The sequence below is a fragment of the Cydia splendana genome, chromosome Z, assembly GCF_910591565.1.
Source record: "Cydia splendana chromosome Z, ilCydSple1.2, whole genome shotgun sequence".
Classification (NCBI taxonomy): Eukaryota; Metazoa; Arthropoda; class Insecta; order Lepidoptera; family Tortricidae; genus Cydia; species Cydia splendana.
In genome coordinates, this window is record NC_085987.1 from 39,882,309 (window position 1) to 39,954,397 (window position 72,089).

At 36.2% G+C, this 72,089-nt stretch overlaps 2 protein-coding genes across 3 annotated transcripts in view; both read left to right on the plus strand.

The window, feature by feature from the left end:
* Positions 1–3,696: 3,696 nt before the first annotated feature.
* Positions 3,697–33,696, plus strand: LOC134804052 (DENN domain-containing protein 1A-like). Of its 2 annotated transcripts, XM_063776934.1 has the most exons (14): positions 3,699–4,042; positions 6,520–6,681; positions 8,434–8,571; positions 10,732–10,915; positions 11,726–11,983; positions 12,813–12,914; positions 14,222–14,334; positions 16,751–16,859; positions 17,385–17,573; positions 19,233–19,265; positions 27,785–27,891; positions 28,511–28,709; positions 30,700–31,143; positions 32,167–33,696. In XM_063776934.1, the coding sequence occupies exons 1-14, from the start codon at positions 4,026–4,028 to the stop codon at positions 32,413–32,415; spliced, it is 2,304 nt and encodes a 767-aa protein (XP_063633004.1). In that variant the 5' UTR covers positions 3,699–4,025; the 3' UTR covers positions 32,416–33,696. The 2 variants fall into 2 exon arrangements, with proteins under 2 accessions (XP_063633005.1, XP_063633004.1); XM_063776935.1 differs by lacking the exon at positions 30,700–31,143 and having other exon boundaries at positions 3,697–4,042.
* Positions 33,697–61,831: 28,135 nt separating this feature from the next.
* The window catches only part of LOC134804115 (uncharacterized), a 148,953-nt gene continuing 138,695 nt past the window's right edge, over positions 61,832–72,089 (plus strand). Inside the window, exon 1 of the mRNA XM_063777057.1 lies at positions 61,832–61,999. The gene's annotated coding sequence lies outside the window, so the exon portion shown is untranslated. The remainder of the gene's footprint in view (positions 62,000–72,089) is intronic.

Here is a 72,089-nt window from a genome sequence, read left to right on the forward strand (position 1 = left end):
ATTTTTTATCTTCCCAGATCCGGTCCGGATTCGGTGATTTTAGCCGGATCCGGTAGCTCTTACAAAGTGCCGGATCCGGCCGGATTACCGGATCCGCCGGACCGGATTGCAATCCCTAGTATGGAACAACCAATGCAGCTATGAGTGCTAGGACCCTAAATTGCTCGACAATTACGGAGCGTGACTGTACCTAAAAATTTTGTAAACCCATAACCATGCAATAAAACATTTTTGATTTTGATTTTTAATTAGAAATATTAGAATCAAAAAGTTCAAAATACATAGATTGTATATGTAACTACAAAAATGTGTTCCCTCCAACCCAAAACCCCTTGTGTCTTAGGAGGATCTAGATATTTTCACACAAGACGGTTTATCGATAACTTCTTACATCACTAGATTATCGACATTAAATGTCGACTATTGCCCATCACTTTTCTGTCTGTGTACGTATTTAGAAACTTGACTCCGCCCCTAAAATTAGTGCGATAAGGACAACTGCAGCTTAAGCGAAAAATCCTGCGTAAAAATCTCAAAAATCGAGGTTTCGTACTCGACTGTTTCTTCCTCCAAAACTTAACCAATCGTAACCAAATTTGGAAATCTAACAGATTATGAAATTATCTATGTCGGACCGGTTTGCTTTTTTGGCTAATTGATATCAGTTTTGAATGCCACGCCTCTCATTGCGGCATAGTCAATTAGGCCATTTTGGCCATTTTTGAAAGGCTCTAGCGCCTTAAAAAACAAAAATATCAAAAAAAGCAAAACGGTCCGAAACCAATATTAATCTGTGTTGAAAAGATCATTGCTCTAGCTTCAAAAACCACGGAGGAAACAGTCGAGTACGTTTGTATGGAGAATTGACCACTCCTGTTGGCTCTTAGCCAATAGTTGCCTGAAAATAGGTAAATATTTTTTGGTGTATCTCTAATTACATTAAATGATAATATAGAAATATATATATGCTTTATTTGATAGCTAAATCAATAAGTCAAGTAAACTCAATTGGATGTTTCTATAGCCAAGGCAATCTTGATTATGTCATCATCAAACTTTGTATCTGGAGATTCTTGTAACAGTATTTCTTTAATTTCAGAACTTCGAAGTCCGCGTATGAATTGGACACGTAGGTGTGTATCAAATGTGGTTTTGTTGCAATTATGGCATATGAAATTGCATTTACCGCCTTTTTCTTTGAGTCCAGCTACATAATTGGCAATACTTTCGCCTTCATGCTGTAATCTCAGCAAAACTTGTGCTGTTCTGTTCACCGGGTTCGGGTGCAATCTGATTCTTCAATATCTTTACTAAATCGTCGTAAGACTTTGACTCAGATGTATTCGGTGCTGTTATATTTTTCAACACTTGGTAGTATTTCGGCCCGATGCAGCTTAAGAAAATTTTTAACTTTATACAGGGTGTCCCATAAGTGACACGTCACAGTGACACTGGATGTAGACCAGGCCAAGAGGACCCAAACCAACATAACATGACCCCAGTAAAAGTGGCACGGTTTTCGAGTTATTGCCAAATTAAGGTTTTTCATGATTATTTACCGTTTTTAACATTGTTAGTGCCCGTGTGCACTCGGAAAGGTCTCTAAGTTAATTTTTTTTATGTGTACGGCATCATGAATAGTTAGTTAAGATAACAGAATAGGTATTTTATCAATAAACAATGTAAAATGCAAAAAAGTACTGGTTAAATCTTGAATTAAATTCGGCCCAAGACTTCGACGTATGATTACATTGTCATAGCATTGAATTATGGGTGTGAGATTTTGTTAGCATCATAAGGGGTATCAGTAGAAGGTTAAGAAACCAAAGAAACACCGAAATTAGATGTCTTTTTTATAGGACTCTGGGCCGCTACCTCAACAAAGTTGTTTTACTTAGATTGTGTATTTCTGAATTTATTCAAATAATTAATGTACCATTACGTTGATTTACCCCGCTTCTGTAATATATTTTAAATATATCAGAATTAAATAACGTATTTTATGTAAAATATTATTACAAAAAAATGATTACCTACCTTTGCCACATGCTAACAATAATATTAGCCACAAGCAGCATATTATCATACTTTGACTATTAGATTATAAAAATACAGTGAATATTCAATTCTACACAAGCAGTGGGACACTAATAAACTGGGAAAATGACCTAACTAATAGGCACTAAACTCGAGCATATCGAATTTTTTCATAAAAATAGGGTAACCGCCCGCAGACCTATTAAAATCCTATAGCTACTAATTACTACCATCTTATTTTAATTTATGAATTTTTAAATATTTTTGCCAAAACTAACTATAGGTAAAGCTTTTCAAAAAGACATTAAAATTGTAATACTTTATTAAATTCAAATTTTAATCGTAAAACGAACAGCATATTCAATGCAAACCAACCCAATATAGCGGTTAAAGCCCGTAGACCTATAAAAACCCTTAAATATATTACGACCCACATGCCTTCCTATAGGTCTTCCAAATGTTAATTGTTGTATTTACATGAATATTGATTAAAAGTAAAAAATAAATGCGGTGAAACAAAGACGAACATGTTAGACATCATTTACAACAAAAATACACAAGGAATATGCCGAGATAGCCAGGAAATCATCGATTAAATTACCACGTCCTCGACCCCTCGTCATTGTTTTGGATATTACTTCAAGACTTACATATCATGTTACACAGATTGACATCTATTGAAAACGTCAAATATGATGTATTCCTTCAGAACTGATCTGAATTCAATACGCGATAAATTTGAATTTTTATGACAGGTTAAAGTTGTAGACCTTTTAATAGGTCATTGAGCGCGTATAAGTTAAAAGTGTAATTATGCTTGGGCCGGAACCACTACTCAGTCGGAGACCTTTTAATAGGTCTTTGGGCGGCAGGAGGTTAATATCATAGACAATTTGGTGATACAACAAGGAAATATCTGTCAACAATATTTGGCTAGCCAGAATCTAGTCATCGATATCTATAAGATGGTCAAGCAAATCTTGTCAGTAGAAAAAGGCGCGAAATTCAAATATTCTATGAGACGATATCCCTTCGCGCCTACATTTTTCAAATTTGCCGCCTTTTTCTACTGACAAGATCTGCTTGACCAAGTTTAAGTAAACCATGAAGGTCTAACATTTTTCATTTCATTTAACCCGACGCTTTAAATTAAAGAAATGGCCCGAAGCACGAATACTAGCGTCACAAATTGGTATTCCGCACCTCATTTTAGCGATAATATAGGTCATAATCGGCGGTTGAATTCGACGAGCCAAATTGGCTTTTGCGCCCGCACGGCCTTATTTGATCGGACAATTTAATCAGACTGTAGAAAAATTGTCCCCATCTGGAGAGGCCTTAAAGGCCAGCAGTGAGTGGGTGTTAGACCAAGAAAAGTTTGCAGCGATTTTGATAGCCCGCCCACGCAGTGTAAGCGTTCTTTACACGTCATAATTTCATAGAAGTTTGACGTTTAAAATGACACTTGCACTGCGTGGGCTATCAAAATCGTTGCAGACTTTTCTCGGTCTGACATGTATGTGGCAATGGTGACATTGCCAGATTGCCGCACACATTTCTGTGTATTTTCTTTAAGGCAACTTTATTTCTATTTATTTAAGGCAACATTTTAACTTACATGTCAATGTCATTCGTCTTCTGACAGCAAAATAACCAATGAACACTCTGTACGTTGATCAAACTAAAAATCCTATTGGATTTCTTAACGTCATCCGATATGACATTTGCGAAAAAAATCGTGAGTTTCTCTTTGGTACTCAATTTGTGATGTATGCTGCAGTGTTCGCCTGTCTCTTTGAACCATGGTGACTCAATACAGTCTTTCGTAACAGTTAAAAAAATCATTAGAAAATGCCAGTTCCCCGCCGTATTTAGTGTTCTATGGCCTGTGATGTCTCATAATCGTTAGATCTTTATACTCGTAAGCATACACAATGCACAGCGAAACGCTTAATTCGGTCAAAATTTGAAGAGTACCACGTCGAGAAATGGGTTCCAGGCTAAGGTAATTGTTTCATTTCCTTCCCTCTTATCTGTATAAAGGTGACGGTTCGTTAGTAGCCGCGTGAGAAATGATTTATTATACTTAATAGCTCCGGTTCACGCCACAAAGATACGTATTTCCTATTTAATATCTCTCGAGTGTTGTCGCTTCCGTTGGTAACACTCGTTCGCTTGTTGATATCGTAGTATCCCGAACGTAAACAAGCCATACGCCTACTTCCTAAATTCATGCTGTTATGCTATTGTTTAAGGTACATATCACATTACAAACCTAATATTGCTAACTAAAGTGAAAAATTAGTGTCACCTTTATTAGCTTACCTGTTCAAATAACCCGTACGGAAACAAAAAGAAAGGGCAGCAGAACCTTTCGTTTTCTTAAATGTGCAATGTCTGTGGCTGTGTTTTCAAAGATCTCTTTCTTGGTTTCATTCAATAACAGTATGTTCATATAAATGCCTATTCAAGAGTTGTTTCTTATTTTTTCCAAGCCATAATATTTTTATTAAATAATGAGTAGTTGGCTGTGAATCTGACAGCTGCAAATAGATTAAAATGAATAGCCCATCGTGTAGAGAATTTTAAACATAGTAGTGTCACAGTCTATACAATCATTCGATGAGGGGAGACATGGGTTTGCACACACCCGAGCTGCATACATCATTGTCATCGCCATTGTTAGTAGCTCGGTACACGTCAAAGGCCATCAGACCACCGAGACACCATGGTAGTGTAAAGAATGCACACTTTTGGACACTTCTGGGTTGTGGTTGTGAATGTAATATAGAAATATATTATTAAAATACTGTGCATAATAAAGTGCGCATAACACTGTTGACACAGTTCAAACATGAAAACTGTGGGTTTGGGGTCTTAATAAACTGGATGGTTAAGGGTTAGTATATTGAAATTGTGGTCATGCTACCTCACACATTGTGTTTGAACTGTAACTGACTGTCCACAACCTTATGGCAATAGGATAGTCCGAGTTTTTAGTGGAAGTTGGTTAATGGCTGTAACCTTTATGTAAAAAGCCTGAGAGTTTTTGTTTTCCAGATTAATACAATTATTGTAATGAACTATGAAGGTAATTAGTTATTCAACAAACAGATTTTAAGTAGGAATATGAACTAAACAGAAGATGTATTTTGAATATGAATTATTGGTTTTAATTAAATATACTTTTACTTGTTGTTTATTATTATTGTGAATTCTATTGAAAACCTTTATTGTTTATTATTTATTTGATCCTTAGCACAAACAAACAACCTTAATAATAACCAACATAAGTAAACATGTGAACTGAAATATACAACCTTTCCATATCTATGGCCCTAGAATAAGGAATCTGCTCAGGTATAAGTATTAGACATTGTTTATTGGTTTATGCTCAGGTATAAGTATTATAAAAATAAAATAAAATAAAAAAGCCCTTTATTCATTGTAACGTGTTTACATAAAAAAATTTAAAATAAAACTATGACTTATAATATGTGTTGATACTAATGAATCCCTAGTGGGTAAAGGCCTCCTCCATTGCTGCCCATTTGTCCCTGTCTTGTGCTGTCGCCATCCAGTCTGTGCCGGCTGTTCTTTTTAAGTCTTCCTCCCAACGCATTTGTGGTCTGCCCCGGCCTCTTTTGCCAAGTGGACCTCTCCATTTGGTGACTATTAATGTCCATCTCTTATCTGTAAGCCTTGCTGTGTGGCCTGCCCACTTCCATTTTAGTCTTTTTGCATAGCTCAAGGCATCTGTTGCTCCTGTTTTTTCTCTTATTTTTGAGAGTCTTATTTTATCTATTTTTCTTATATTGAGCATGCTTCTTTCTAGCGCCCGTTGACATGTAATGATTTTTCTTTGAGCTTTTGCCGTGAATTTCCAAGTTTGGCTTCCGTATGTCATACATGGCAAGACACTTGAGTTTAGGACTTTAGTTTTAATGGCTATTGGCATGTTACTTTTAAATATACCTTTTAGGCTCCAGTACTTGTTCCATGTTTGTTGTATTCGCCTTTCTATTTCCGTTTCATTATTGTCTTTATTGAACCTAATGTTCTTTCCTAGGTAGGTATATTTTTCTACATATTCCAGCGTGTTTAAGTATTAGACATTGTTTATTGGTAATAGGGCAGTCAGGGTCACTGACTGATGGTCAGTTAGTAAAGAATAGTTACCCTAGTTTATGGTATAGGCAGCGCGTTAAGTAGATAGTACTGACCAAAGTTGCCAAATACATCCATAATAATCCAATATATTTACCCACTTTGACTACTGTTAATTTGATGTTGACTGTACTGCTACAGTTGACTATAACTGTCACAGTCTGTTGACTGTGTGTTGACTTGACTGTCACCACGTTCTATGTGATGTGGGGGCCATTTTATTAAGGCCTTTAATCTCAAAATATTTTTTTTAGAAAGTGGTTTGTATTATTTAAATAAAACAATGCACTGATGTGCTATTCTCTTTTATTTCAGAGACACAGCTCGGCTGTTCGAATTGTTTTGTGAAGTGTCACCTGGGGACCCCACAAAGGAACCACGAGAGCCGTATATCATCAGAAAATATCCAGAAGGACTCAGAACAGAGGATGAACTAAAAGATGTTCCTAAGTTCACATTCCCCTGTGAATTAGATAGGCGAGTGATCTGAGAATTATATATGAAAGAACAACAACATAAGAACCCGATTATTAACTCTATGCTAACTATGAAATGCGATTTAAATAAACGGCAAAATTAAAAGAGCCGTGTGACACTGCAGTGTCTGTATTTACACGAACCTTTTTGAGAGTATTATAGTATAACTCTGAAGTGCTATTTGTTGTATCTTTATTAATATAATGTATTGATATATAACAATCCACGTGTGGTTAGTTATGATTTATGAATCATTGATTAAAATTTATGTGATATCTTAGGTAAATTAGATTTTATAATATGACAGTATTTTATTACTTGTGACTAGCTACAGTCTAGGCAGTTGGTCTAGCATAACTTCTAACTATTAACGTGACAATCTGCTTAAGGTAGCCTTTTCCGTCTCTTTCAGTACTATTGCGAAAGGGGCGTTTAGCCATTGCGTACGTTACAGCAAAGCTGAAAGGAAGTATTCTGTTATTAGCAGTCAATTATGGCGGTGTGTATTACTTGTGATCCACCGTAGCGTAGTTACTATAAATACGGCTCTGATGGCTATATTATGAGTAGACTACATTTTTCAAAAAGTAAGAGTTTCTACACGGTGTTTATTTTTAACTCCACAAATTTAAGTAAACTAAATGGTATAGTTATAATTTTCTTTTTTTAATCGTTAAAAGTAGTTGTTGTAACGTGGACATTTATATTTCAATTCAATCCACCAAACAATTGAAAACTATGACATATCAATGACTATTTGATTGTCGATCGTCCGAGATAGTAAGTACTTGTATAAATAGTAAATGTAGCAAATGTATAAACTCATTCTAAACACTAATTGATATGTATAAAGGCCCTAATGCTAGTTTTCACGCTCGTAGGGGCCTTAGATAAAAATATAGTATGAATTTTCTCAAATAATTTTTACGCCTAAGACCCTAATCTTTTAAATCAGAGACCGTTACCGGTATAACTAAAAATCAAAATATCTCACAGCTTTCAAATTAAATATTTCTTTGATATTATAGAATACCTAGTATTTGTAGTATAGAATACCTAGGTAAGGATAATGATTGATCAGATTAGCTAAATTAAGTTCAAAAATATACATAAACAACCAAGATACCCAAATTGAATACCGGTTAATTTGTATGAAAAATATATCAGTATTCGGTCCCTGTTTTAAATAAAAGCTTTTGTGTGAGCGGTCGGCTCCCGTTGGCAAAGCAACAATGTCGTTTAGACCGCAACTGTATCGTGATAGTATTAAGGTTCAAATCTATGTAACAGCTCATACGAGTTAACATGTTTTGGTAATGTAGGACGATCGACTACCTCATTGTTATGTAGGCGAGCCTTCATATTATACATACATATATTTGAACCTTAATACTATCACGATACAGTTGCTTTTTAAAGGACATTGTTGCTTTAGCACGTGGCTAATACGGGAGCTAAACCGCTCGCATACAAGAAACAATGGCTTTTGTTAAAACCTTAGGGTCTTAGTCGTAAAAATCATTTGAGAAAATGCAAACTATAAATCATTGATTATCGCCAAAATGGAGTTAATTAGAATATCGTTTTCTTTGAGAAGGTTAGTAATTAGCTCAGGATGTACCCTTGAACATGAATTGAGGCGCGGTCATACATTGTCACTGCCAACTGTGCCAAGTCGGCGCCAACTCAGCGTGGTTGGAGTGTAAATATAATTACATATAATATTAACAATTTGTTTTTTTTTTTTTTCAGTACATTCGTCCAGCACTATTCGTTTGTGATGACGGCTGTGGATTCAAAGTATACGTTTTGTTTCTGCCGATACGACCCCAGAACGAACACCGCTCTAGTAATAATGTCTCACTTACCATGGCACGACATATTTTATAAGTAAGTAACCAGTTCTTAAATAAGTTGTAAGGTCAATGTGGAGAAGACCGTCTATTAGGGAAGACCATTCAGCCAAGCGCTTTCGTCGCTTTTAACTCTTTTCATTGCTCTCGAGTGTATATTAGAGTAAAAGTGCATATAATCGTTTTTTTATTTTGCCTTTTTACATACATATATACCTATTTTATATCTTTACTACAGTTTGAGATTTGTTCGCACCTCCTACTTGCATAACAAATGATAGGCCCAATATAGTAATAGTTAGCCTGGCAATCTATATAGGGGGCCGTAAGTGGCTCGGCCTTCGCTCAATTCATGATGCTACGTCTACAATCGTAGTTACCTACTAGAAGGTCTTACCTCGTTGTTATAAGCTTTACAATCGCACAGTAAACTGCCTTGCCAGTGATATATTATGGATATTCATTCTGCATAGGGTGTTGCAAACTAGTGTCACTAAATCCTAGTAACGTTCTAAATGTGAAAGCTCGTATTTTGCTTAATCACGCAAACACCGCAGAACAGATTCTAGTGAAAGTTCTTGTTCAAATATACAGTACGTATCAGAACGAAAGGCAAAGAAAGAGACCCATTAATGTTTAGGTCATACTGAGCAACTTTTACTTTGGGACCAACCCTTTTGGGAAAAAAATATTGGAAGTTTCATACATTTTGCTGGTCTGATGTTGAAATTTCCTATGGGAGAGTTAATTTTGTTTTTCGCGTTTTGGGGTTGGTCCCATAGTAAAAGTTGCTCAGTATGACCTAAACATTAATGGGTCTCTTTCTTTGCCTTTCGTTCTGATACATACTGTATATTGGTATTTATATTTTAACTAGAACTGGAATTAACTTGGATTAGTACATACGATACTCCTTAATTAAATGTGAGAAATGAATGCCTGAGATTCTGTGAGGTGATGGATGCCTCGCATCACATCCGTTAAGGTGTAATAAAATTGTGGATGTGATAAAGGACTAGTGATTTGTAATTGTTTGTTTGTACCTGATTGTTATTTGTAATAGTTATATGTACCTGTTTGGTATATGTTAATGTTAAGTTTCATGGCGCATTGGATCTGTCTGTAAGGTCATGTAAACATTTTTCAAATAAAAATAAAATAAAATTATGATAATTGAGAATGAAGTGAAGGGAATCTAGAACTATATATTAAGAAACATTAATTATATTTGTTTTATACATTTACATACAGACTTTGATTTGATTATCTAAGTACATAATATAGAAAGAGTTTTGGTTTGTTACTTTTCCTTGTCCTTATGTTTATATACCTACTTGTATAAATGAAAACCACAATAGAAGTCGCATTGTAAGCTAAGCGAATTTAAACGATAATTCACAAAATACATAAAATACAATGTACAAATGGCGGACCTAATGCCTAATCTAATGACAAATATGTCTATATCTCTATATTTGTTCACTTTAAATTGGTTTTATCGATAATATGTACGCTGAGCAAAGCATCTTCGTTTTAACTTGGGATTAAAAGCTTTCCTAAATATGTCCGACTTATCTTAATCAATTATCGTGTAATTTTGTGAGCAGGTTCGACGATGCTAATGGTTTTTTTTTCGATTCAGTATTTGAATTATCTTCTACAGGGTTCTACAGCTCACAAAGCCACTTGTTATAAATGAAATAAATAAAAAAGCTAAGCGAATGATTTTAGTAGTTGTGATCAGTATTATAATCAGAACTGTAAAATAAAGCTCGTTTATGAAATAGCTTCGGGCACTTTGCAGCGAATGTGTTAATGTTATAAAATTGGAATTTAATCGTAGTCCGCTAGTGATTATAAAGATTATGCTGAACGGATTTTACTATAGGACATATACATATATTGGTAATATATCCTAAGTTAGCTATGCATTAGCCGATTTTGTTTCGCGATTTTTTTTAGTCCGCGCGTGAATATAAAGGTGCATGCTGAACGAATTTTACTGAAACATATTTAGCTCTATTAGATTTTTAAGTTAGCTATGCATTAACCGTATTTTTTGTTTAACTTAGCCCCTTATTCAGGGCCCTTTAATTCTAACATGTTCATTTCGTGGAATATATAAGGGTTGAAAAATATCTTATAATAGTAGCAAAGCGATTTTCACGTATGTTTCATCCATGCTATCTCTTTCCAGATTATTAAATAATATATCGAACCTAATAAACAGTCCAGAGAAGGGAGAGCTGACGTCGTTCCTCGAGGCGTGTCGGATCCGGCCGCCGATGAAGGATCACACGCTGAAAGTGACGTACAACGCGGGTCGGAGCGTGTTCTCTTGCCAAAACCCCGACGGCCGGCTTCCGAGCATCCCTGAAAATGTATGTACCACTTGTATATCTTACGGCAACGTTATAAGACCTAAAGTAAGGGCCCTGAGCACGAAAAATTTGCCTGTGTCTATCGCACGCGTATAATTATATCGCTGTCCCGCCGATGATGCCGGCGGTCATTGCCACTTTGCGAGCAGGGTATCAATATAATAATGCGATAGACACAAGCAGGAGAGAGGAACAGGCGGATCAATATACGAAATTCTTCGTGCTTATGGTCCATACTTGGTCGATTGAGAATATTTATATCGGTAATCATGCGAAACTCTAGAGCTAACCTGCCGATAAAAAACTACAGACTAAGGGCTCATTTAGACGATGCGAGAACTCGGTTTTGATCGGTCGGTTGAATTGGACGTAACCGGCAGTCCGCAATGTAACTAAAATCGTATGCGAGTTCGCGCGCCGTCTAAATCAGCCCTAATAGTGACCGATAAAGCAAGTCGAAGCGTGTTTTCTTGAAAAAACCCGACGGCCGTCTTTCGAGCATCCCTGAGAATGTATGTAAAAAATAGAATGTACTCGAACGCCTTGACAACAGAGTCATGTTCAGATATTTGTGAGCACATTGGCCGCTCAGATAAATCTGATGGCGACTGTTGGTACAGTCGTCGACACTTTAAGAAACTAGATCAGTGTATTAGGTCGAGCTTTATTCCACTTAAGTACGTGAGAGACCCGTTTTAAATATTTTGAATATTCCTCAGTTTTATAGTTTTTGATCGATGCGAAAGCACTTAATTGACACTCTTGCAGAAATATTTTGTATATAATAACACTTGCTGTACGTTTTTCCAGTGTAACTTAACGGAATACTTCAGCGCGGTAGACACAAAATGCATGGCAGGGTTATGGGCAGCATTACTACACGAGAGACGAGTCGCCATCGTAGCATCCAAGCCCTCCCGGTTATCGGCGTGTGTCCAGGCGGCCAACGCGACTTTATTCCCGATGTCGTGGCAGCATATATTTATACCGATTCTGCCTAAACACTTTGTGGATTATCTGTTGGCGCCCATGCCGTTTCTTATTGGAGTTCCAGCTAGCGTTATGAATGTAAGATAAATAAATAAATATTATAAGGACATTCTTACACAAATTGACTAAGTCCTTCGGTAAGCTCAAGAAGGCTTGTGTTGTGGTACTCAGATAACGATAAATATATTATACGAATACTCAAATACATAGGAAACATCCATGACTCAGGAACAAATATCTGTGCTCATCACACAAATAAATGCCCTTACCGGGATTCGAACCCAGGACCATCGGCTTCACAGGCAAGGCAGGGTCACAACCCAATTTCTGCCCGTGACTTCCTGCGTAGAATGATGATGATGATGATTGATAAAAACTATCCTATGTCCTCCCTCGCCTCATGCTATCTCCATATTAAATTTCATATAATTCGGTTCAACGGTTTAAGCAATACTTTACTGTTGACAGACAGACCTTACTTTCGCATTTATTTTAGAAGAGACAGTAGACTGAGTAGTCATACTATGATGTTATACTAAGATTGGTACTACAGTAACAAAAAATACTCCAAGAATGCAGCAGTGATAGATTCAGAGGGTTTCAGTTGTTTATTGAATCTAGTTTGAAGATTAGAATACGTAAAATGCTGCAAAGTAATGGGGTGGAAAGGCGTCGTTGTATTTTTTTAACATTTGTACTTGACACTTCGGTCCCTGTTGTCTAATATCACAATTGTTTTCAAATCGCTAAGGAACTGATATTTAAAAACGCATTTTAAAATGCCCTAAGTAATATTGGAGGAACGTTTTGCATAGGCAGCGTGCAAAACGTTCGGTTGTGTATCTTGATTTTTTATATGCTATAATCGTATATATATATGTAATTTTTATTCGTTTTCACATTTCAGACTGTAAGGATGTCGGATATAGGAGATGTAGTCGTATTAAATGTAGACAAAAACGAACTGAGATCTCCCTTCCAAGACTTAGAAAGTCTTCCGCCTGAATTGGTGAGTACTAGTGATGTACCGACTATTGATTTGGCCAACTAGCCGACTAATCGGCGCTCGGATGGCCGATTAGTCGGCCGACTAGTCGGCTAGTCGGCCAGATCATTAGTTTCGTTTAAGTTCGGTTCAGATCACTTAAAAATATAATAGTTTTTCCCCCTGCGTCGCGCTATTCATCATATTATAATAACGCTAAAAAATAAAATAAAATAAATAAAAAAATCCTAAGGCTATTCATACGACAATCGGACATAAGAAAGCGAGCACACGGTCAATAATTCGAACAAAAGTTTTCGTAGGCACCCTAAATAGGAATTTGGGTAAAATAGGTGAAAAGTTTATGGTAAATATTTGCTGTTTATTTCTTTTCGCCCCGATTATCTGTCACTTATAAAGTGCCGACTAATCGGCCATTTTTGCCGACTAATCGGCCATTTTTGCCGACTAATCGCCGACTACAAATGAGGACGGATAGTCGGCTTTCCCGACTAGTCGGTACATCCCTAGTGAGTACCTACCTATTTAACCCTTTACCAGGCTGAGGGATATATATTTCCCACATGACATTCGATTGTCATTTTTGGACTGTCAGCCTGGTAAAGTCTAAAATATGAATATGAATATACTTTTCAAGAGATTTCTAAAGAGGTCAGGGTTACCTATCGCAACCTCGAAACATTTTAAGCCTGATGTTTCATTTGCCAATTTTTCAAAATGGTGACAAATCTAACCTAACGGCTATACTAGTAGGTCATTTATTAATCAAAAATACATTAATATATTAAAAAAAAATACACAATTAATACCTTAAAACTTAAAACCTAAAGGGACTAAAACTAAAATACTACCTACAATTATGTAGAAGCCGTTAGGTTAGATTTTTCGGAACAAGGCATTAAATCTTTACCGAAAAACTTGAACAAAGTATGGTTTTTGAAACTAACACAGTCGGTTAAAATTATGTTTGACAAGTGAAATATTGGTCAAACATTTTCCGAGGATGCGATAAGATACCTTAGGGAGTAAAATCATCTATTACTCCCCTGCACGTAATATAGCCCTTGTTGAACAAGTTTCATTAATTTTTTATTAATAAGACATTTGTTGTCTACACCCAAACTTTTTCACACAATTTTCGTCGGGTAGTTGAACAAATCTCTGTTTTGACATTTTGCTGGGACATCAGTTTCGACCACGACCAGTGAAACCTGTGTCGAAACGTCTGTAAATAAAGGTAATACAATAATTTCACGATAGACCCGTCTATAAATGTGAGTTAATACGTTTATTGTCCTTTGTTATTACAGGTATCCAGTTTGAAGAAAGCTTTAAGTGATAAGAATGCATTAGGAGACGCCGTGTCGCGCGCGTTTTTACGGGCACTGGTTGGTTTAATAGGAGGGTACCGAGACGCTATAAGGTGAGCTATGTAGTTTTTCTAACCACTACTCAGCGTACTAGAATCTATACTACACTACACTACTATAGACTACACTACTATACTACTACACTATACTACTGGACTATAGAAGTCTGGCTCAATAATGATCTCACGTACAATATGCGTCGCCGCGAGTGAACAGCTGTACTGCGCGCTGCTTGACAACGTCCAAAATATTGTAATGCCGCAATAGATTTTTTTATCAACTGCAAAATGTGTATTGAGTAACATTAAAAGCTGCGAGCGGGGTTTAGTTATGGAGGAGGGATAACTGTCATGAGTGCCAGTCATGTGGACCGTTTTTAGAGCAGGAAGGACATATAAATGCGATGTTATAAAAGATTAAGTTCACCATTCGTATAATTTTATATCGTGCTATAAAGTATGAATAACTAAATAAATTCGTATGTTGGTAATCACGCACAGTACTTCTGCGGAATATATTCTTACCGATAACATTTATTCAAATGTTAATATTATTGTATCCCATTGCGATGTAGCTCTCAATACGAATTACGTACCCGGAAGCGAATCTATTGCAATACAAAAGCGTTTCGAGTAAACAAAGATAACCTTTTGTATTACTTTTGCACCTTATGTCACGAGGTGTTGCGTTTCGATTGCGGCTTGAGATTGGAACGAATTAGTAAACTATACTACAAGTGCATAGTCGGTAATAGTCTTCTCTCAGTACGCGCGACGCTTTCAAAGTGTCAACAACTACAAATTAATCTAGAAGACCCGCGTCAGTAATGTCCTCCGATAGAAGAGTACCTTCCCGCCCGAAACAGCCGCCAACGCCTGACGAAGATTATAATAACAACTTACTGCACAATGTCATTCGTTCAACATCAGTGCAGTCTCCAAGCCTCCCGGGGATCATTCAGGATGCTATGCAGAATAACGAACTTATAGTGCTCAAGAGACAGATCGAACTGCTCGAGAGAATGGTGTTAAACATCAAAGCTCAAAACAATAAACTCAGCGATATCTACCTACCAGAATATAACCCGGACAATCAAAGGGTAACTGTCGGTGAGTGGTGCAATCAGGTCGATACACTGATCAAAGTAAGAGGGATCGCGCCATCGCTCGCCATGACTAAAGCTCTATCGTGCCTTAAAGGTCGTGCCCAAATTTGGGCGGAGACTAACGCTCATCTCTTCTCACAGTGGCCGGCTATAAAGGAGCAACTTATGGTGCACTTCTGCGGGGAGTTACGATACATCCGCTTCGTCAATAGATTCAGGGAATACACGTCGAACGATGCTGACACTTACGCGGAGTATGTCAACGAAGCCTGGAGACTGTTCGCGAGGATCTCGCCTAACGCTCCGAACGACTTGATGATCGAAGCGGTGATTTCTGGGATACGCCCGAGGTACTATCAGATCGAGCTGCTGAGATACTCGCCGCGGTCGCAGGCGGAGCTGGTCGGTGCCCTGAGCAACTACAGGAAAATAGAGTGAAATTCATAATAGGCCAATGTTCCAAATGTATTCCTGAACCCTCCTCCTGAATTGTACGTTTTTTTTATTAGTTGTGGGGTCGTATTTGATTGGTTAAGTTAAAATATAAAATTTAATGCGTTCAATTAAATGGTCATTGGATATCAGAGTTTTATTTCGAGACACTATTATGCTACACCCTTTTGATTAAGTGAAAAGGGGCCCACTGATTAACATTCCGCCGGACGGTATCGGCATTTCAGTTGTTCGGAACTGTCAAAATTTTGTTCTAACTGACAGGCCGATACCGTCCGGCGGACTGTTAATTAGTGGGCCCCTTTAGACCATATGTAACTAAAATAGATGCTTTTACAAATAACTTTTGTTATTGCTATAATAAGAGAATAATTTTCTTTTAAAAGTATAGGATCTGCTGTTTAATTAAAGGGCATTTAAAGCTTTTATGGCTTATTTTACCACATTTTATTATTTATTTTCGCCTGTAAATATCCCGCTGCCTGCCAAAGACATTTGTCGCCGTGACATAGCCTGAAAACAGACTGTTATGATACTTATGATCATATTGATCGTCACAGACCTTAAATCATCTAAGAATCAAGCATTGTAAATCGACTGACATATTTGTTAATTATTCACAATAAAAAAGTTTATTTTATGAGTACATATACATATATATAGCAGTACATATAAGTATGTACTATCTAAAAATTAAAGTAACAATGCACTTTATTACACTTGTAACACGGTTTATTATCCAATAATTTCCATGATGTTAGTTAGTGACTTTTGCTTGTCACCCAACGATATAGGAATTGTCTATTTTTCATCTCTATTCTTTTCCGTTTAAAAAGTTTTAGTAGGTACTCTATCTTTAATCGTGTATTGAAATCGATTAATTGTGTTTAGATTTTATTTTTCTTTTTTAGAATCGAAAAAGGTCAACAAATAACGTTCAACCCTGAGGCTTTTGTGAGAACTAGAAAAAATATGCAACCATTCCTTAGAAAAATACTACAATCACAAATATTTCAACAGGTACGATTATTAGTTTTAAGACTGACTTTAAGGTTGTAAATTTATTCGTTCTAGACAAAATAATCAGAAATTTACATTCACAGCAGGTTATTGTATTCATTTCCCCTCTGTATTATTTTAAATGTTCGACACATCTAATTCTCGTTTTAATCCCGTATTTCTGAAGTTCCTTGACGGACTATAAAATACATGACATTTTCTTTCTTCTAATAATAATAATATTATGGGAACCTATTTGTTTTAAAATTCTGATCAATAGTAATAAACTTAATGAAGTTGATTTTTTTAATGAATTGTAGTAGACGTATAGGTTGATTCACGGAAGCACGTATAGAATGAACTAAACTTTCATTGTATGAATGAAACCTGTATCGGTATACAGTCCGAGCCATCATTTTATTGGTTAACGTGATACACACAGATTTTTTCATTCACTCACTCATTCCATTCATGCCAGCTCTTGTGAATGTATGTGTACTTAAAGATTTAAACATATTTTTTTCACATTTCCTTCTCCATTTCCAGTTTATAGACGAAAGGTTAGAATTGCTCAATTCCGGCAGAGGCTTTAACGACGAGTTCGAAGTTGAATGTAACGCCTACGCCGACAAACTAGGGACGGGCAGCGGCCAACGACTGAAACAGCAGTACAAAGACTGGGCCAAGACTGTAAAGAAAGAAGGCGGTGCCTTCTTTAAAAATTTCAAAGATAAGGTAATGCTTTTGTATGGTTAGTTGTGTTTACTGAGGGATATAGTACTCGTTTTTATCGCATAATGAAGATGAGTAAAAATTATGTCAAAAAGTGTGTCGTTTAAGAGTCACACGTACTCACCGCCAAATAGACGCTCCCATACAATAAAAGTTACGCTGAAGCTTAAGTTACATGAAACGTGGCGTGCACATTTTGTAATATATATCTATGTTTGGTACAAGTTCTGTATGTAAAACATCTATTCAATCTCACTTGTTTATAGTATCAGACATAGGTATAATATCGTTTTAAAATGAGAACGTAACATCGATTATATGGCGGCGGCTAGGCTCGTGTGACTCTTAATACGTTTTATTATACTGCCTTTCGGGTGTGAGTGATGGACACTGACATCAATGCCACGATGATTTGATCAAAAATGTGTTAAGCGTTTTTGTTTCAAATGTATAATTTCCTAATAGACTTGGAACAACTTCTAGAGAGTTGATTTACGGTTTTATACTAATTTAGCCTTACCTTAGTCCCAAACTAATCCATGTCTTATTTATACTTCTGCGTCTCATCTCATGTACAGTCAGAAATACTATTTCTTGTAATGAAAGAGAGCCTTCAAATAAAAGAAGCTGATAATATTCTTTCGCTATTTATTTAATAGTACGGCTTGCCTAATTAGACAATCCGAGTATAGCTTTGAGGTTGTTCAGCCAGGTAACATAGACAGAGTTCCGTTTATAATGCAAGTATAGGGACGGATTTTTTTTATTTGCCATGTCATGGCCTTACTATGATCAAAATTGTATAATATCTTTCACTCGACTAAATCAAAAGTGATAATAATAAGGACGGAACCATGATAGATCGCGAACGTTAAGCCGACCACTGACTAACAGGGGCCCGTTTCTCTAAAGCTTGTAACTTGTAATACAAGCGGATGTCACTTTTTGACAGCTTTTGTTAGAAAGGGCCTTCCACTTGTATTACATGTTACAAGCTTTTGAGAAACGGGCCCCAGGCCGCTGGACGATATCGGCCTATCAGTTAGAACAAAAATTTGACAGTTCCGAACAACTGACCGGCCGATATCGTCCGGCGGACTGTTAGTCAGTGGTCGGCTTTAGATGCCGATCCGCCGAGCCTTGGTGGATTGAGAAACTATTATAGTTATGCGAATTCGCAGAAAATGAAAATATTATTAGTCATTTTCTCCCAATTATACAATAAAAAAAGTATACCTTTGCGTCGCGGGCAGCCCGTGACGGGTTTCAGTAGGTAGTTTATTTTATACATATTCAGTTTATATTTATATTTAAGTATAGTTTTTAATTAGTTTTATGTTTAGATTATGTGTTCTTTTATGAATAAAAGTTCCTGCAACAAATCAAAAAAAAAAATGCAGCGTTATAGTACCTACTATAAATGCGCCAAAAAAGGAATTTGTAATGAATTTACTACCTACGTTAGTATATGAGTTGTAGGAATAATTTATAATAGGTATATGTAGTGTGTCTTCGCTGACTTTTCTTAATAATGCTCTTGTAAATATCACATGAAATATTATCGTGAACATAAAACTATCGCCATCTCTGTTACCCCGTAGCTTTTTCCATATGCATGCATGCTTTAACTACGTGTGTTTGTTTTATCTTTAATATTTCCAGGCGAACCCCGCGGTACAGTCAGCTGTCAACACGGTGAGTCCCAGACAATGTCGTCAGAACTGTTTCGTTCAAATTATTCTAGTTGTTCACTACTCTGTGGAGCGTACTATTATGTTGCGTATTGGTGATGGTAGTTGTTAAAAATGCTTTAGTTTGTTTTTAGTTTATTTTATGTATGCACTGTGTTTTTTTACTTGAACCATGGAAACTCTTTCTTTAAAAGACGAAGATCAGTTTTATAATTTTTTGTCGATATTTAAATAAAATAAATTAAGTTATTGAAAATTGGATTTATTTAATGAATTTATCCGTAACTACATGGAATAAAACTATTTCAACGGATTATATCACGTATAATAAATTTAAAATACATCCCGACGCGAGGTCTCGAACCATTTAAAGCGTGCAGCGTTCGTGGTGAACAGGAGACTATGGGTCTCCCCAGATATATCGACGCGCATTCGGCAAAAGCCGATAGGAAAAAGCTTTATGTCTGCGCAATAAGAGCGAAAAAGTCGTCGTTCGGCTCGGCTCGCATCGGCCGGCGCCTGCCGACGCGTCGACGGCTTTTTCGCTCTTATTGCGTGGACATATAGTTATTTGTACAACAAGAGATCAAAGTTTGATATTTCTTCGAGTGCTTATTTTGAGTCCCGTGCAAACGAAAGATTCTATAATAGATTCACGAGCGTAGCGAGTGAATCTAATTTAGAATCTTGAGCGTAGTAAGGGATTCAAAAGCGCACGAGATGTAAATAACTTTGATCTCGTGTAGTACACAAAATTTTTCACCCTAAGCAGTGAGAACATACCTAGAGGGACAGAGATAATAGAACCCAAGTATATCGAACTTGTATTAGACCCCGCATGTTGAAATGACATTTGACTATAAAGGTCACTTGAATGTCATTTTGTCTCACTCAGTGAGCAAAATCGCATTTTGCTCACTGAGTGAGACACATTCAGTGAGCAAAATGCGATTTTGCTCACTAAGTGAGACAAAATGACTCAGTGAGCAAAATCGCATTTTTCTTCACTGTTTTTAAGAAGCAAAGTACCCTTGTTCGATCTGCTGAGGTGAAAAAGCTTTTTCCTATCGGCTTTTGCCGAATGCGCGTCGATATATCTGGGGAGACCCTTAGATGTAAAACGCTGTAAAACGGGTTCGAAAAGTAAAAGTACGAGCCCCGATGCAAATTAGTTCGTCTAGTTCTACGCAACAATTTTGTTTATTCTAATAAATTTTACACATGAACATAAAATGACCCAGTAATGGGAACCATAATAGTAATGTTTAATGTAGTTTATTTTGATCGTATAATAAAATTGCATGTGGTTTTTATTGCTGAAAAGACGTAAGTACTTTTCAAAAACGTTGTCCAAATCATATTCTCCTCTCCTACAGCACTTCTGTATGCATAGGCTCGAAACAAAATTGTCAGTTCATTGGCAGATCCCTGTTGCTTTCCCTAGTAATAGCCCTTTACACATCTGTTACAATCCTACCCGTCAAATAAAAAATAAAAAATCGTTATTTTATTTTCACCTCAGCAGCTCGAACAAGGGTACTTTGCTTCTTAAAAACAGTGAGCAAAATGCGATTTTGCTCACTGAGTCATTTTGTCTCACTCAGTGAGCAAAATCGCATTTTGCTCTCTGAGTGAGACACACATTCAAGTTACCTTTATAATCAAATGTCATTTCAACATGCGGGGTCTAATACAAGTTCGATATACTGGGGTTCTATTATCTCTGTCCCTCTAGGTATGTTCTCACTGCTTAGGGAGAAAAATTTTGTGTACTACACGAGATAAAAGTTATTTACATCTCGTGCGCTTTTGAATCCCTTACTACGCTCAAGATTCTAAATTAGATTCACTCGCTACGCTCGTGAATCTATTATAGAATCTTTCGCTTGCACGGGACTCAAAATAAGCACTCGAAGAAATATCAAACTTTGATCTCTTGTTGTACAAATAACTATTCTTTCAGTACAAACGGTATTTCTTGTACATATTTGGATTTAGTTATTGTAGAATATTACTATATAAATTTAAACTACATTAGTATAAGCATTAAATATTAGTAATTTTTAAACTAAAACATTATTTTTGAACAAACGCGAGAACCTCAAAAATGGTCTTACTAGACGAAAACATATGCATCGGGGCTCGTATCTTAAATACGATACACGATATAATCCGTTAAAATAAATCCGTTTTGTTTCATGAGTCGAAGACAACATTATGCGTAACTAGTTAGTTACGGATAGTTATCCATAACCTATCTAGTTTCTTTATGGTTTAAAAGTTTTTCTAAAGAATTCGAGGTTTTGCGTAACGTTTCTCCATGTCCAGATAAAAAAAAAAAATAATATATCCTCCTAAGGCCCAGCCAAACAAACGATAAACTCAATATTTGCCACTGAAATTTGAACCTCTATTGCAGAGAATAGAGTCGATTTTTTATTTGTTTAAAAATTTAACGAAAAAAAAAATGCAACTTTGTTTCAATTAAATACGGGTTAAATTTCATCGAACTAAAGAAATACTATAGGTAGGACCTTGGGCCTTAGGAGGATATAATTTCGTAACTATATGTAGGATATGTATTACATATTTTTATATGTTATGCAGTATTCTTAGCTTCATCCTGTAGTATGTATTAGCTCAGCTCAATTGCAGCTTGCTTAATATTTCGTAATGTAAGTATTCATTGTAAATATATTTTTACTGGTAGGAAGTCTCCTAAATAGCTTCTTCATTCGGCATTAATTTTGGCAGCAGAAATAATTATATAATGTACCTACTAATATTGATTGATTAAATAATATTATTTAATAAAAGGCGAAGTAGCTACATTGGGAACATCTGTTAACTGCTGTTACATGAAAAGATTATCTGATTCAGATTATTTGCAGTATTCACCCCGTAAATTATTGCAGGTGACTAAATAAACTCCCTGTATTTTAGTTTTCTCTATGTCACATCACATGAAAAATATGGTTTAACTTCGAAATTCATCTGTCTCTAGACTAGAGCGATGGAGATTCAGATAGAAGATCTTGATAAGGAGCGCGTCGTATCGTATGCCACCTGTAGCGATATAACACGAATTTCATCATGCTCGGCTTTCATATAGATAAATAGCTATTTATATTTATTTTATTATGATTGCCGTCTTTAATGAATATATAGATATCGCCTAATAATAAATACAATGCTATTTTTAACTGGGTAAATTACTTATATGTATAAATTTAATAGAGTTCTTTATTATATACGTATCGCATTATTCACAATTACCTAGTTTTTGATTTAGCGCTGCCGCAAAGTATGTGTACTCCACGAAGTAGCGAATATAATAGATTGGTTCTAAATTATTTTCTGCACTGGGTCTCCATAGGACATAACTGTATTTATTGCATGCTAATTTTTATTAAAACAAATGAATAACTGGTTGAACAACGAGAGAAAAATACCAATTGTAAAACCTTATAAATCAAATGAAAATGAACAGTTAGTTAGTTAGTTATACTGGGCATTTTCCGCAAATCGACAACCATTGTGCCTATTTAACAGTATTAAATATTTATATATTTAAAAGTGAATTCTACCAGCCAACATGAGGAAATATAACAAAATTTGTCAAAAGCTTTTGTAGAATAAAGAGAGCCTTTCCGAGCTGGTGTGGTGAAAATGTTTTTACGAATTGGCAGCAACAACTGACCATCGGTGAACCTTATGTCCTAGTGTTAAGGTTCAATTGTGCGTGTGCACAGGGCACGGATATTCATTTGTTTTCTATACAGATATTTTCTGGATTCTAGCGTAAGACATACACACAAAGATAGGGTGACGGCACCAATCATGGACATGTTAAGCGCACTAAATTAGAATTTCGTTTAAAAATGGGATGTTTTTTGACGATACAAAAATGGTGATTTTTATTTTGGGACTCAAATACATGAGGAACATTTAAACAAAACCAAAAATCCTGTATGTTTAATACATAATTAATAAAAAATATATAAATTGAAATTTACGAAATCACCATTGATGGACATCAAAAATTCAGTAATGGACACCCAGTCATGGACATGGACCCAATTATGAACATCCATTAATGGACACTTTTGTATTGAACACATAAATGAAACAAATGATGTCACAAATCAACTTTTATTAACGCTATTTGAACTTTCAACATGAACAGTCTTAGATTTCCAAGTTACACTATCAGACTTTCAATCAACCATCTGGTTTTCAGTCATTTATTAAACATTAATTGAGGCTTTACCTCTTTGCCAGCAGCTGCAGCTCAGAATTGGTAACATAACAAATCAACTGAGATCTATCAGGTAAGAAATTAGAATCTTAGCAATACAATAATCATAAAGCACAATATAAAATATAAAAAAGAACGAACAAAAAAGTTTACTTTTTCTCCTAGTATAACTTTAACTAAAATAAGCATTTATTATTTAATAAAGAAAGATTATATAAGTACCAAAATAATGAAATTACGTTGTTTATAAAAGTCAGTTATTTAGCTTAATATCTTGTTAAGTATGTTTTACAGCCTCACTTATCGATTTAGACAATTAAATACTGAGAATTCTACAAATACTCCACACAGTATGACTTATTTTACTGAGATTCATTGAAGCTACATTAATTAGATAACTAGGTATATGTATTTGGCAAATACTTCTCCATTTCTTTAATTTTGTAGAAGCCTCGATTATTAAGTTCCACAACATCTCCAGCATTGTACCAGCTTTTATCAGGCTTGTCAGGCCATCTGAAAGAGTTTCCAGTTGATAATATCATGGTACTTACTTCATACTGGTTATGGTCGACATCCTCAGTTTTTACAGGAAAATATTCTCCCTCATACTTGACTATGACAAATTGTCCTTTAGCAACTACCAGGCCAGAGTTTGTGTTTGCTGCTAAGCTGCTTAAAGGTTCATCATCAGAATTTGTATCACTTTTATTGCATTTCAGATTTAATCGAGGAAATTTAGTAGATTTTGTACCTTGCTTCATAAAGGGGATTTTGCGTCTTTTTGATGGTTGTGGATCCTGAGGTTTTTCTCTACTTTTATCAGAATTACTTAAAACACTATCATCACTTTCAGCGTATACAATCTCTGCATCTGTGTCTTCAGACGAAGTGTCCTGGCTATGTTTAGACTTGGGTTTAGATTTAGATTTTCCTTTTTTCTCAGCAATATTTTTTTCTTTTAATATTTTTTTTTTTGCTGTCTTTCTAGGGCTCTCTTTTCTTTTTCTTGTTGTAGCTTCTGTTTTTCTATTTTTTTTTTCTGTGATATTCTTGCCAAGATTTACTAGTCACTGCAAATGGTACCTTCTCTTTTTTCTTTTTTTTTTCCTTCGGTTCTTCGGGCCAAAAAAGGCTTTTCTTAAAAAGTGATGGAACCACTACACCTAAAGCAGCTTCTAAAGGATGTTTCTGAGGAGTTACACTACGTACAGGGACTCTGGCAGTAGTTTCTGACGCACTCTCGGGTGTTGCTGATGGGCTTTCCGTGTTATTAGTTCTTGGGACAAATTCCGGTATTTGGTTTTCGACTGCTTGATTTATTGGGAATGTTTGGGTCTGCGTAGGTGGTGTACTGCAGGATAATTCTTGATTTTCGACACTAATTCGGTTTGTCTGCTCAGGTTCCTCCATTTGGTTAGGTAATTCACTTATTGTAGGTGAAGCTAAAGAATCTCGGCATGGTTCAATTTCAGTGCATTCCAGTGGTTTGAGAGATGATGTTTTCTGAGATTCCAACAGCAGAGTGCCCTCCGTGGTTAAAATAGCCGTCGAATTTGGATGTTGCACTTCACTTTCTGTGTTATCTGGAGCAGCTTCTGATGTGGAGAGCTGATTCTCTACTGAATCTATTTGGGGAATAGACCTTTCACTATTAAACGACTCTTGTTTGTTTTTGGCCCAGATAACAAACAGCGATTCATCTTCACTTGGTATATTCTGTTCAACGGTGCTCCTGTCTTTGAGATATAATGCGTTGAACAAGTCTAACTTTTGTCTCGAATAAACAGCAACTATCTCAGCATCCAAGTATTTCACAAATTCTATTTGCTTTGGGTCCACTTCCTTTTCAATAATTTGTGTATGTTTTTTTTTTTATTTTACTCATATCAATGTAGTCCGGTCCGAAAGGGTGCAAACCTCCAGCTCTGAACCCATTCCGAATGCATTCTTCTGATATTGTGCTAATAGCGTCTTTTAGCACAGGTGCAAAGTGTTCTTTTTTCAGGACTTTACCCAAATTGTTCAGTTGCCACTTAGAAACTTCTTTTCTCCAGGCTAATTTCAAAGGGCGAAAGACTGCTAAATCCATTGGTTGAAGGATATGGGCTGAGTTGGGGTACAGAGCAATGAGCTCTATGCCGTTTGCGGAGCAAAAATCTGATAGATGTAATGTTAAATGTGATCTGTGGCCATCTAAAAAAAACAGGACGGGTTTTGGTATCTTTTGCTCCTCTAGCCATGGATTGAAAATATTTGTGATATACTCGTAGAATGTGCTTCCACACATCCAGCCTGATTCAGATTTTCCTATGCCCCAATGTTCAGGAACAGTGGCTGTTATGTGCGCTGGCAGTCTATCATACTTGAAGACTATCATTGGTGGTGCTAATTGACCGGTGGCATTGGCAGTGAGTAAGACAGTTAGGTTGTCTTTTTCATCGCCGCAGAATTGGTACAGATGTTTTTCTGCTTGTTTACAAAGAACTCGGCCTGCTTTTGGTGACAAAAAAATGCGCTTTCGTCGGTATTAAATATCCGGCTGGGTTCATCTAAAACATCTTTTAAACCTATACCTTCTATGTATGTCGTTATTTCTTCGAACCATTTGCGGATGCCTTCTTCGGTAACGTCATCCCTCGACTTCGAAAGATTTTGTGCTGTTTTTTCTGTTATATCTGGATGTCGTTTTAAAAATGACGAAAACCACTTTTTTCCAGGTTTGTTATTTGTAAAAGGATTGGCCTTCCCTTGATCTAATATAATTTTTTGCACGCTCTCTGTTAATAATTGTCTATTTATGGGAAAGTGCTTTTAACTCATTGCGACCAACCATTTTACCAGAATGTCCTCTTCTTCTGGCGTGAAGATAGTTTGAGGCCCCATAGCACAAACTGCAGGACTTTTGCCTGTCACCTTGTTGTGCAAGGTTATTCGAGGAACCCCAAACCGGAGGGCAGCTGTGCTAATCTTTTCTCCCATCCTTACAGCATCCAATGCTCTCCCCATTTGTTCGGGGGTGTAATTTTTCTTTGGTGCCATCTAAGACAAAACAAAGAACCCAATTATGGACAACTAAAAATACCCAGTTATGGACATCGTCCATGATTGGAAAATAAAGAGCAAACACAAAATCAACTCAACCCAAATGTTTAGTGCAACAAATTAAATAATTTAATACAATAAACTAAAAAAGTAATAAAAAACTTAAGCATGGACACTTGTCCATTACTGAATTTCATAAAATATCGAATCCAGTAATGAACAAACCCCACAAAAAACTTATTGCTGTGATTGGACATATTCAACTTAGCTCAATTTACTTGCAATATAGTATTATTCAGTAGAAATAACATCAAATCTCATTACAGCATAACACAAGATAACACCATGCACAAATATGTACTCACCTCCTTAACGATTTCAACAATAAACACGGATTTACATGACCACCGCCCGCAACGAGATTTCACTTCGCAGCCATCTTAGAACAAAATGGCCAATTTTGGTGACGCGTGTCAGAATGACCGCTCAAACGTCTATTGGTTATGCTTTAGAATTGCAAGTTGAAAAAGGTTGGGACAGTTGCTTAATAAATTCGATCAACGAAAAAAATGACCATAATTGGTGCCGTGTCCATTACTGGTGCCGTCACTTTACATGGCGTTATTCATAAACGCGCTACAAAGCTAAATTAGCTAATAATCATTTGAATTTCATGTATCTATACCCTAATAGTTTCCACTCGTACTAACTAATTACGGAGAAAAATTGGTTGCATTTAGTACCATAGTGCAAAAACAAAAGGTCATTATTACAACAACCAAATTTTCCGCGTAATGAGTAAGACTGTGAACTAGGCCTACTAAGGGTATCGATATTTAGAAAGCGCTGTACTGCGTCATACTTTTTGTAGTAACTGGGAGGATAGCCAAAATGACAATCGTGCATCGACACCAAACGAAATGACAGATTCTACGAAAAGTCACGTGAATAGTTCCTTACAATATTTTTGTTTCGACTGGCGTTTTCTATCAACGATTGTCATATTGGCTAAGCCCTCTGGGCTGTCAAACGTTAGTGATTTATAAATCCGCTGAAGGCCGTACAGCGCAATCTACTTCGGCTGTCAAATTTACTGCTAAGTATAATATTTTGCAATCCTTTATGCATCTTTACTATTTCTTTATCCGTGTCATCTATTAGTTATAAAATAAATACCATAAATCCATGTTGTAATTAACAAAATAAATGTTTGAACTTAGGTCCGGCAAGGAGGTAAAAACATGAAGTCAGCGGTAAAGGGTCTGAAGAATAAAATACCCAAGACTGGTTCACGGCCGTCGTCGATCAATACTACGGATGACAGCAGGTAAGACACCGACCACACAGACACCGCATTATGAAACGTTTTCTGATGGAATGGCCACTTGCACCATCCCACTAACCCGGGGCTAAGCGGTTATACCGTTAACCCAGTGTAGAATTGTACTGGTAACCATAGTAACTCCAGGTTTAACCGTTTAAACCGGGTTAGTGAAATGGTGCAAGTGGCGCCTAAGAGCACTAGGTCACCACACATAGGCGCAATTTTACTTGTAAAATGCTACGATTTGAGCAGCACATCCGAGATGTATTCCACACCATTTCATATTATAACAGCTCAAGTTAAACTTAATTTATACTAAATTTGTATGGGAGCGCTTATGTGTGATGACCTCGATTGTGTTATGTATTCCGTCTATTAGTTTAGTCGGTCTGTGAGATTATATATAACTTAACCTTTTGACTACCACAACTATTTTAGCAATTGAATCGCTTAACTTCAAACTCGGGTAAATCCATCCGTCAGATTATGCGATTTTGGTATTAGGAAAAGGTAATAGGGTAGCTATTTACTGAGAGGGTCGAATGGATTTACCCGAGTTTGAAGTTAAGCGGCACAATTGTAAACTCTGTTTGATGAAAATTGGTATTAACCTCATTGTCAGATTCTCATGCGGCTCAGTAACGCCGGTCTCCTCGGATTCCTCGGAGTCGTCGCCGTCCCGCGACCCGCCGCTGCGCGACCCCGCGCCGCAGCTGCCCCTCGACCTGCTCACGGAGATGGAACACCTGTTCAAGAACAAATCTCGCCGAGACAGCCTGCCGAGCAGCCCGCACAATCAGCTGAGTCTAGCCGACAAATCCGTGAGTTAAACATTGAGTGATATGCGCAGAGACAAGTGAGTCCCTAGCGAATGCGTAATTTACTACTGTACGCATGCTGCGCGCGTATTAAGAGGATAGTGGACGATCGCTTCCTCAAAAAAACGTAATCCCTATTTTCTTCTCTGGATATTGACACTACTTTTGTATAGAAAGGAGGTATCGCGCGGTCGTCCACGTTCTCCTAAGTAATGCAAGCGTACCGTAGTCCGTAAGAGAAGTACGAGTATGAATAGGCGAAACCGACGCATTCGCTAGACCTGAACGTGAACGTTTAAATTGTCATACTGGGTATTGTTTCTTTTAATAAAAAGTTGTTATGCTTAGACTAGAAAAAATACAAAAAACTTAATACAACATACTTACATTATCCAGTATGTGATAAATACTTATTATATTATATCTGCATAAATGTAAGGTCGATTGCATTAGTTGTTAGTGCTGTAAAGTAGATTTTATTTTTATATTTATATCGAAGATTCTTAACGATTCTCACTACGCGATTTTGTTCTGGAATAATTTATTACTCTGAATTTAACGGCTCTCTCGACGAAATACATTTCGCTACCTTGTCATTCAATATACTACACACATAAACACTTGCGTTGTTTCATTGTTCAGAATCAAAAGAGCCAGTCTATTCGATTTATCGAACGCAGGAACAATATATGTCATCGACCTTGTCATATGCAGTAACTTACCACGTAGTTATTTCCATAACTACTAGTAAAATCCAAATTATAGTTTCTTTATATAATTTTATTGAACTGTTTTTATTTGATAATTTGGTCCTTGTATCTCTGGACCGGATTTTCGCACGGCTCACTAACCCTTTGGATGCCTAGACCGCGCAAAGTTATCTGTCGCGTGTCTCCCACACTGCGGTAAGATGACCTATAAGTGTTATCACGTACAGTCACGGACAGATTTAATTGTTATGCGTGTGTAGTGTTAAATTATTATACATTATATAGCGTACAAATTAGCTGAAACCCTAATTGGCTTAGTAGTTAAAGATTGACCGTACGCTATCACTGTTTCTAAGCTCACTTGTGAGCAACGTATATGTACTTTTGTAGGTGTGGTACTCCACCTGTCCAATTTCATTGTCCAATGTGTATTTGCATCTCACATTTGTGATAGAGTGAGACTCAATGAACATTGAGGTGGAATACCAACCTTTGTGATGTATTGCGTCCAAAGGGCTAATAGTCAGAGCAACACAAAAGTGTTCTAATTTCTATGTAGGTATCTCAGTAGAATCTTAGATGCTTGTTGTGTGCTTTCGTCATCGTGGCTTTTGTTACTGTGTATTGTTGTCCTGTAGTTAACAAATCGTATAAGCTTGCTGTGGCTAAGCAGGCATGAAAAAAGTGCAACTGTGATACATGTACGGTTTGTCCTCCAAAATACTTACTATTATACATTTTTACTATACATATGCGTGTGTGTGTTTTATGTGCCTTATATCCCCCTTTCTACACATTTTCATATTTTATTGAACTGCATTGGTAGAGATCCCAATTTTCTCGCTAAACTCATTATTAGTCATTAAGTTAATTCCAAACTTCTCGGCACATTCCATGAAAATATACTTATTCCGAAAAATATATTCATTTTCATTTTCATCAATCAATATGCAGTTTTTAAGTTACAAAAGCCATGATTGCACTTTCACTATTTCATTATTTTATTACTTAACGTCTTATCAAAATTGACCGCACAAGATTTACGCGCATAGACATGAGAAATTTATCTGTTATCCTACTTTTCTTGTGGGACATTAATTTTGATTAGTCGTCAATTTTGTACTTCTATTTATATTTCAGTTACCTACTCGGCTTGTTTCTATTTCATAGTCGCTCCCATACCCGCCTCCGTCACGTCACTTTGTATGCGATGCGTGTGATGCGAATGCGTGTCAGCACGGTCCTAGGGGCGCAGTGGCACATTATTCAATTTTATTTTGCAGAAAACACTGTCACCAAGTGTCCCACCCCGGTTACCGGATCGTCCCCAACTCCCCCTCCGTTACCCAATAATTTCCACGAGGAAGTTGATAGACCTGTCCGACGCACCCGCGCCGCCTCCCCGCGCGCAGCACCACGCAAACCACTCGCATTTCGTCACTAACATCACCAAAAACAGTGACGCGAGCGATTTCCACACGAGCACTATTCAGTTTACGGAGGGCAAGGAGAAGGGCAAGCTGAAGCTGACGATGTCGACCACGCAGAGGAAGCTGTCGGACAGCTCGCCCGCGCCCCTGCCCGCGCCCAACGGCTTCAAGCCGCCGCCCGCGCACGCGCCCGCGCACGCGCCCGCGCAAGCGCCCGCGCCTGCTCAGGAACCAAATAGCTTACCGAGGCCCGTGGCCCGAAACCTGCACATACCGAATAGAGGGAAAACTCAAGAGGTAATTGTGATATGCGCATTTATACTCATATCGATTCTATTCCTCGCCGTCAAACAGAAAGCGGTCGAGTTCTTGTCCTGAAATCGAGAGTGGAGCTTGTTTGCACTAACACGGTTTTAAAAACTGAATAGATAAGAATAGTTTATTTATTAAAACATTAACTATAAAAACTTATTATATTGTTAATTTTATTATGGATTAATATATTTATAACATATCCAAGGTCCTTCATTCCTCACTATACTCGAGCTAGATACCAGTGATCCCTAGTTTGGGTCAGTCGAGAATGGGCAGTGGAACCGACTGCCCGACCCCCGATTGACCCGTGATCTGTTACGACCTGTTTAACATGGTGTGGCTGCCTGACAAATAGTATTTCAGGGTTCTCATGACGAACTAATGTAATCTGGGATATAACAAAAAGTGCCTAGACGAGAAACTTACTACATTGTCGCAAAGGACATCGTTCTCTTACTTAGCAAAAGGTAAATATTAAAACATTTGTTAGCAAATTAAATTATTTTAAAGCGGTACCTGACTCGTTACTGATAATTAATAATTTGTAGACAATATAAAAAATAACAATATTTATTGCTGAACTAATCCTGGTTTATTTAATTGATTTGTAAAAAGCAGAAATAATTATTTATTCTAATTATAGTGCCGGTATTTGTTTCACCGCTCCTTAGCTGCGTTATGAAGTGAACATTTGATGAATAGGCCGTTGCGTTGATTGTACGCGTGGTTTGCCCAACTGTGAAAGATGACATGTCACTGGGATCTGTCTATCTGTCCTATATGTCGCCTTGTAAATAATTAACACACTTATATCATGCCTTCCTAGTGCACGCAATTGCATGCCACTAAATACGTAGTAATAGTATCTAGTTTGTGTATTTACTTAAAAAGATTTAGATCTGTTTGTAGCGTTAGTGAATAAGACTAAATTATAGATGCTGATTTAATAATGATAATGATATACGAACGCGTATAGTGAAGATTAATTTAAATTTTCTTTTACAGTCGTGTGAGTCCACTGATCTCATAAAACTGGACGATTCGCCGACGAATCTAGAAGATTTCGATCCTCTCAAGTGCCGTGATAAAAATGATAAAGTGGAGACGAACAAAGCGACGGACAGTGCTCTCTTGCACGAGTACGGGTTGGACTTTAGCCAGTTCGGCTTCGGCCTGCTGGAGGCGCCGGCGCCGGGCTCAAGCGCAGAGGCCCCGCCCTCCGCCGTGCCCAAGGGCTGGACTACCTTCAACTGAGTGATTTGCTATACTTTTCTGTATATTTCGCGTATATACCATATAGTCCCGTGCTAATTTAATTATTTATTTATTGCTACGACTATTGTAGCCATGGAGTTTGAGCAACATACTCATTCTTTAGATCGATATTGATGTACATAATGTGACATATCAATGAAATGTAAAATATTGTATTGGTAACACGTCTTAGGTAAAGTTTTCTGTATATGTGTCGTAGGTTAATGTAATGTAATGTCATATGTATATTTCAGATAGATCAATTCTTTTTATGTGCAGAATAGTCAATATTTTTTCAAAGATCTTCCATGTTGTTATTGTTTCGGTTTTAACATTTTATACCAATACTGTATGTATATTCCCGTGATATTTTTAAACGAGACACTCGGCCTTTGTAAATATTCGGAAGGAATCGATTAGAATGATATATTATTTCTAAATCATTGCTCGGCGATTTCAACATCGCACTTTCGTTCAAAAAATAATATAATAATAGATCTAAATAAATTAAGGACAAATCTAAAATAACATAATTTCAGTATAATTCGAGATCTTACAGGTCTACCTATTGCTTTTCCGGCATGTTAGACTCAATTTAGTATTTGTATCAGATACTGATGAGTGTAAAAGTTTTCGAAAGTAGGTACTTACACAATTTGAGATTGCACATCACAATAGACACTGTTGTTGCCAAATTAAAATGAACATCAGAATTAAAAAGTTTTTGTACGAAAATATTCGCCTCATATTCAGCTAATAAGTAGGTAGGTAGTTATAATAAAATTGTAATGGCGTTCTATAGCACAACGTTTTAGGACCTGTTATTTGTCTTCGCACCAGGGACATATATGCTTATGTCTATGATATTGCTGTCGATTTAAAAAACGCATTATTCTAACACTTTAGTAACCGAGTTCTATATTTAAACAACAAATTCTATCTGAGGCTTTTCTATTCGCCAGACATCAATATCGTTGCTATATGTCCATGCCGCGTGACAACAGCGTCTTTGGAGAAAACAACTGAATTCCTCATATTCTAAAATGTAGTCAATAAACAATTTTTTTCCGTATTTTTTTAGAGTATATTATCTGTCATTTATATACGATTATGTTGTCAAAAAGTACAATTAGCCTTTAATGATAAGGTAATGCAGTAATTTGTTCTTATACCAGCAATGTCCTGGATTTAATTTATGAAATCGTCTTTTCATAAGGTGCTTTTACAATGGAAAGAAAGAAAGAAAGAAGATACATTTACTTAACGCCACAACATAGTACAATCGAGGGCATTCGCGGTGAACCACCTCAAGGGAAAAATCGTTTAAACGTCTTGCAGACGGTCAGGGATATCATAAAAGTGATGACCAATGGCACTTAAAAATGTGGGTGTTGAAAAAAGGTTAGGGAGGCGAAGCTTAGCCCAAACTACAACAACTAATAAACTGTCCTTACTACATAGATGTAAGTAAATTGAGGTAGATATGGTACCAGGCGCACGATCGTGAGCCATTAAATATAGGTTCCGGAACCTATATTTAGTTAGAGTTAGTCGTATGGGTGACGCCAACCTGTCAAGTTGTCAAAATCGTTGGATAAAAATTTTAGTTTTGTCAACTATGAACGTCACACGTCTACATAAATAAAAGGTCATTGCCTTACTACCTATTTTTTGTCTCATTACCTGTTTTTATCCTTTTAATTATTAAGATAAAGAATCGGAAATGCATCGCAATTGGTTAACTCTATGGGAGGCGGAGTTTAGCTCGCTCGTAAGGAGGTAAAAAGTTTCTGAAGTGGTTCCCCGGGAATGTCCCCGATTGTACATAAAGAAAAAGGAAACATACAAATATGTATAAAAATTTCATTGAACGCTAAAATAGTATGGCAATGGCTTTATAAAATAGTTGCCTTTATCGGCAGTTGACTACCAAAGCTCAGTAACTCGAAACCTTGTATTATATCTTAAGATGCTCAATGAGAACGATAAAGTTGAAGAAGGTGGTGACGTGACCATAATTCAAGAAAACTATTGAATTTTAAAAATGTACGTAAAAGCTACGTTCTCTTCGGTTCAGATCGGTTTTCCTAGGATAGCGGTGCCGTCATATAGCGGCCGACTCCATACTAAATAATACGGCTAAATATGGATGTCGTAGTATGGAGACGGCCGCTATCCTAGGAAACTAGAGCATTACTTTCTTAAAATTGGGCCTTGGTACTTTAGTTCTAGGCATTATAGTTCGTTTTTTATAGCATTAGAAAGAACTTGAAAGAAGGTAAGCGATCTTGACATGTCTTTTAATTGAAAAACGCTTTTTAAAAATCAGTAACTATTACCTACTTATGAAAGCAGAAGAATATAAATGATCGTATTAGATTCATAATTTTTAGGTACATATTTGCCGTAACTTATTTTTAAAATGTGTTTTTCAATTAAAAGACACGTCAATATTGGTTACCTTATTTCTAATGCTAAAAAAAACGAACTATAGTAGTCATTGAATGAGTTTTGGTTGTGAACTGACGCTTTTGGGCCTAAACTATCGCTGTTGGATTCATAGATTTGGGCCATACAAAACGCAGGCATTTAGTGCAATATAAATAAATATGTCTATAATATATATAAAATTGCCAGCGGCGGGTTCGATCGAGCACACACTTGTTGTTTTTGTCGTGCGACATAGGGCATTGCTTTCACCTGTCAAAATATATTCTTGTCGTACGTAATAGTTTTATCCAATTTACGTGACATAAATAAACAATAGTAATCTTTACACTCTATTTAGCTGTCACAAAATTAAGCACAAATTTTATTTTAGTAATGATACCGTATCGCACCGACGGCGAGATTAGTTCTTAATCCTGACATTTATAACAATTTTTATTTTCTTTTCTAATGTCTTTAGTATTGAAATAAAAGTTGTCTGGCTTGAGGCGTTATCTTAAAGCTACAATATGGTGATACAATACAATGGCTCTGTGTCATTTAGCACAATATTATTAACCCATTGAAATCAAATGCCTGACGTCTATAGGCGTCGGGTCGTGTAAGTTACAAGTTTTCGTCGACAATATTTTTTTTAATGATCCAATGTTAATGAAAATCCTGCCTAAATTATATTGCCCAGGTTCCTTTGCACTAGATGCTCGGCGTTCCACAATGCAATCGCTAGACCATTGTATGGAGTAGGTACTCATTAACTCATGTCCATATAATGGAACGCAGTCGTTTAAAAATGTTTTGTGATCTACATATTATATTATTTTATTACAAACTTGTTGAAAAGCATAATTTGTTTATTTTTTATCTCCTATTTAACGTATCGCCTATTGCCTAGTCGGACCAATAAGCTAACTCTGCACAAAAGTCAAATTCCTAAGAAAATATGACGTTTTGTACCTACCTATGTTTATAACGCGCTATCGTAAACCTTATTTTAACGCATGAAAATTGGATTGTCAATGTGCGCCGTCTTTGGCGGTCAAAAGGTAAAAATTGAAATATTAGTCAAACATGTTTTTCTGAACACGATTTTCAACCATCAATGAAAGTCTGGATTCGACTGCCAAATACTCAGTGTAACAAATAGCCTTGAGTATAATGAACGAAAAAAGCTGGTTTTGACGCTGATAAATGATTGGGTAATCGATAGTCTCGTTCATCGGACCTTTAATAGCCTTATGCCGGCTGTACACTCTCGGCGAGACACCCCGAGACAGGCCGAGAGCGAGTGTGTACAGACTGCTCTCGTCTTGTCTCGGTCTTCCTTGTCTCGTCTCGCCCTTCTCCGATTGCGGTCGGTTTTTTGCGGCCGAGTCAAAGGGTCTCGCTGCTCCCGCGAGGGCAGCGAGACAGCATGTACACACTCATTGTTAAAACGAAGATTTGTGTAACTACCCGACAAAAATCTATGAACAAATGGGGGTAGACGTCACAAATGCAAAGTACCACTACACGTCTATGATCTTTTATACAAAGATGAGTTATACACGTTCCAAAATTGAAGAACTCACCTCGTGTCATGTGTACGAGTTTGTCTCAGTCTGCCTGACGCAAGCGCGAAGGTGTACACCGGTTAATACTTTTCCACAAATAACGTGTATTAAGCAACAAAATGCCGACCTGCGTTATGTTGAAATGCTCAAATTATCCGCGGAAGCGCAAAAAAATCGACGGCATCACATATCTTTGGTAAGTAAAAGCTGAAATAATCCGTTTTTCTTCGGTTTAATCTTGAATTAAATAAACCCAGCCGCCATTTTCGCCGGCTGACAGAAAGAGATAAGTTTATGTTCTTATCAGCGAGAATGACAAGGACGCACCAACTGCGTACATAGATTATCATAGCAGACGCGTCATGGTAAGTTGCACTCATTGGTGCTTGTCGTACAAATAAGAGAAATATAAATATCAACTTTAATATTACAGTTTTTTACTTGAACGCATTTTTTCTTGTAATTAAGTACAACAATTGGCAAATTAAACATAATTATTCGCCATATTATTGCCCGGGTCGCGTCAATTAAATAAATAGGTATATTGCTGTTTATACAAAGATTACTACAAAATTAGTATTTATTGTCAGGCATTTCATTTTCTCACACAACATCAATTATTATAACATAAAATTGTTAGTAAAATAAAGGATTTTGTTGTTATTGAGTTTGCTTTTTGTCATAATGCTTCTTACTTTACTATTGAAGAAATTGATTTGACTAGTAGTAAACTTTAATTTAAAAATTCATTCTATATAATTTTATGTAAATTTGGGAAAAAAGGTGTTTGAGAACGTTTCATTACCATTAACCAATTAAACTTAATTGGGTATTTCATACCCCGCCTAAGTAACCCACAGTGTCTCGGGTAAAGAAAATAGTCTCAATGTGTACAATTATTATTCTATTAAAAAAAAACATATTACCTAACAAAAGTAACAATGATAAGTATAATATAATATCTTTTATTTACATAACTAAATGTGAAAACTTTTTACTTCGGTAGCGAGTAGCCACATAGAACTCACTGAAATGATTTGCACCTTCTGTCAAACATCTTATTCTTTGATATTTCTTTTTCTTAAAAGTTTTACGCTTCGCGCCATATTCACTGTTTGCCATCGTGTTATGGTGGTATCACTGATTTACCAAATTCACGCGCAAGTGACAAACACTAGCCGTCTTTTTTTTACTTAGGTATTCTTTTAATTGTGCCGTCTCTTTTACGCATTTGCGTATGAAGTTGTAAACAAATTGTAACTAATGCTGCCGTGACGTTGGCAGCATTGGTTGGCATCATTTTTGTCGCTTGATATGTTAGTGTATGGCATATCTAGTATAAAAGATCATAGCTACACGTATGTTAAATATTATTATCAATAATTACCCGGTGTGTTTCTGTAAAGACGCGTTTTGGTGATTAGCCGTTAAAATGTGGTCCAACAAGACTGAATTGCAGTTTTTAGAATTTTACCAAATGGAACCAGTCCTATGGAACCCAAAAGATGTGAAACATAAAGATAAGCAATATATCTACGATGCTTGGGTCCGAATAAGTGAGCTAGTTCTTTTGGGGTACATAGTAACCATCCACCACCTCCTTCTTCTCCATGGCTTAGTAATTTTTTTTAATGATATACGCCTAAATAATTATAGTAGCTAGCAGCACAGACGCAAATCGCAGAAACAGTTTCTATGTCCATCGTGGCGGGCATCCGCGGTTCAATGATTCAACGAGTGTGTACATGGTGTGCTCTCGTCGACAGTTTCTCGCCCGAGACTCTCGGCGAGAGGCTCTCGCCGAGCGTGTACAGCCGGCATTATAATAACAAGCTGCTCCCATCCCATCCCACATAAAGCCTACTGAATGAACAGGTTTTCATTTTCATAAGTTTATGAACACATTTTTATGAAGTAAATTTTACAAATAAGGTCACTGTGGCGAAGTCCGGCATACTTTTTTTTTTTTGACTTTGGAGTGATCTAGTTCCGTTAATTATTTACCTATGTTACTGCTTGTAATCGCATACGATGAAGAATTTAATAACTAGTGGCTCTGTGAGCTGTAGACCTCGCGAGCAGAGTTTAAAACTGAATAAATGTATGGTTCCGTTGTTTTGAAGAATTTAGAGAATCTAATTTGACCATAAAAACTTAACTATCAATTGCTTACAAAATTCGGGAATTGGTTTAGATATGCGACCTGTAGAGTAGAACATATGGACACACGAAACAATTTTTGGCTAACAGGCCAATTCAAACTTACACTGATATCAGAAAGACATCTATCTAACTGATGTCATTTAGTTATCGTGCATTTCACTCGTTCTTGTCCGTACATGTATTGACGCAAGCGAGACGCACGATGACTACTAAATAACATGATAAAAATATCATCCCGATGTCAGTGTACGGTCGATGCCCCTTAAGTATACACGTCGCCATACTAATTGTATAGAAAAGTGGATAGAGTTAGACCAAGAAAAGTCTGCAGAGATTTTGACAGCACACGCAGTTCCAATGTTATTTGTGCCAGTGTCAAAATCTCTGCAGACTTTTCTTGGTCTAACTCTACTTATGTTAGGAAACCAACATTACCTTTGAATTAACCTGTAAACTGCAACTAAGAAGCTTCGTGCGCTTAGAGGATATAACCAACGGAGACGCCATGTCTAAAATTTTCGGTACAAAATAGTCTGCCGTTTTTTGCGGGGGAGGGGCACATCAAATGTATAGGTACGTCATGTCAGATAAACGTCAGTCCATACATATGGTTGACATGTGGTTGACCATTGGCCGCCTATTTTCGACAGAGGGGAACGCCTGTTAATGGCGGCTCCATTGTTAATTACTCCGAGTTCGTGCGCGAGTGTGGCCCATAATTTCCGAAAATCATTTTTTCTTCGAGGCAATTACTCCGTTCTCATATTTTGCGTTGCCCATAATTTCCCGAAATCATTCATTCTCGGTAGCAATTACTCCGTTCCCATATTTTCCCAATGGTTTTCTTCCGCAATCGCCTATTTTTAATATTTTTAAATTAATCTTTTCCTTATAGTTTTCGTTCTTTTAAATATCTAGGATAATATTTTCTTGTTACTGTATGTTAATAGTGTAGTAATTATATTTGTTACTTGTAGGTATTTCACATACAACAAATATCAAAAACACTAAAATTAAAACATAATCTAAAAAACTACAAGTAAATAACCAAACGCTGTCAGCCAATAACTCTAACCTACCTATCTCTGGGAGCAGATTCGTTTTAAGGGTCATCAAAAAAAAAATAACCCTAACCTACCTATCTCTGGGAGCAGTTTCGTTTTTAGGGTCATCAAAAAAGAAATAACCCTAACCTACCTATCTCTGGGAGCAGTTTCGTTTTTAGGGTCATCAAAAAAAATAACCCTAACCTACCTATTTGAAAAAAACCTGGTTATTTTTACCACTAGCATTAAAAAAAAAGAGAAAATATGGAGATAGAGAATATTTAGTTAGTAAAAAAAAACCTACTGGTTATTTTAACTACTAGGATTAAAAAGAAAAGGGAATAAATTGAGAAAGGGAAAATTTAGTTTATGAAAAAATGTACACGAAAAATTAAATAAAGCGAAGAAATTCCACTGGGAAAAAATGAGAACGGAGTAATTGCCTCGAAGAAAAAATGATTTGCGGAAATTATGGGCCATTTAAGCGAGGCGATCCAAATTAAAAGGCTCAAAGTCTAACTAACATTATTGTTAGTTAGACTTTGAGCCCGGGAAAGCGCAACGTACGAGCAACCTACAGCTAGTTCCCTGAGCCCAAGGTCGACCACTACCCTAGGCAATGTTAACCCCTGCGATTTATGGATGGTGACCGCCCATGCTATAAACGTAAGTGGAAATTGACTCCTGGAACAGCCATGCCCTTGAACTAAAACCGCTAAAAAAATGTTCAAACAAAAACTCAAACGAATACGCTTACCTCGCGCTTCGCGCTCGCTTGATCAATCAGCAATACGATGTGTAAGTGCAAAAAAAAAATAAAAAAAATTGCATTTACTGGGGATCGAACCGGGTACCTATGCCATATCCTTGCTTGTAAGCGTCTTTCCAACTGCACTATGACAGCATTTAGACGAGCTGACGAAATTTGGTTACTTATTCTCGAGTAAGAATTTAAATATCTAATCTAAAGAGAATAAAGTGTATAGGGGGCAGCACAGGAGCCGTCAGATCTTTGGCGCGAAGCGTAGATATGTAGTTTATGATTCCGATGTAGCCCACGAGATGGCAGAACCTACTATGCACAAGGAAACGTACTTACGAGAACGGTAGATGGTAGCACTTGCTTTGGCAATGTACATGTGCACATATGTTTCCGATTCAGGCCACAAGATGGCAGGCCCTCCAACGCGCACGGTCCCTATAGTGGGCGTGCGTGAACTATAGGGGGTAGCGTTCAGATTCGAAATAAACACAATTTTTCTAAAACAAAGGCAAGTCCTACTAAAATGGGCTGGTAAGCCTTTTTTGGCAAATAATTAAACATAATTATTTTTTTGATTTCCGAAATAAAGGATCAATAGTAATTTTAAAATGAATTTTAATCGTTTAGTTTTAATTTACTGAGATCAAAATTTAATAAAGTAACATCATGCGCAAACTCAGGAGGATTTTTTGATACCTTATCAAATCGTTATAATATTAAACTCACAAAAACAGTTGGTAATCTCTGATTTAACGAAAGTCCGGCATATGACGGACTTGCCTTGAACATAATAGACGGACTTTCCAACTTAGTCAAATTTTAATATGATAAATTGTGGAACGTATAATTACAAAACTAAGCTAATTTCTGATATTTTAAAAATAGAATAAAGACAATTAGTTCTTATGCTACCTACGTAGTTACTTTCTGATGCACAATCTTTTCAAAAACTATTTTTAACAATTTTTTTTCGAACTGCTGGTGCACTATGACTTCGAGTTCAAAACACGAAGTGACTTGTTGAGGCGGATTGCTCTGAAGTTGGTTGTCACAGCGACATCTGTCTTACAGTGACGGAACTAGCGCGAAAAACTGGTTAATCGACTGGACTCCAAAGTCGCATACGCCTTCAAATTCAAAAGTTATAACGTGTTGACGGACTTGCCTTGTAGACGGACTTGCCCACAGTGACCTTACATCCAACCGGTTTTATAAACTTACATCACTTCCGAAACGTTACGAAAGGACACCAAGGGCCTAGCCAAGATGGCAATCGTGCATCGACAAACGCCAAACGAAAAAAAAATGTATCGGGTTGACAGATGCGGCGAAAAGTCACGTGAAAATGTATCGGGTTGACAGATGCGGCGAAAAGTCACGTGATTATGTTTCGATTGGCGTTTTCTATCAACGATTGTCACCTTGGCTAGGTGTAATGTGTTTATTAACGTCAATATTATATTAGGTATCAGGTTTTTTCGCCACTTTATAGCCGCGCATTTATTCTAAGTTCATTCTGGATCCATAATCGTAACTTATGTACCTACCTATATTTATTTGATTATCAATGGAGTCTTGAGGAAGATTTAGGTGTATTCCTATAATTTGTTAACCCGTGCAAAGCCGGGGCGGGTCGCTAGTTTACCCATATGGTTAAACTGTTGGCAAGAATAAGATTAGGATAAGGCATATTAAGCACCTATAAGCTATGATATTTTATATGCCTATAAGTTCATAAGTGTATGTAGTTGTACTTAATATGCTTTATCTGACCGCTTATTCGAGCATATATTCAGCTCCCTAGATACCTATACATACCTAACTCATTGTCATTAAACTTATTGAAACACGGGACTTGTAAGTAGGTATACCTGCCGAATCCTGTACTAAGTCAAGAGGGAAGACAAAGACGCACACCTAAGCATTTTGATGTATGTATACTACGTCCATTAGAACGCGAACGGCATTCATAGCCTCACGGGCCCTCTTAGGGTTCGGTGAAAAACGACTGCCATAACGAGATGAAAAGCCATTGACTCACTGAACCCCGTATCTCTCCCAAACCACCCTTGCAATAGCAATATTGTTCACCCAATTTTAGAGTTCATATTTCGAAAGAACGCTACTGAGATATAACACTGATATACCGATAAGGCATTGACAGTTTCCATTGTAACAGTGGTAATGCGACAGTAAAACACATTTTGGGTTATTCGCAACATATATTTAACAATATCTTAAAATTAAGTTAAGTAGGTGTACACATTTGATTAAGGAAAACAGTACAGTAGTTGTTAACCACATCTGTATATTCGAGGCTGTCTCAGCCATTTCGTCACCCAGTCGGCTACAGAAGTGACTAAGCGAGCCGGGTGGTGTCTTCAATAATCAGGTTACAGATCATTGTGAACCCTCTCTTAGCTACTTCTAAAGTCGGGCACGCTTACGCAGTCGTTTACACAACTCCACCTTACCTTAGAGCTTTTAGGGGTTCGCACATAATTATAAGTATCAATTTAATTATTTATTAGAATAAAAAGATACAATTTCAGGTGTACAAAGCTAGGTAGGGTACATTTAGTTTGACTGTGTAGTGTAGTCAGGTTTCAGTCTCACTAATATACATATACTTAGGTACTTAAGTTACATATATCATCATCATCAACTACATCTTAGCAATTGCTTATTTCGTAAAACAATTTTGGGATATATACAAAATTCACAAATACTGTATGCTAAATAATTTAGTCGTACACAACAGCTACCGATACCGTGTTACTGGTATTACATCTAACACGAGAAAAAACGATCAACGAATACATAGCTTATTTTAATCTACAGATAAGATTTACTAGAGATGAAGGTATTTATCGCTGTTTACTTACTTGCTGACTTGGATTAAACTTAGAATTTAAATAGATTAGATTTTGGGGTTCGACATCCGCCGCTGAACGATGTTATTCATGAGAAATGGCGGCAAAGGTGGATGGCCGCTCGGTTTCTCATCCTGGTACTTGCCTAGACCCAGAACGGGCCAGACTCTGTTCTCGACAACGGAGTTGCCTTCCGTTCGCTGTCGCATCCTCGTGGCCTTCGATAACAAGTCCGCATTCAACATATTTTCGAGGTATCGGAGCTTGTGTGGCAGGACTATTTTGCATTCCTGTAACGATATTTTAATTAAATATGAAAAATATTGGAAAGGCTCCCTAAAACGTAGGTATAAAAAGTCAATAAAAGTGCCAACCCATCACTTCCAAACTCATTATATCTAAAAATATTTTGTTTGCATACTCAATGTCAATAGAACAGCAACGGATCGTTTGAAGTCAGGAGGCGAAGCGTGGCGGCATGTGCAAACTGTTATCAATTGATTCCTAAAGTAACATACCTATACATATCAGGGACCGTTACCGGTATAATTAAAAAACAAAACATTATATAACTTTCACAATATATCTTTGATATTATAGAATAGTATTTAGGTAAGCATTGATCACTTAATTAAGTGCATAAATATACATAAACAACCGTGATACCGAAATTGAATACCTACCGGTTTATTTGTATGAAAAATATGTCTATTCGCTATCGTCAGCACCAGAAGTTGCACGTATACCTTATTTTGTTGATTTTTACCGGACTGCGGAAGGTTTATTGATTTGAACAGTCTTCTACGTGTACCTAAATATTGTAAACCTTATTGCAAAAATATAAGGTACAACGATGATCAGTTAAGAGTGTTTCTGTTATAATACGTACGTGTTTGAAACGGCCACAATTTAAATATTAGGTGGGTGGTTAGGGTGTACTTGTCCGGTACACACAATTATTTAATTAGATTTTGCTACCTATGAAATTCACGAGCAAGAAAGTGTGTTCTTTTTGTATTGGAAATGGGGTGCTTGGCACTGAAAGTGTTAATGAAATTTTATGACAGCCATATTTCTCTCAGTCAATGTCATATTTTATTTAAGGCAAGAGCCCTTTACTGGGCAGCGGCCCGTGTCCCACCCATACGACCGAAATAGCATTACCTATTCTATTTTAAAAACCCAATGACCCGTAACTTAAAGCCCGATCTATCAGTGGGTGGGAATACACGGAAAATATTTTCCTTTATGATTAAACTAATCGTAGGAAACTGTGTAGAGAATGTCGTGGACGAAAATGTTGAAAACGGTCCGGAAAACTATTCAGTTCGAACACGTTTCTGTGCGTAATTGATTACCTTCCTAGATCAAAATTGTGCCATTTTCAACCAAAAGGTACCACATTTTCGGTTGTCAATAAGGTTGATTACAAATTAAAGATTTATATGGAAATAGCGCTTTATTGGCAACCGACAATAAGTACCCTTTGGTTGAGAATGGCACAGAAGTTTAAGCTTTTCTTTTAAGCATACATCGAACTAAATACCTACACGTTGTAATAATATTAGATTGGATAAAATCTTTAATGCCTCGCATGATTTACTAATTCATTGCAAACAGCTGTTTTACAGAACGTTTACAGCTTGTATTATGTATGGTGTAATAACATAAATATTCTTTACCAGTGGGGAGCATAAAGAAGTGTTGAAAGAACCTATAAATAAGAATTACGACGAAACATTTTGGTAGGTACCTACCCCACAAACAGTGCCGGATTAACCAATAAGCAAAACAAGCACGTGCTTAGGGCACCACGTTCAGGGGGGACACCAAAATGCCAGGTGAACAAATTTTAAAATTAGGGACAGACATCGTTTTTACCACACGATTTTTTTTAGCTGTCCAAAAGCTAATTTGCATAACTAATACGCTTACTAACAACCCGTCTCGATTTGACCTTACGCGGAGGCCCTTATAGTCTGTTCGAGATCCTGAAAACGGTGAAAAATAAAGGTAATACTCCTAAAAATACGTGTGATACCTCATTAGATTCGTCATGATGCCTAGAAAAATGTATTCGAAGCGTGTATTAATTAGCACACAAAAAATATCAAAAGTTATAAACAAACAAGGGGGGGAAAAAGTAGTTATGTTCCCCAATATCTCAAAAAGTATCAATGTTTAAGAATCCAAAATTGATATTATAAAAGAAGAGGATATTTCGAATAAAACACTCCATACTTGCAGAACTGTATTTATACTTTTTATTCAACACTGAACACAGCCCTCCGCGCCTCATTTTCGGGAAACGCGCGTGGCGTGAAAAAGCGATTACGTAACATTAAATATAATTTTAAAGGTATTAAATATTCATTAAAAATTTTAAAAAAATATGGTGTATTTATAACATGTCAACAAATGTAATAGTGGGTAGAAATACATCTTAAAGTTATTTTTTCATCATGTTAGGCAATTGTTAATGAACAAAATTTTCTCGAAATTCCTTCTTTATTGAAAACGAAAAAAAATAGTATAAATAACTATTGTAAAATTTCGTCGCTTTCTAGAGCCTTTCTCATATAAGGTCACTGTGGGCAAGTCCGTCTACAAGGCAAGTCCGTCAACACGTTATAACTTTTGAATTTGAAGGCGTATGCGACTTTGGAGTCCAGTCGAGTAACCAGTTTTTCACGCTAGTTCCGTCACTGTAAAACAGATGGCGCTGTGACAACCAACTTCAGAGCAATCCGCCTCAACAAGTCATTTCGTGTTTTGAACTCGAAGTCATAGTGCGACAACCGCTCGAAAAAATTTTTTTAAAAATAGTTTTTGAAAAGATTGTGCATCAGAAAGTAACTACGTAGGTAGCATAAGAACCAGTTGTCTTTATTCTATTTTTAAAATAACAGAAATTAGCTTAGTTTTGTAATTATACGTTCCACAATTTATCATATTAAAATTTGACTAAGTTGGAAAGTCCGTCTATTATGTTCAAGGCAAGTCCGTCATATGCCGGACTTTCGTTAAATCAGAGATTACCAACTGTTTTTGCGACTTTAATATTATAACCATTTGATAAGGTATCAAAAAATCCTCCTGACTTTGCACATGATGTTACTTTATTAAATTTTGATCTCAGTAAATTAAAAGAAATGATTAAAATTCATTTAAAAATTACTATTGATCTTTTATTTCGGAAATCAAAAAAATAATTATGTTTAAATATTTTCCAAAAAAGGTTTACTACCCCATCTTGGTAGTATATGCCGAACTTGCCTTTGTTTTAGAAAAATGGTGTTTATTTCGAATCTGAACCGTATATTGACAAGTTTAAAATACACTTTTCATTGTCTTGATCCGTTCTTTTTAGGAATTTGACTACGAACATATACACACCCATAGATTGGCTGATATCATAACTAGACGGACTTCCCTTAAACTGCACGGGAAGTCCGTCTACTCTCCGAATTTTAGAAAATGTCATTGTTTTTGCTTAATTTGTGCTTGAAATGATCTGTCACTAAGGCTAAACTATTAATTATTAAATTCTTCATCGTATGCGATTACAAGCAGTAACATAGGTGAATAATTAACGGAACTAGATCACTCCAAAGTAAAAAAAAAATAAAGTATGCCGGACTTCGCCACAGTGACCTTACATGCTTAATAAGATCACGTTATAAAAGTTCTGAAAAAATTAATAGTTTGGTTATAATATTCTTTTATATTTTACAATTTTACCTTGATTTTTCGTTTTTCTTCAATTTTCTATGTTATTCTAAAACTTATTTTAAGCAAAGCATTAACTTTATTAAAACTTTCATAATGTGATCTTATTAAGCATGTACCTATATGAGAAGCCCTCTAGAAAGCGACAACATTTTACAATAGTTATTTATAAAAAAATTTTCGTTTTCGATAAAGAAGGAATTTCGAGAAAATTTTGTTCATTAATAATTGCCTAACTTGTTGAAGAAATAACTTTAAGATCAATTTCTACAAGTATTATATTTGTTGACATGTTCTAAATACAACATTTTTTTTTTAATTTCAATAAATATTTAATATTTTTAAAATTAGATTTAATGTTACGTAATCGTTTTTTCACGCCGCGCGCGTTTCTCGAAAATGAGGCGCGGAGGGCTGTGTTCAGCGTTGAATAAAAAGTATAAATAATGGAGATACAGTTCTGCAAGTATGGAATGTTTGATTGGAAATATCCTCCTCTTTTATAATATTAATTTTGGTTTCTTAAATATTAATACTATCTGAGATATTAGGGAAATAAAAAAATCTACGTTTTTCCCCCTTTTTTTGTTTATAACTTTTGATATTTTTTGTGTGCTAATACACGCTTCGAATACATTTTTCTAGACATCATTACGAATCTAATGAGGTATCACACGTATTTTTAGGAGTATTATCTCTATTTTTCACCATTTTCCGTTTCTCGAACAGACTATTAAAGTCACGGAAAAAATCTTGCTTTCGGGCTTGCGGCCAGCCGAGTTTTTCGACATAGGTTACCGATTTTATAGCGAATTTTGCTCTCTTGCACGCCAGATTTGTCGGCCAAGCCGAGTTGCTCCTTAGCCGCGATCCTGAGACCTAACTGTCAAAGTGTTATAAGGCGCCCCGTGAAAGCCGAAAACTAAAAGCATCCTATCAAGTAGCGCTTTCGAGTGAAGCCAAAGAGCGAGCAATAGATTCGATTTCAAGCCACTCTTTTGCAGTGTGGCGTAAGGTCTTATGCGAGGTCTTCTGCCTTATGGCAAAGTTGATCAACTGCCTTAGGTAATTACACTTGGGCGTGGATCCAAATCTAAGCTTTCCTCTTTCGCAGCTGGGCCTTCTGCCTTGCTCACACTTCACATTCACTTGGTCAATTCCAAGCTCTGCTTTCTTGCATCTTTTCTGTATGAAAACAACCTCGCTGAAACCCTTAAAGATCGAGCCCTATATGCGAAGCTAGGCCGATAGAAAACTGTCCCGTCCCATGCCTTCTCTGTATGAAATCCTGGATTCGCGCCTGGTGGGAACTAAAAGTAAAAATGTCCAACTGTCTATCAAATTGCGTTTTTTATATCGAAAAATTTTCGCGCTCGCTTTGCTCGCGTTTACATTAACATTATGTATAAGATATGATAAAGGTGACGTTCGGGTGGCGACTGCAGTAGCATTACTCTGTTGCAACGTTACTGCTGCATCACTGTCAATTTTCGTAATAAAATGATGTGACTGATTTCCATAATAAAAGTAAAAATGTACAACTGTCTATCAAATTGCGTTTTTATATCGAAAAATTTCCGTTTCTACTTGTACAGCCTGGCAAAAAAGAGTAGAAATTAAAAAGTGGCAACACTGTAGTGTCGTCCCGTTCTCTTATATAAATTGATTTGAAAGGGACGACACTACAGTGTTGCCACTTTTTAATTTGTACTCTTTTTTGCCAGGCTTGTATAAATGTATATTAGTAGGTAATAAATAATGTTATTTCTATGCAAGTATAGAAGTAGGGTTATGCAGTATACATATACTAATCTACAGTAACAGTAAGTAGATATATATGTCACCTACACCATAAATTACACGTATATGTTATTGATAGTTATATTTAATAATTTATTGAATTCGAATAAATTTAAATTGTCTCTTCAGTCATAATCACGTAATAATCTACCTACCTACTTAATAGGCCAACATTTTGACTTACCTATGTGATTTCCAATTCTTATACCTAAGGACCTAAGATTGATGGGATAGACCTACATTCCTCCGAATAAAAGTAAGACCGAAGTTTTCATGGCCCTAAACAAAGCCTCTTCCATGAAATCACCAGTATTGACTGCCCTGGCAGTTTTATTACAGTTTTACTTACAATTAACGCGGAGCCGAGCACGACGGCAAGAAGCAGGGCGACTTTACTATGCGCCATAACGTCTGGTGAGTGATTGCAGTTCCGGCTCTCACGTCGTAACTTCTCGTAACGTTGCCCTTAATGTCAATGCTTGCGCCAGCGCACGACTCGAGGTCTTGGTAGAACCAGTGTAACGTGATCCTTCTAATCTTTGTTTATATATCACAGCTATCTTAAACACATCTGTGACGATGTAATTCAAAATAGCTAAAAGGCCGGTGGCTATAAACAGTCTGTCAGTGTACCTACTAATTGCTACTAAATTAGGGTTTATATGTGATGATTGTGATATGGCACAGAGGCCGGTCGAATATTCTGCAAGTTTTACAACATGCAACTCTACATAAAATGTAACAAAACGCTAAAGAAAAAAGAAGGGTAATAGTAAGGGTTATGCTCTTACGGTAGTCTAGGCAGCCGCCTATACGGTGGAAATATTCGCTGTCATCGAGTGAAGTCTCGGTAGCTTAGTTGGCAGAGCGGTGGGCTAAAGATCCAGATTCACGAGTTCGAGTCTCGCCTTTCTAAGCTTTGGTGGTATCATTTGCAGACGTTTCTGCTTATCTAATACGAAATTAAAACGCTGTAAAACTTTTACCGACTAAGTACAGTTAGGCTTAATATATGTTTGTGCCGTGTGTCCCACCAAAGCATCGAAACTATTCCTCAGCACATTTTTATAAATGAGGTATCAATTCGTTATTATTCGACTGGATTCGTTATTATGACGTGGGTGACATACTCGTAAATATCTACATTTTGTAAAAAAAAGTAGTGTAGTTAGCAAGTAGTATTTGTAAGTTTTATTTGTCATTGTGTAAATAATTACTCGTAAACGCTTTGAATCCGGTTAGCCTGAGTGATATACTCGCCCGGGATTGTAACAGTTCTGTTACGTAAGAAAGAAACAAAAAATGTAAGCATACTGTTTGTAAAACTAGCACTTGTTTAACAAACGCCGCAACACCTAGCGCTTATGTTATAAATCATGTTTTGTTTGCAGTTCAACGTGAAATAGATTTTAGATTCATAAGTTTATTTTTTTAGTTTTCCATTATAAGTTCCGCATACCGCACGTACCACAGTTAACGCATTCACTGCCAAGAACACGTATATGTGTTCATTTTATACTGGAAACTGGGCGCCCGGCACCGAAAGTGTTAACGGCCTGCACGGACCAGTACAAGCGTCCATAGGCTATGATGTCCACTAATCATCAGGGGGAGTCGTTCGTTTGCGGGTCTTTGTGTAAAAAAGTTTTTAGTAAAACAAAAATGTTATTCTGTTTAATAACGTCGTTGCCTATAAGGCTCTTAATATTTATGTCTTGTAATTTTATGAAAAAAAAATATATATTTTAGATACTCTATTATTATAAAAAGTATTACGCATAAATATGATTGTCATATATATGGTATATTACGTAGGTAATTAAGGAAATTAGGTACCAACAAATTATATTATGTCAAAGTGAGACGAAGAATGAGGGTTCTCAATCATTAAAATTTGCGGTGCCATGCATCTTGTGGAAATTGTGTATCAGTCTTAAGTGGCTAGGTCGACCTGCGATTCATAATACAATAATGTATGTCACAAAATACGGGTCTGTACTAACCCTTAACCCGTCTTTAACCTTTCCGCCGCCATATCAATGAAGTAATAAAATCGTTTTTAGGATATTTTATTTATTTATTATTTAAGTTATTTTTTGAATTAGATTGGTACTCAATCAGTTCGGCTAATTATTTTTTTAAAGGAAAGCAAAAATAAGCACATGAACTTATAAAAATGTGCCCGTATTGACGAAAAAGAAATAGCAGGCGAGTAAGTAACAGGCAAATCGAAAATAAAACCCACGCATCCAAAATATTATGCACAGATGGCGACAATTTATTCCAACATGCTGAAAATTGTTCGAAATTTATGCACGAAATCAAATAATATGTTTACTCGTCCTTTGTCCAAATTGTTTCGGTACCTGCAATAATATGTTACTCTTCGAAGACCGTAAAAATTTGTGACTCGCTCTTATGGCTCTACACATATGCGTATGCGGCCCTTCTTTTAATTTTATTATCGACCCCTTCAACTTTAATATAACCGTGAATATAGCCCTTTCCTCTTAAAATTTAGTGAAAGTAGGTCCATAATGCCGATGACAATGCATGGCATGGTGCTGATCAGGTGATCCACTCCAGCCGGATAGCCAAAGGAACTAAGTCCTTAATGGAAATTCACAAACACATTGAGTTTAGTTTAGACTTACTCAAGTACTTGATAGCAAAGAACAGGAAATACGGTCAGTCAGCAATCAAAGTGCGTATCAAAATATATTTTGTGACGGTAATTTAAATATTATTATCATGCCTTTGAAGCCTGTCCTGGGTTCGAATCCCGGTAAGGGCATTTATTTGTGTAATAGGCCTGATGACAAATTTTGAAAACCCTTTTAATATCGTCGGTACACTTGTATTAGTTCCGAAAAACACTATATTTCAGTTATACTCATAAGATTTAACATAGATAATTGCATTTTATTATAGCTAGTTTAAACCATAGTCTAATAAAACATGGTCTTCCATTCCCAGAGTGACACGGGCCTACGTCACAACAACATGGCCGCTATATATAGCGCTATCGCATATTATCATATAGCGCTGTCGCATGATGACGTAGGCCCGTGTCAGTTAGGTGACCTAGAAAAGACGGGAATGGAGTACCAGGCGGAGTATATTATTATACCATGGTTTAAACTTCGCGCGAAAACGCCTCGCATGCCATTTGTGACGTCATCATTTAGTTGGTGGTAGGGTGGTAGATATTGTTTACATACTTACAGTTACGAATTTCCCTTGAATCCGAATGATATTGTTAATACAGCACCATATATTACGATTAGGGATGATAAATACATTACAAAAATTTATCACAATAACTCATTTTACACAAAAACTCTCACACGGTTGCAGTTTAAGATGAATTATTTAGATACGTGTAAATTTTGAGTGAAAATCACCGAACGCCGGTTTTACTTTTTAATTTTTCATTTTTTCTAGTTACGACAGCCAACATGGTAATGATAGTTCCATTCAGCCAAATAATTAAAAAAGTTTGTTGTTGAAATATCGTATTATTTAGCATTTTATTTAAATAATAACAAATAGATATCTACTTTATATCGTGTAATAATATTTTTTGGACGTAATAAATGTTTAGTGGCGAAAAAACATTTTTTTTGCACCTTTCGAACTCTTTGGTGCCCACGTATAGATTTCGGTCAATGAGGTTGTCTATGTTGCTCTAAGAAATATGTTATGGATTGATGACGTCACTGTTTGGAACGTTTCTGATTGGTGTTTCAGTAAAAATGGCCGATTGGAGAATTTGGCACTTTTATTTTATTGAATATATTAATAATCCTTCAGTTTATACTGAGATTAGGCCATTTTTTACTGCTATTCATAATACAATAATGTATGTCACAAAATACGGGTCTGTACTAACCCTTAACCCGTCTTTAACCTTTCCGCCGCCATATCAATGAAGTAATAAAATCGTTTTTAGGATATTTTATTTATTTATTATTTAAGTTATTTTTTGAATTAGGTTGGTACTCAATCAGTTCGGCTAATTATTTTTTTAAAGGAAAGCAAAAATAAGCACATGAACTTATAAAAATGTGCCCGTATTGACGAAAAAGAAATAGCAGGCGAGTAAGTAACAGGCAAATCGAAAATAAAACCCACGCATCCAAAATATTATGCACAGATGGCGACAATTTATTCCAACATGCTGAAAATTGTTCGAAATTTATGCACGAAATCAAATAATATGTTTACTCGTCCTTTGTCCAAATTGTTTCGGTACCTGCAATAATATGTTACTCTTCGAAGACCGTAAAAATTTGTGACTCGCTCTTATGGCTCTACACATATGCGTATGCGGCCCTTCTTTTCATTTTATTATCGACCCCTTCAACTTTAATATAACCGTGAATATAGCCCTTTCCTCTTAAAATTTAGTGAAAGTAGGTCCATAATGCCGATGACAATGCATGGCATGGTGCTGATCAGGTGATCCACTCCAGCCGGATAGCCAAAGGAACTAAGTCCTTAATGGAAATTCACAAACACATTGAGTTTAGTTTAGACTTACTCAAGTACTTGATAGCAAAGAACAGGAAATACGGTCAGTCAGCAATCAAAGTGCGTATCAAAATATATTTTGTGACGGTAATTTAAATATTATTATCATGCCTTTGAAGCCTGTCCTGGGTTCGAATCCCGGTAAGGGCATTTATTTGTGTAATAGGCCTGATGACAAATTTTGAAAACCCTTTTAATATCGTCGGTACACTTGTATTAGTTCCGAAAAACACTATATTTCAGTTATACTCATAAGATTTAACATAGATAATTGCATTTTATTATAGCTAGTTTAAACCATAGTCTAATAAAACATGGTCTTCCATTCCCAGAGTGACACGGGCCTACGTCACAACAACATGGCCGCTATATATAGCGCTATCGCATATTATCATATAGCGCTGTCGCATGATGACGTAGGCCCGTGTCAGTTAGGTGACCTAGAAAAGACGGGAATGGAGTACCAGGCGGAGTATATTATTATACCATGGTTTAAACTTCGCGCGAAAACGCCTCGCATGCCATTTGTGACGTCATCATTTAGTTGGTGGTAGGGTGGTAGATATTGTTTACATACTTACAGTTACGAATTTCCCTTGAATCCGAATGATATTGTTAATACAGCACCATATATTACGATTAGGGATGATAAATACATTACAAAAATTTATCACAATAACTCATTTTACACAAAAACTCTCACACGGTTGCAGTTTAAGATGAATTATTTAGATACGTGTAAATTTTGAGTGAAAATCACCGAACGCCGGTTTTACTTTTTAATTTTTCATTTTTTCTAGTTACGACAGCCAACATGGTAATGATAGTTCCATTCAGCCAAATAATTAAAAAAGTTTGTTGTTGAAATATCGTATTATTTAGCATTTTATTTAAATAATAACAAATAGATATCTACTTTATATCGTGTAATAATATTTTTTGGACGTAATAAATGTTTAGTGGCGAAAAAACATTTTTTTTGCACCTTTCGAACTCTTTGGTGCCCACGTATAGATTTCGGTCAATGAGGTTGTCTATGTTGCTCTAAGAAATATGTTATGGATTGATGACGTCACTGTTTGGAACGTTTCTGATTGGTGTTTCAGTAAAAATGGCCGATTGGAGAATTTGGCACTTTTATTTTATTGAATATATTAATAATCCTTCAGTTTATACTGAGATTAGGCCATTTTTTACTGCTATTCATAATACAATAATGTATGTCACAAAATACGGGTCTGTACTAACCCTTAACCCGTCTTTAACCTTTCCGCCGCCATATCAATGAAGTAATAAAATCGTTTTTAGGATATTTATTTATTATTTAAGTTATTTTTTGAATTAGGTTGGTACTCAATCAGTTCGGCTTGATGATTGCGGCGGGATTGATGACGTCACTGTTTGGAACGTTTCTGATTGGTGTTTCAGTAAAAATGGCCGATTGGAGAATTTGGCACTTTTATTTTATTGAATATATTAATAATCCTTCAGTTTATACTGAGATTAGGCCATTTTTTAGAATCATATTAACATATATGTTTCGTTGAAACCATTATTTCCATGATTCTTTGTTACTTGCAACAGGCCTATTAACACCAATATTAAATTTGTTCCTGAGTCATGGGTGTTTCCTATGTAGGTATCTATATAAGTATGTATTTTATTTATCTATATGTACTCGTATAAGTATGTATATCGTCGCCTAACACCTGTAGTACAAGCTTAACTTAGTTTGGGGCTAGGTTGATCTGTGTAACATGTATCCTAATATATTTATTGATTTATAAATTTTATAATGACATCTTTTGTCGGTGATGTGACGCGTATAGCAGCTACCTGCCTTTGTAACTCACATAAATATAGAATAAAATTATACCTACCCTTAACGTTAAGTTATCAAATGAAATCATGCCTAAAATCAGCATCTTAGCATATTAGTAAGTAGTAAATAATTCTCAAAAATATATACATAGTTATGTCCCCTATTTTGAATAAGTATGTACCTAAATGAAACCTCCAGTGCAGTCTAATTTTCCAATGTCACGAAAGTTACGCATGGAGAGTTCAGGACTTTAAATACTGGAAAAGAATAACCAATTAAAAATGTTTATCGATTTTTCCCCGGTCTCTTCAATTACGTAAAATTTTCATTGGAGAGTTGACCTCCTGACCGCTACCGCTCCGTTGCTGTCAGTTACGTAATGGGCCCGCCGTTTGCCCAGTGCTGATTCGACAAAAGACTCCCCGGGGCATGGGCACGACAACGGGTGCGTACAAACTGAAATTAATTTTACTGCATAAGTATAACAATGTATAAGGTGCTCGACATGCTAATGCCGACTAGATGACAACTCGCTGTCACCTCTATTGACAATGACTTAAGTTTCAAGATGGCTCGTACTGAGACCGTGTCGAGCACCAGTACACGGTGATTCGGCTTGTATGGAGAAAGTGTCAAAAATCGATTTCTCCAAAAGTATCAAAGATACGTTCAAAATAAAAATACCTTCATATTTGTTGTTTTAAGGTCTAATAAGAAAACAGTAATAAGAAGTTTTACTTTGTATATAATATCATTAAAAAAAATCAAACTGGTAAAAAAAGAATATGCATAATACATACAATTTTAAAGCCTGATAAAAATACAATTAAATAAATAAATAAATAAATAAATATTAGGGGACATCTTACACAGATCAAACCTAGCCCCAAACTAAGCAAAGCTTGTACTATGGGTACTAGGCGACGATATACATACTTGTATAGATAAATACATACTTATATACATAGAAACATCATAGAAAACAACCATGACTCAGGAACAAATATTAGTGTTCATCACACAAATAAATGCCCTTACTGGGATTCGAACCCAGGACCATCGGCTTAGCAGACAGGGTCACTATCCACTAGACCAGACCGGTCGTCAAATTAAAAATATATTACAACGTATTCTTCAATAATATAATAAAAGCAATACTTAATATTATTAAAATGTAAAAAATATATATTTAAAACCAAAACTTACATATTTACAGAGATACCAATATCGTACAAATTGTGCAACACAAAATATTTCACGTCACGTCTCAGCCACCTTAAAAAAACTAATTGAGACTAACTAAAACTTCAAAATAATCTAAAATATTATTTAAACATCTAATAAACTAAGTACATATTGTGACAATGATTGTTTTTTCTTCTTAGGCGGTTTCCCAAGGCCAGTAATCATAGGGTCCGATAAGAGACTATTTAAGAGATCCGTATTCGTCTTGGTGCGTGACATCTTCTGAGTATTGTTAAGCCTGAACTACTTAATATTTTTAACTGTGTACTCTGTAGCTTCTTCTGAAAGCTATACTATTGCTAACATCACTGTAGCTACATGAATGATTACTTTATGAAAAGAAGCTGGCATATAGTACCATTCATATTCTTGTGTAAGTTGCCGGGTGATTTCTAACGCATAATCATTATATTTCTAAAATTTTATTTTGTACCCGGAATTAATACACTTTAATATTGTACCAAATCTATCAATAAGCTCTTTTTAATACCTTTTTAACTTATTATCTAACACTAAAACACTTTCTGTTGACGAGGTCGTACCTATATGTAAGTCTACGGCTTCTACACTATCTAACCACTCGTTATATTAAGCAATAACTTTATCCCTATTTCTAGTTCTTTCTTCCAAAATGTTGATAAACTTCTTCTTAAACTATTAAGGCGATTATGTTGCAGACTGCTAACATTAATGTTTTCAGCTTTCTCTGGTAGCTTTTGCACAAGTATTTGGTGCATATTGTGAGCCCTGTCAATATATAAACCATCGGTAGTGCACCACAATTCAAATATGTGCATCCTCAAAAACGTGCAATGAAAAAAGGGACCTAAAAATCAAGAATCGCTAGAAAGTGTAACTCAAGATTGGTGAAAACACAACTAAATTTCGTAGCGGGTGCTACGAAATTCGTTGAGGGCTTATAGCCTTCAGTAGAGCACGTATGAGCAAACAAAATACAATGATCCCTTAACTACGCTTTATGGGCAATACATATATATAGTGTCATTGGCGGCATCTGGCGCCACAATTTTGTAAGCTACCGTGAATACTCTTAGTATGAAATAACTTGGTAACATTAAGAGGTCACGTAGACCCAAAGCTAATCGATCTTATTAAATAAATAACATGCTATTAATAAAAATAAAAAATAAAACATACCTTTGTTTACAACTTCCATAATGATGCAATTGATAAAAATTTCGAAAGAAAGAGAGAAAGAAAAAAAAGAATTTCGAAATATGTGCCGTAAACAAACTTTCACTTGACCGTGTCACTGCTAACGATAATTACGCGTGGTCGATGTGCTCACTTCGAGGGTCCGAAAATTAATGATCTACTTAAATAATTTAGAAACTATATATAGTCTCAGGTGGTATGGCTATTAGTTAATAATTTGCCATAGTAAATCTTTACCCAAGTCACTATGGTTTTTCTAGACTTATGGCCTACTACGGAACCACCGTGCGGTAGGTTTACCTTACTCAGTTGCCGCAATATAAGAGGCTAAGATTACATTTACATAAGACTTTCAATTGAAATTTCAATTTATTGATTGATTGCGTAAACATAACTAGTTTTACGAACTGTAACGGAGTTGATGAGGGTTCGTATAAGGTCAACGTCATAGGGGCTAGTCCGTACACTAGCGTTTTTCTCGAACAACGAACAACATTCATAATTTCGTCAACGAAGCAGCGATTCGATTGCTTTTGGTTTCAACAATCAAAAGCAAATGGTATTTTTCCTACGATTGAAAATCAATGAAATACCTACGCTGGTAGACGGAATAGTCCCTATGATGGAATTAGCCACATTGACCTTAGGTAGTTTTTTTACGCTACGTTGAGGCCGACCCGTCTGGTGGTATAACTTGACCCTTGCGTACTTTTTATTTTCTTAAAGAACTACTGTAGTAGGTTGTAGTACTGTGTGTAGGTTGAAAAACACAGATTGGCTGACAGATATTATTCTGAAACCGCACTGTGTGCGACCAAGCGTACTGTAGCCCGAGACTGTAGCTATTGACAACATCAATACTAGTAGCTACAGTAGGTACCGACCAAAAATTAAGTACCTACATATGCTACGTATACGTCTACAAGCTCGTGCAAAATCTGATCTGACCATAATTTACCGTTAGAGCTTGTTATCGGTCAAACATCTATCTACGAAGTTTAACCCCAAAATGTTGAATATTAGGATGCTTTGAAAACTTCTATAAAGCTTAGGTATTATTGTTCAACCCTGTAAAATTAGGATATTTATAACTTCCTTCGCTTGACGAACACAGGCTGGCGGGTAAGAAATTTCAATTTAGAACTCGCGATATCTTTGTCAGAGAAGTAAGTAGGTACTTCATTTCATTTCGATTTTGTAAGGCAGTGATTCTGATTACGGAGAGACAATATGGCTTTTTATTCTACCCCAAAAAATTATGAAATGTATCTAAAAATTGTTAACTATGGAAAAAGTAGGGCGTTCACTCCTAATCTATTGAAGCAATGTGAAAAAATATAGGTACGCATAACTACCAAGGATCAGGACTGAGGTACTTAGGGGCTATTCATAAATTACGTCATTTCAAATTAAGGGGGGGGGTCTGGACATCGGATGATGGTAGCATGACGTAGGCGGAAACGGGGTCATTCGAAGCATGATTTATGGATGATTTTAGGGGGGGGGGGGGTCAAAAATCGATGACATAATTTATGGACAGCCCCTTATACGTTATTTTTAGTCTAATATTGCTTTTGGTTGTCCCAACCCGACATTGTACGAGTATAGCATAAATCATAATTTTTAAAAGGTCGTATTAAATCGCAAATCTATGTTATTAAAAATATGTTTCAATAACGTTGGATCCTTTTATAGGTAATGCTATTAATAATGTTTAAAATTAAAATGCTCATTCGCTTGTGAGATGTGAAATATGGGCATCGATGAAAATAAAATCTGTAGTAAAATCATAACATGTTATTCTGATGATTCGTTTTATTCAATTACCTACCTGCCGTAACTTTTCAGAATTCAACCTACCTATTAAAACTTCGCTACCACAAAATTGGTCCGTACCCCAATTTATTCTCGTTTATATAGTAGGTATTTGTTTCGCATCATATGATCAATGTAAAGCTGAACATCTGAGGCGCGCGTCTATAGGTACGCATTATACAGGTCCGCGGTCGGGGGAGGCCGGGTAGATTTGGCTAAATAGGGATGAGTCTAATATAGGGTTGCCATAAGTGTGGGGACTCAAACCGGGACATTTACAGAATAATCGGCCAAGAGCATGTCGGGCCATGCTCAGTGTAGGGTTTCGTAGTTTCCATTCTGTCAAAATAGGCCAAAATAGTAGGTAAGTATCATGTAAGTACATTACAAGCATAAGGGAGTACTTTTACTAAGAAAAGAAGATTTTTTGCAATAATTCAAAACCGGTACAGTCCGATCATATATGTTCGCTATAGTTTGCATTGAAAGTACATTTATTAAGCTTTTGTTTCACGATTTTTTTTCATATTTTTTGGACCCATTGTTCAAAAGTTAAGGCCCCAGTACACAATGGGCCATCGCCGGCCACTCCAAGGGACGCAGCCATGCGGTAGAATGAGATAGCAATATCACTTGCTCCCTCTAACGCATAAATGCGTCCCTTGGAGTGGCCGGCGATGGCCCATTGTGTACTGGGCCCTTTAGAGAGGGGGACACACATTTTTTTTCTTTCAGAGCGATTATTTCCGAAAATATTTACTATATCAAAAAATGGTTTCGTAAGACCCGTATTCGTTTTGAAAGACCTATCCAACGATACCCCACACTATTGGGACAAAAAAAAATAAAAAAAAGCATTTTGTATGGGAGGTGGCCACCCCAAAAATTTTTTTTTATAGCTTTTCTTTTACCGTTCTGTTACAATGCATGAATTATGTATCCATGCCATGCCAAATTGCAACGTTCTAGCACTAACGACCACGGAGCAAAGCCTCACCAGACAGACGGACAGACATGGCGAAACTATAAGGGTTTCTAGGTGACTACGAAGCCCTAAAAAGTAGTAAATGTAGAAAAAAGGAACTTTTATTACAACAATAGGTAACTTAAAAGGTTTAGCCCTTGCCTAAACACAAAACAACTTTTAACACAGTCATTAAATGCCAGCAACCCGCCAGTCGGGATCTCTGTTTGTAGTCGCTTTTCGCTACTTTTTCCCCCTTTTTTTGTTTAATAACTTTTGATATTTTTTGTGTGCTAATAAACGCATCCAATACATTTTTCTAGACATCATTACGAATCTAATGAGGTATCACACGTATTTTTAGGAGTAGTAAAGTAGTATCTCTATTTTTCACCGTTTTCAGTTTCTCGAGTGGACTAAATCTGTTGACACTGTTAACGTAAATTCGTAAAAAGTGAACGGACAAGTGTCAGCGCTTACATCGTTCTATCCACGTACAATTAGCCTAGTCGTGTTTATTGTTGGACTGTTGATATCTACCAAGTCCAGCCCCCTACTAAGTAAATAGTTACTATGATCTTTAAAACCGGGACGATTTGCTTATCGGCCGGGACACCGGGACACCATGCTTCAAACCGGGACATGTCCCGGCGTACCGGGACGTATGGCAACCCTAGTCTAATAACAAGGATCCGGCCGGAAAATGCGTGTGCCAGCCGCGAGGCGAAGCATTCTATTAGTATAAAAAAATCAAGGTGATTTGCAATCTAGGTAAGCTATTGTCTCATTGTAATTTTTTTATAATGCAATTTACGTTTCATGGATACGACGAGCTGATAGACAATAGACAGAAAATGCGTTACACACGCGAGATCACCTAACTTGCGCTGGCTCAGACTTAATTAAATTAAGGAATTAAGTAAGTAGGTACTTTTTTATTATTTGCTGTAAAAAATTCAACCATCTAAGTAAGTATGTGTACCTACGGGTCATGAAAACAGCGGACAATGGAGGGTTCTTTTTAGCACTCTTCAGGGAGAAAACTCTAAAAATACTAATTTTGAACTCGCTTATGTGCCTCATTAATCTCATTATTGTCATAATTACCCAATATACGTTGGGTGACCGCAAGAAAAATAAAAACGTCGATATTCAAACGTCAGTCCATCGTTTCCGTAAGAAATTACGAAAATTTGCGTAGGTTCTTTTCCCATAATGCCGTCAAAATTAAGTATAAATTATATATCGCCTTTGATTAATCTGCCGTGACTTAGGTTCAGCTGTGGGAAAATATACAAACATTACTTATAAAGAACTAAAGGTTTGTCTTTTTACGTCAGTTCTTTTACTTTAGCTCTACTAATACTTTAATTGGAGTCTTAGTATAATGAAAGGATACCATGCATACGAGGTAAGTCCCGCCCAGCATGGCACATCACTACCGAGGGAGTATCCGAGGCGCTCGTTCGTAGTACAGTAGGCACCGGAGGCATGGACGGACGCGCCCGCCCGTCCCGCGCCCTGAAACTCCAGCGTCGGCAAACTTTTGCTAAATTATGTGCTACTTTTTTGTGAACTGGTGAAAAACAAATTACATCTAAATCGTTTTCACTCGGTGATGGTCGGTAAAAACTGAAACAGCTACAGAAGATCAGAGGTGAGACAGTGACATTTAGTTTTTACTCTATTTCACATAAGTTTGCGAAGGCCATGCGAATTTTATGACACTGGAATTTTATTAGTCTGCTTTACTCAAATATACTCATATTTATACATCTTTACAGCTGATATGATTTGGGTCGGATTAACAAGATTCAAAGAGGATAGCTGTTTTTATTGCAATGAAATTGTGATTTGCCGAGCCGCATATTTTAGTCTGGCATTTATTTTATATTTTACTGTTGGTAAGGTTTTTCATATTGTGTTTTATTATCAGTATTGGCTTGAAATTAAAAATTAATTAGGTAAGATTTGAAGAAAGATATGTAGCTAATAAGGAACGCTACACTCGTGTTCCTTATTCGTTTATTTTAATAACAACTTGTGATATCGTGACTTTGTGATTCATTAGAAACTTTTGTAGTTTTATTAACAGTAATAAATGTACTATCATAGAAAATGAAGAAATGACCAATTTTTATTGGAGCATAAACACAAGACATAGAGCATTATCTTAGAAGCGTGCACAATTTTGAATACTTAAATTTTAATTTTAATTTGATATAATTAAGTTACCTACTCATTTGTTAACGCTTACTAATAATATTATGAATGCGATAGTAACTATTGTCTGTCTGTTACCGCTTAAACTTCAAGTTTCACGCTCGTACGAGGAAGGAAAAAGGATAGTTTCTATCTATTTCAGGTAAATTATTTTGAATACTACAGTATTATGCATAGGTAATTAGTAATTACTTTATACCTAGACATGTGTGTAATAATAATATCAGTCACGGACCGAAGTATCAAAATTGTTCTCACCTTTCACGATAACAAATTTTTTAAAATATTCTCCAATGCAATTGAGTTTGTGTATAATTTCACATTAAATTATACACAAAATATGTTCGAGTATATTATAAATTTACCAAAACACAACACGAAGAATATAACTAATACACTCGCATAACCGCTCTCGCTCTTCAGAAAATTATAGTTCCTAATACGAACAACTCGCGTTTTTCGCTAGTTTTCAACATTCTACTCAAACGAAATCGTGGGCAGAAGCTAGTGCAATAGTAGTGGAGTGTACATGTAAATAAGTAATATAGCTTGCAAAGCGAGTTTTATAACTTATGCCCGTGAAAATTCACGTAGCGCTCAGGGCCTCGTGTAACAGGTGGATCGAATGAGATGCTTATGGAGAGATTGTGGGCCTGCCCGTACCATAGAGTAATATACCTAAGCAGAGAAAGAGTCGTAAACACATCAGTTTTCTTACCAAAACGGGCGTTATTTCGTAGTCGACATCTAACGTCAAGTAGTGGAACTATCAGTACCCCTACTTGACACCATATGTCACAAGTGTAGCTACTGACGAAAACTGTACTACCAAAACAATTTACAACTAATATTATAAGCAGAGGGGTTGAAAATAGACTTCCAGTTAATCCGATTATAATATTAGCTGAGAATTGTTGAGCATGAGAGTTTTCGTTCGCGAGACATCTATTGTCAGCTAGCAGTACTGATAAATTCCGCTACTTGGTGCTAGATGTCGACTAGGTACGAAATAACGCGCGTTTTGGTAAGAAAACTGATGTATGGAGTTACCACTCTTTCTTTACTTATATTACTCTATGCCCGTACCTACGAACGATTGCAACGGTTTATGTTGTTGTTTCCCGCGTGATGCTCAGTTTCACACTTTCTTCTTTAAATTAGGTTATTTGGATTGGAGAGGGTGTCTTTCAAACACTAACCACAGAATAAATAATAGTACTACGTACACTAACCAAAAATATTCTAAGGTACTTACCTATATTTATATTTCTAAATATTATTTCGCACTACGCACACTAAATAGTAGTGCTACGGAAAGAGTGCCACAAATGTATTTCCCGTTTCTTTGAAAATTTTAGTTTAAATTAAATTGGCTGAGGAATGTCAAATACACCATTACATTACACATAAGATATGCATATTTATGCACCTACATTATTTAAAAACGCTACCAAGCTATGTGGTACCTATAATTTAAAAATGACTAAGAGACAATTTAATCGCAAAGTACTTATAGAAAGTACGAGAATAACTGTATTTATTATACCTAGCTAACGAATATTCGCACATATACAGGTTGTCGCATTAAGTAACCTACGGATAAAATTAAACGAAGGCCAATGACAAAGACAGAGGAGTTTGATAGCTACCAATTGGACCTTTTAATGTCACTGGCGAAAATCAATCCGTGTCCATAAATGACAAATGAGGTTAAAGCCTGTATTTTGGTCTCCATTTTTTTAAGAGCACATTCATTTTACGTTTATACTTTTTGAAATATCCAAGTTACAAAAGTCATATGAGCATGGTTTACAACATTAAATCGTAGGATTTCTTTATGTTCTTACATAACATGTGTATAATGTTGTAACATTACGAGTAGGTAAGTCTTTCACACCCATCCGTAATTAAATATAGACCGGTGTAATCATTATTATCCTAACGTACTTAATACTTTCAAAAGTCAATTAAACATAATTAACACCTTAAACTCTCGCGTTTTGTACGCATATTTTATGGCATTAACGGGTCTAACGCGTTAGACCCGTTAAATGACATTAAATATGAAAACATTACTATTCAAGATTATAAACAGCAAAAATTATTCAAAGTGCAGGCTTTTCTCATTCAAATGATGAATTCCGCATAAGCTTAATTTGTCATTAATTAGGTAGGTACTCAAAAGCACCGCCCTAATCGTACACTAAACTAACCTAAAAATATAAAAATAGGAGACAGAGACACTGATCAAATGCGAAATTTGTATTAGGTACCAGCACTACCTGTAAACGAATCAAATCACGGAAACAAAATGGCTGTGCAACCATCTAGCGGGTATAGCTCGGACTCATCACCTTAATTAAAATAGGCGTGTCCGGTGGAAAAGCTCACACAGTCATAAACGACTATTATTAAACACCATGTGTGCACACTGCACACTCAAGTCATTAAGTAATAAAGAACTTTTAGACGGGTAGCCCGTTTATTTTATAGTAAGTTACAGGTAAAAACTAAATTGTACTTTTATTGAAATTATTTTGTCTGCACCACTATCTTATTACCTAGTAGTTTCAGATATACATATACTTTTTTCGGTTAGTTAACAATGGTTAAAACGACGTAACAGTTATTGCGTTTAATTTTATTGAATAAAACAATAAGATAAGTATTTGGAAGACTTTGGGAGCAAATCATCACTTGTATAATATAATCAAATATCTAAGTACATTTACATACGAAACAAAAGCAAAAGTGACCTTACACCCACTGTCGATCTAAATGTAAATAGTTTTAGTGACATAGATAGGTCGGTACCGATTATTTTTTTATGAAACGTAAACCATTAGAATTGCGTCTGTTGCGAGTTCAGTATTCGGAATACCGAATGTGTCAATATTTGTCGTTGTCTGCATCATTAAATAGTACTCAGGCGAACATTGCTTTAGCGAATTTCTGTTTCGAAGTACATACCTACCTATGGCCTAGCAATATAACTCAATATATTTCTGGGAGTTTCAGCATCTCTCTTAACATGAATACCTACGAGTACTATGCCAGTAATAACAACATGTAATATATGTGTATTTGTTCTCTTGCATTGTGTAGCATGTTGGATCCTAATATAAACTTGAAAATATAGTTTTTCGATTCAATCATCGAAATCATTTTAGAAACCTAAATCTCCAATACAGATTGTACACGTAGGTACACGCAAGTTACGCAGTGTAACAAAAATTGTCCTTTTCGTGCGTGGTGTGTATGTGTGTATCACATTGAAGAATTCACAACACGAATACCTCTAACCAAACGATTATCACGGGGTTCAGTGGTCCCTAAAATAATAAGCCACGTTGACGAACTTAAATACATAGGTAGGTAATATTAATATTAGATCGCGTGGACATCAATCGCATTTGTGGGATTAAAGAAAAGCTATAACAAAAAATAAATAGAAGGTAAATATTTATACGAAATACGCGCAAATTTTACGAGTATTTCTTTGTAATTTTAAACGGTGGCAATCAACTGTGAAACTTGAGACATGTGGTGAAGTAATTATCACCATGCTATAAAGGAACAAAGAAAAGTGTAATAGAGGCCCCGTGTTTGAAGTGCGATAGTTTGCTACAATTTTCACTGCTTTGATGGACGCCACGGCCGATCATAATTATAAATGATACCTTGACTTCTATTTTAATTTTAATTCCCACTACCTACAATTTGCATTGAATATAATTTATTCAGTAAAACCAATTACTTTAAGAACGATATTGAAATTTTTGCTCAACATATTAAAATAGTGGTATATATGTGTTACTGTATAAAGGATGACTCCCGTTAGACCGGGCCAGGCCCGGGCCGTGGCGTCCGACATGCATTTTCTATTACGGCTGATCGGTGATCACGTGGTGCTTTCCAAAGAAAACGAAGTGCCGGAAGCTCCGGCTCGGCGAGTCATCCTTAAACCCGTTCCGAGTATATAATAACGCGTTTTCCCTTGTTAGTACGAGAGATATATAAATATAGTCATTCGCCAGAACATGAAATAAGTTAGTACGTCTACCATTGCCTATCTCTTGGATACTTGTAGGATTTGCAAAATCGATCTCTCAAATAGCCGTCGGACGTAGCTAGTTCACTGGAACTCGGGATCAAATCTCCAAGGGTATTCGAGTAGGTACCTACTCGTAATATTATTAGTGAAGTCGTTAACGAATATAGTTCTTATAGTAATACTGTAGAACGCAGGTGTGGTAACTCGTACGCCAGCTTCGTATTTCACTTTAACGTAAATTAACGTATACTTGAACTGAATCTAAACTAAAAGCATTGAAAACGGTCACCTTGTATGAAAATTCGTCTTACAAATTTAGCCATTTTCATTATCCTTGAGTACGAGACGCAGACTGTACTGGGGTAAAAATAAGCTAATTAATCGCACGAGTACGTGTGCAAGAATTTGAACATTAATTTATAGTTGATCAAGCAGATCTTGTCAGTAGAAAAAGGCGGCAAATTTGAAAAATGTAGGCGCGAAGGGATATCGTCTCATAGAAAATTAGAATTTCGCGCCTCTTTCTACTGACAAGATTAGCTTGACCATCTATACTTTACGAACGTCAGTTATACCTAGTTACTAGTAATTTTATAACGTACTTTCTGAACCCATTTTGCTGCAAACATTATCGACTTTCCTTTGATATTGTTCTTCGGAAAACTACATATGTTAAGAGCAGAGAGTAAGGTAAACTTCCTGGTGCTCGACGCGGCCCCAGTACCCAGTACATGTCATCTTGAAACTTAAGTCATTGTCAATAGAGGTGACAGCATGGTGTCATCTATTGGGCATTAGCATGTCGAGCACTAGTACGTTTACCTTAGTAATTATTCAAGCCGAACAACCTCCATACAACACTGCGTTCCTCGTATGCCTTTTTACTACGTTACCATTTTGGGTTTATACATAATAATCCGTCGCCTACTTGCTTTTATGACTTCTAAACATAAAATTCGACTTTTCTGGTCGCAACCATATTCACAAAAGTACAGCTGAAACATAATACGAGCATTTTAGGTATATTCTTATTTAATGACGCCATCTAGTTTTAAGTTTTTTAAACCTTTTCTAAGGGCTACATTATTTATGTCTATCTACTTTTGTAGCTATTATTGCAGTCAGAGTAGAGTGATGGAGTAAAACTTCGATAGTGATTTTTGAATATTTGGCCTTTAAATATAGTACCTACCTATTTTACTTTTCAAGATCGCCCTAGTAATTGCTCCTTCCAATCATTTTACTTACCTATATCTTATGTTTCCAAATTTCCTCTGAATGTTTTGTAACTGTAAAGTTTTAGAATAACGATAAGAAACAAATGCTAAAAGTTGCATCATAACTGACAACAAGGGAAGGTAAGGTTACACACAGGCCTATTCGGATTTCGAGATAATCACAAGATCTTGAGACGATTTAGAGATCAACTAGATCTACATTAGATATCGACTAGATGTGACTTGGATATCTAAGTCATAACTTGTGGAAATCGTCCAAGAGGACCTCCAGAATCGCGGAAACGTCAAATTTGAGATATCTATCTTACAAATATCTTTAAATTATCCGTATCGTAACTTGTTGAAGTCTAGTAGAAATCTAATTCATTTTCCGAATCGAGCCGACAAGCGTAACTACGTAGTAGCAACTACTGTGTGCTACGAGTGCTACGCCGGTGCCGTAGCATTGCTTTCTTGTCATTTAGTAAAAACTTTTCGTAAAGATAACTTTATTAATAACTTTAATAAGTATTAGAAGAGGCACACAAAGAAGAGATGTTATGGTTAACATGCAATAAATTGTGTAAAAATGTTTTCATAATGACAATATCCTGGGAGGAAAAAGGGGAACTACGTTTGTATGGAGAAGCGGTCGTTCACTATCCACCTTAAGAAAAAAAATCGTTCCTCCGTATTTAACAGACGAAGGTTTTGGTAGCGATAACAATATGATACCTATCTATCACTAGATAAGGGTGGCGTTCAATAAAGGTCGCCTAGTTCAAATCGGTGCGCGAGGATTAAATTGTTCAATATTTAGCAACGCTATTATAATTGGACGCACGAATCGATTTACCGCGCTGGTAAATATTAATTAACCCTAACGAATGATTTAAAAATAATTATTTTAGACTTTAGACGTCCAATTTCTATTAAAATCAAAAGTATATAGTGGCACTCCCACACTTTGCCAGTTCAAAAGCGATGTAGATCTCCCTTAGAGAAACCATAAAGCGGTTCCGTAAAATGTGCCTACTTGCTCCTCCCTGGGTAATTGTGGTCCAACAGTTTTTTTTATTATGAAAACCGTATCGCAACACAACAATTAGTAGTAAGTGACGGCTACTTTAAATCCTTATATCAACATACCTACCAAAATATAATAATTTTAAAATTAAAATTTCAATTACGAAGTTTGGAGCAAATTTCGGAACAAAGTAGGCACATTTGACGGTTATTAATAAAAAAATATTATACACCTACTCGTGAAGAAAAATCAGAAGGCAATAAAACATTACAATCGAGCAAGTAGCTCCATCCCGAATCAAACAGGGTCAGTAGAGCGCGCAATCTGGGCAACCTCGGGCAAATTGAATTCTGCACCGGCCTACCAATTTGTCCAAGTGACCATTATATCGGTCGACAATGGGTGCTTTTGTTGCAACTGAATAAACTAAACCGCCACAGACGCTGCGGCGCTGTTGGCCATTCATTTGCGTGCTACAATACCTAACCTAATACTCTACGTTATCTACTTACAAGTGTAGTGCATAATTGTTTTCCTTCGTATTTTCTCGGAAACGTTCGTACCTATTTGTCATACCACTTCAATCAACTTTCAAGATACGTTCGTACGTTTCCGTGAAAATACGAAGGAAAACAATTATGCACTACTTCTGTACTATTTATTGAATTTGTAAATAAAAGTGACACGTTTTTATTGCGTCATGAGTGTATTACTAGCCAATTAAACACTTTTGGTACCTTATTATTACCACAAAGTATTTTTTTTGCAAACAATTAGTAAGTATATGTTCTTACAGTATTAAGGGGCGGGCGTAAAGCCAGGAAATTAGAAAGGAACAAAAGTTTCCGATTGATTTTTTTTTCATGGGAATTTTCTATTAATAAAAACGTAAGTAGGTACATACAAAAATTCAAACTGCAGTTTTGCGTTAGCCTTCTCTCAAGTTAAGGTTTAATGAACCTCGAGAAATCCTAGATTGACGAAGCGAAAGATCAGACGAATTTTTACTCATCGGAAAAGCCATAATATTGTACAGATTCTTCCAAAAATACGTCCAATGAAATTAGGCGACTGAAATACTCTGATTAATCCATTTACTTTATATTGTGGAAGTTAGGAGGCTGTAGGAATTAGCAAGAAAAGCAGATCTGAGATTCCAAATTTACTACATTGGACCATTACGTCAAATTGAAACGCACAGTTCGCTCTCAATTTATCGAAATATCAGTACAATATCTGAGACCCATTTTTTGTCTTGAAGGACGATGTCATAACGTCCGGGACTATATAAGAAACTGCTTTTCCTTGTTTCGTAACCTAAGTAAGATAAAATATTGACAGTGCAGAAAAATGGGTGATGATTGTACGAAATATAGTTTGATGTTTATTAGCTGTTTTTCGGAGAAGGAAAACATCGTGACTAAAGTAAAGCTGAACCAGTATTTTAAATAACAAAATAATGCAAACCGGTAGGTATCACCTTTTCGACGCCGTATCAAACACAAAAGTTGTCACGCGGACGCCACGTCACCGAAGTGTTGACACTTCTTGAGACTGAAATTGAACTTTATGCATAAGCATGTTGCTCTGTGATCTGTGACCGATTAATCAGTCTTTAGCATTGAACCTGCGGTGCGGATATATCGGTCATTGGCATCCAAAAGGTTAAAAGTTCTATTTTCTAGTTAATTTGTTTTTGACATACCACCTTTTAGCTTAGGAGGGTAGGTGAGGAAACCGGACTACTTATATCAAAAACCGGCCAAGTGCGAATCGAACACGCGTTCCTAGGAAACGTCATTTAAAAACCCGTAGGGGTCGGATCAATGACCAAGTAATTAAGTCCGACTCACGTTTGACTGCACATTTCTAATATGTTTCCTGCAGCGAAATGCTATACATGGAAGTATTCTGTCCGCTCAATTATGACCCAACGCAAACTACCCCGCGATAGGCGGTACTTACAAACTGCTCGATTGGCAATCTCAGTACCACCGAGATGACAGTCAGTGACAAATGGCTAAATTGATTTATAAAAACAACGTTTTTTTGTAATTAAAAATATATTCATGTGTCGTGAAGTGGTGCAGAAGTTATTTTAGTTCATACCAAGGACAGTGGAATCACTTTTCACTTGTAGTAAACAGATAACTTCAGTAGAATTTGGAAAAAAACATGACGATTTGTTTTCAATACTACCGTGCTAAGCTAAAACGTAACAACTGCATACGACTTTCATAACAACATACGACTTTTTAAATTGCGAGGATAATAGGGATGGTGTTATGCTAAATGAAGTAGACTATTTTATTAACTTGTGTTTGGTTTAGGTATTTTCTATATAATTATAAATGTAGTAATAAATTCCTTCTTACAGATTTGTATTTTCCTTTTTTATTTCATGAGATGGAGCTATAAAAAAACTGGGTGCGTCCCACGAGATATAACTACATAATATATAATTTCATATTAATAACGTTCACAAGATATAATGAACGTTTGCTATAACATCAAAATCAATATTTTTATTAGTAATAACGGTCATTTAACATAATACTCATTTTGTATAATGATTTTTTATATAACACTCAAATACTATAAATTCAGTTTATATAACATACATAACGTATATCGATCATAGTATATACTATCTTTTAGTATAATGATTATAAAATATAATAGCGTATGATATACTAAATAGGTTATAACTCCTACCCCTATACAAAACATGCTGTTGCCAGAAAAGTAGGTTAGGTTAGGTTAGAACTGCGACCTCTACAGAAAACAAACTGCTGCCAGAAAAGTACGTTAGGTTAGGTTAGAACTGCGACCCCTACAGAAAACAAACTGCTGCCAGAAAAGTCGGTTAGGTTAGGTTAGAACTGCGACCCCTACAGGAAACAAACTGCTGCCAGAAAAGTAGGTTAGGTGAGGTTAGAACTGCGACCCCTACAGAAAACAAACTGTTGCTAGAAAAGTAGGTTAGGTTAGGTTAGAACTGCGACCCCTACAGAAAACAAACTGCTGCTAGAAAAGTAGGTTAGGTTAGGTTATTCTATGCTTGTTCTGTTATGTAATGATATGTGTTGTAATGTTAAGTGTAAATTTTAATTTTCGTTCTTCTTTTTTTCTCTTTTGTCTGTTACCAATTTTTTATGCCACGAATAAACTATTTCTATTCTATTCTATTCTATTCTATTCTATTCTATTCTATTCTATTCTATTC

Excerpts from the sequence above, each read along its gene's own strand:
- LOC134804052 (XM_063776934.1), top strand. Across the intron at positions 12,915-14,221 it reads AAAGTCTTCCGCCTGAATTG|GTATCCAGTTTGAAGAAAGC; the intron begins GTGAGTACTAGT and ends TTGTTATTACAG. Across the intron at positions 19,266-27,784 it reads TACAGTCAGCTGTCAACACG|GTCCGGCAAGGAGGTAAAAA; the intron begins GTGAGTCCCAGA and ends GTTTGAACTTAG.